General features: G+C 49.6%; 2 protein-coding genes across 2 annotated transcripts; one reads left to right on the plus strand and one right to left on the minus strand.

The window, feature by feature from the left end:
• Nucleotides 1–25,977: 25,977 nt before the first annotated feature.
• FOXL2NB (FOXL2 neighbor) lies at nucleotides 25,978–31,372 on the minus strand. Its single transcript, XM_078059161.1, is given in 3 exon segments — nucleotides 25,978–25,983; nucleotides 28,529–28,716; nucleotides 31,273–31,372. Coding segments are annotated over 3 exon segments (294 nt in total).
• Nucleotides 31,373–31,756: 384 nt separating this feature from the next.
• Nucleotides 31,757–34,501, plus strand: FOXL2 (forkhead box L2). Its single transcript, XM_036092132.2, has one exon. It carries the CDS (start codon nucleotides 32,021–32,023, stop codon nucleotides 33,155–33,157), a length of 1,137 nt encoding a protein of 378 aa, XP_035948025.1. The 5' UTR covers nucleotides 31,757–32,020; the 3' UTR covers nucleotides 33,158–34,501.
• The last annotated feature ends 37,000 nt before the right edge of the window (nucleotides 34,502–71,501 follow it).

A 71,501-nucleotide genomic window follows, 5' to 3' on the forward strand; every position in this document is an offset into this window, starting at 1 on the left:
ACTTACTGTAATCTCCATACACAGTATCCACCCCTGGAAAGTTCTCAATAAATCATTACAGGTATAATTTTATCAGTAGCAAAATTCTTCCTACCTTCCATGGGCTCTCTCTCTCTTCCTCCTCCCCTCCTTTATTCTCAGGATAGCCCCTAGTCTCCTCAGAATGTTGAACAGAGCAAGGGCCATCGGACATGCCCAAGAAATAAAAACAACAATAGCTACCGCTTATTAAGTACCAACTACATATCTGACTCTCCGCTAATGGTTTAGACTTCAGCACAGATGCTGGCATCAACAGCACGAGGCAAATACTCTGATCTCCTCTTCCTGGGTTCTGGACATTTAGGCAATGAACTTGCCCAAGTGACACAAGTAGGTGGTGGCAATGCAGGCCTATGTGACTCTAGAGACAGAGTTCTCCCCTGTCCCTCGTCCTAGTACTACAAGACACGGTGGTTCACAATTTGCTTACTGGCCCGTGAATACATTCAGATTATTGTAAAATCACAGACTCTTAGCTTCCATACCAGGAGGGGGAGCTGTTAAACTGTGCCCCACAGGGCCCAGGTTTCCGTGGGGCTACCCTGACATGCTTTGGGAAACATGGGGACTGGCTCTGAGACCTCCAGCACCTCCTTTAATGAGAGCAACCCCGCTCCCGTCTATTGGGAATATCAACAATTTTACAGATGAGGAAACTTCCAGTTACTTGGAAACAGAAGTTTCCTCTCCTCCCAGAACACAAAAGACACGTGACTTTCCTAGTCCAGAGTTCACGCCACTATACCAAGCCACCATTTTTGCAACCACAGGAGCCCTTCCTCTGCCTGGTGGGCTGCCATTAGGACATGTTGGGAAGCGCCCACCCCACAGGCCAAGAGGCCTCACTGCCCTGTTTGTACTCCATTCCCAGGTCATTCCTATCAACCTTGCCGGCTGTGGTGTCAAAAAGTGCAGGCCAGCACTGAGAGCCGGGTCACCGTGAGCTGCGGGGCCGCCCACTGGAGCCCCCTGTTTATTTTCCTTCCTGGACACATTGGTGACTTGGTGTTTGAAAAGCTCCAATGAGGCTGGAATGAGAGTCTGCAGGAGAATGGACGGTCACCTCACAGAGGCCTGCTGGTGATTTGGAATGTCCTTTAGAAGGCTTTTTAATAAACTTTGTTTGTATCTGCCTTGATGAGGAACACATTTGCCTGGGACCGTGCAGGGATGTTTGGTTTCGAGGCTTCCCTTTCTTGGCCTTAGAAGTTCTTGGTGGCAGTGGCTGCCCGCAGGCCCTTGGGACTCCCCCGTGGAGGGCTGACCTGCCTCCAGCTTGGCCCTAGTAACTTTAGTCATGCTACACTCCTGGCCCCCGGTGTCCCTGATAAACTCCAGAGCCCGAAGTGCAGGGTCAGTGAGGTTTGAAAGTTCAACAGGAAAAAAGGTCCCATTACCTTTTTTTAAGAAGCTTCCAGGCCCAGTACTGGAATTTGTTTTTTTTTTAATCCAACAAATAATATCTCTCTGACTCCTGCCTCTCCCTGGCCTCTGCTTTTCCAGCCTACATCAATTGTGAGAATTCCTTTCGGTATCTTACACACAGAGCAGTTCCTGGCCACGAACCCCCATTAAGAGCGGCCAACATTTAGGAGCCCAGTCCTCCCACTGGGTTTACCCCCAGGCAGGAGCAGGCAAGGAGCAGCTGATCTCCCAGACTCCCCACGCGTGCTAAGTGCGCCGAACTCCACTGAACTACTGCTGTTCACAACAATGTTCTGTTTGTCCAAAGAGGGATTAACCGTCAGTGGCAAGCGCTCTGTGGTCTGGGGGTGTGTGTGCGCTGACCAACCCTACTCTGGGGAAAGGGCGACAATGCTTCTTGCTTCCATTAGGCTCTGGCAGGCACAAGGCAGAAAGCGGTCCAGCTACAACAGTGAGGTTGGCGGTAATTCAGGGGACAAGAAGGAGGCAGCAAGACAGAGCTCCTGTCCCATTTATTCAGGGTGACTTCCATGAGACCCCATGGAGCGAATGCCCACCACGACTGACCCATTTGCCACACATAACAACAGCATGGAGAAGGGGCGGCAAGAAGAGGAACAGGTAAGACGCACAACAATTTGCTGAGACGCAAGTCTGTGACCTGCTGGGGGTGGGTGCTGTGCCAGAGGAAAGGGTTTTCCTGTCAGTCTCTGGAGTCGGACAGGCCTGGATTTAAAGCGCAGCTCTGCATCTGCCTGCCTGTGTGACCCTGAGCGAGTTGCTTAGCCTCTCTTCACCTCCGCTTTCTGGTCCGTGAAACGAACATAACGGTACTTTCCTCAAAGAGTGTCTTTACAGTTAGAAACGACATATGAGACCTACGTATGTAAACGCATAGAGAAGAATCTGAAAGGATAAACAGCAAAGTTGGAGGAGGGGAGAGAGAGGTGGGGAGGGGCTGGAATGCAGGAGAGGAGGAGGGCTGGCACTGTCCCCAGGCAGATAAGGCTAACAGTGTGAGGGGACAGAGAGGAGAAAAAAAAGTGTGTATGTATGTGATTTATTGTACAATATGCTTAGCGCATTGCACATAATAAATGCTGAATAACTAGTAACTATTTGTACTCATTTTTTTCTCCAAAAGTCCTGGGTACTTATGGATGTGGTAAAGGACCTGTCATCATCAAAAGCCCCTTGTAGGGGACGCCTGGGTGGCTCAGTTGGTTAAGCGTCTGCCTTCGGCTCAGGTCATGATCTCAGGGTCCTGGGATAGAGCCCCACATCAGGCTCCCTGCTCGGCGGGAAGCCTGCTTCTCCCTCTCCCACTCCCCCTGCTTGTGTTCCCTCTCTCGCTGTGTCTCTCTCTCTCTGTCAAATAAATAAATAAAATCTTAAAAAAAAAAAAAAAAAGCCCCTTGTAGAAGTCCCTTTTGATTCTGACCAGGGACAGAGGAAGGAGTTCCAGTCAAAGGGCCCCTAATCCCTTTTTTATTTTGGTTCAGAAATACCAACAGGAGAGGAAGCTGGGTATGTGGACACTCCATGGGTCACTTTCTTGTTATGAAATCTGAGAGTGAGCAGTTCCCGCCTGGCAGGCAAAGCTGCGGTCTCCCTTCCGGCCTCCGCTGGAGCCCCTCTCAGGCTGGACTCACCCTGGCCCGGTGGCCCACGGCCCCTCCCTCCCGATGCCATCCTGGAGGGGCAGCCCAGATATGCGGTGCAAAAACACACCAGCAGCAGCCCATTTCATAACATCACGTGTCCAAATAAATGGAGCTGTTGACTCAGGCTAATTAGATGAGGGGCCTTTCCTAAAGAGCAATGCGTGTGAAGCTAAGAAAAACAGGATTCCCGGAGGAATTAGGCCCCTAATCCCTGGCTTCCCCAGCAAAGCAGCAGCATGGAAGAGCTGGGGGGCCTCCCAGAGATGCCCTGTCAAGGAGCCAGCCAGAAGGCTGCATTCCTGTTCTGCTGCCTGCCTCCAGGCTGCTTCATCCCTCCTGAGCAGGAGGATGGGGGGCCTCAGGGCCTCAGTGGGCTGAGCTGTGGGAAGCTGGGCTTGGTGAAGGGTCCCCACAATCCCCTCATCATCACCCCATGGGTTTATCTTGACCCCAAGAGGAGAGTACCATCTCAAACCACGGCCACCCAGACTCACTTTCCAAAAGGCAGAGATGGGTTTATGGGAACACCGCCCCCACCGCCCACAACATACACACACACACACACACACACACAATCAGCATGCAAAAGGAAAAGTGGAAAAATAACAAGGGTGTGCTCTAAGGCACCTGCAAGGGGCCAGCCACCTCGCCAGGCCCCCACTATCTTGCACTCACATCTCTCACTGCGGGTGCCTGTGAGCGGGGACCTTGTTCAAGCCACCTCTACACTCGGGGTTAGTCAGGATCCAGGGCTTGCTGCAAGGACTAAATCAGGAAGTTTGTGTGAAGGGCCTGCCCCTGTGCCCGGCCCACAACAAATGCTTTATCAACGGTCTGCCACTGTCCGTGAGGCTTGTGGGACTTGCAGACAGGGGGCTGAGGTTTTGGCCCCTGCCAGAACATGGGGAGCTTACACACTGGGGAGATACAACAGACTTTAGAAAGGCACCTGGGCACCCTCAGCTAAGAAGCAGGACAACTGGGGATCAGAGGAGAGAAAGAGATTGCAGCCAAGGTCAGAGAGGGCTTCCTGGAGGAGCTGAAACTTCCAGGGGACCCCTAAGGGGTACACGGGATTTGGGTGGGTGGAGAGGGCAGGGGTGACATTCAGGTGGGGGCAAACAAAACAACTGGTAGTAGGAGAAAGTCTGTGGAGGTGCCAGCTGGTGAAGTCGCTTGTTGGAGGAGGCAGGTGGATCAGGCTGCTGGACCCCTGCGTAGGCCAAAAAGGCCCCTGATGCAGGGATCAGGGCCTGAACGGGAAATTCTGCATGAATCCAACCCTTTACCTCACTGACTACCATGCACAGCCAACGCGGTCCTGCCTCCTTGTCTTTACTCACACTGTTCCTACCACCTGCCTTCACATATATCCAAACTCACCTTCCCCCAGAAGCCTTCCGTGTGGGAAAAGCATGGGTTTTAGAGTCAGATGGGGCTTGAGCAAATTATTTAACTTCCTGATCCCTCATCTCTATACTCATACCTACCTATCTGTGAAATGAGAAAAATATCTATCTCCAAGGCTGTACGGAGGATGAAATTAGATAAGGTATGCAGAGTACCTCGCAGGTGTCTAACACGCGGTAATTTCTCACGAAATATTTGTGCTATGAATGCATTCAAAGCCATCTAACTTCCAAACTTCCCTCCACTCTACACAGAAAAGCTGTCTCTCCATCCTGTGAAACCCCAATCGCTCCTTGCCTCCCATACTTGCTAATATAGGCTTCCCACTGGAATGCCTTTCCTTCTTCCAGCCTAACCAAATCGCCCATGGAAGCCCAGCTCAAGACCCAACTCAGCATCCTCAGGCCCGACATCACGTAGCCTCCCGAGAGTATACCCAACATTATACACAGCTCTCCCAGAGGGCATGGCTGGCCATCCACTCCTTAGGGGCAGAGGACATTCCACCTTCCTTTGTATCTTCCAGCACCCATCCAGCACCCAAGACAAAGCTGAGCACACACTGCATGCTGGGCAGGGGCTGCTGCTCAAATGTCTTCCAGGACCAGTCAGGTAACACTGCTAAGGGATGCATGCCTGCTGGCACGCAATGGGGCATGGTGGAGCCTGTGGCAAGCTGGAGATCCTTGCTGTATGTTGACTGGTTATCCAGTGGCACAGGGAAGAGGCTCTGTAGAGACAGAAGTCCTGGGTCACTTGCTTGCCAGGTGACTGTAGCCTACTAGCTTCCCTCTCTCTGGACCACAGGGACACTGTCCAAAGAAGCTAACAAGCCCTTCCAGGCAGCTCCCAAGCTGTGAAGAAGATCAAATGAGTCGGTACTTATGAGAACACTTTGAAAGCCTGAGGCTCTGTGGAGATCTGAGGGACCATGTTCAGAAGTCCTCACATTTTCCCCAAACCAGGCCCCAAATCCTAGATGATCAGGAACAGGTGTATGGTTAGGGGAGCTTAAAAGGTCCTTGCTGCCCTGCTGAGAGCCGCCTCCTATCTCTGCAGGATCTCTGGCAGCCCTGGCTCCACAAGGGGGTTGTAATTGGGTCCCTCTGGAAAACAGCAGAGGCAGCTTAGGGCAGCTGGAGGCGGCAGAAACCCTATCCCCTCCAGAGCCCTGACATTCTCATCAGCTCCTTTCCCGCCTGCCAGCCAAGCCTGCAGCTTCCTGGGACCACCTGGCTTCCCCGCTCTCCTCTGTTCCCATGGCTCCCTGCTGCTCCCTTCCACTGCCCTGGCAGAAGCCAGTGACTGGAGGTGCCCCAGGGCTGTCTTCCCTCCAAGGTCTTGGTGGCAGCTGCCAAATGGCACAGTGACCTCCTCAACCCCCAGCTCCAACGTTACTCTTACCTCCTGGGGCAGGGAGGCACTGAACCCCCACCTGTGGCCCAGCTTGACCCTGGACATTGAGGCCAGCTGTCGCTGGTCACCAGAAGCACAAGCTGCCCGTGAACAAGAGTGCTCACTGGCTTTGCATCAAGAGTGCTACTGTGATAGTTACCAGGGCTCAGGCACCTGCTATTTGTCCAGTACTTTCCAAGTACTCCCAACTGCTCCGAGACTCAGTTTCATTATACCCATTTTTCAGATGGGGAAACTGCAGCTCCGAGAGTTTAGGTAACTTGCCAAGATGCAGGAATAGAATTCACCGTCAGTTCTGACTACAAGCTACGTGCGTGTGCTATCAAAATGCCTCACAAACTTGGGCGCCTGGGTGGCTCAGTTAGTTAAGCATCTGCCTTCGGCTAGGGTGGTGATCCCGGAGTCCTGGGATCAAGTCCCGCATTGGGCTCCCTGCGGAGGGGAGAGCCTGCTTCTCCCTCTGCCTCTGCCTCTATCTCTCTCTCTCTCTCTCTCTCTGTCTCTCATGAATAAATAAATAAAAATCTTTTTTTAAAAATGCCTCACAAACTTTACCAAGCACTTACTATGTGCTAATCTCTTTTAGAGCACAGAGAATATAATGGTGCACAAAACATATATGACCCCTGCCTGCATGACATTTATGAAGTAAGAGGAGAAATAGACACTAAGGGGGTCACACTGGAGAAATATATAAGCACAAATCATGATAAACACTCTAGAATGGTACCAGGAGGCTCTGCCCTATGTGCGGGTCAGTCCTGAATGATAAATCTATGGCACCTAGGAGAAGTCAGAGTGCTGAGGGGCATGTGGGCATAAGGGAGTGCTTCCAGATGCAGAGAACCGCACGAGCTGGGAAGGAGAAAGACAGGAACTGAAACACCAGGGTGGCTGGAGTGCAGGCAACCCAGAGAGAGCTCCTCAGAGGAGGCTGGGGGACCGCAGGGCCACACCACTCTGGGCTTTATAGGCCAAGGTAAGAATTTCCCATTGTCCCCAAGAGTTCCCCCAACAAGCCACTGGAGCAAAAGCATGAGATTGGCATAGTCCAAGATCTGCCCTGGCAGCAGCACGGATAAGGATTGTTTACACGCACGCACGCATGCACAGCTGCCCATCTGATCCATTCATTTCCCCTTCTAGAATCAGGAATCAGGGCTCCTGTGGGCCAAGCTCCCCCTTAGACCCAATCCAGGCTAGGGCCCTTGTCTTGTCCATCTCCGGTCAGGAACCCAGCAAGCTACTCTGAACAGAAACATCCTAAAGCCCGAGCCCCCCTCCACCCCACCCCAGGTGTTGAGAACTTATCACCTCGCAACAAGTGAGAGCCACAGGTTCCAAAGACTGTATGACTGAACGCAGGTTCACTTGAGGTTCACAAAGCGTGAAGCTGAAAACCCAAATGTATGCAAAGTAAAAGCCTGTGCTAACCGAGTGTTCATTATCCCATTCTTTCTGTTTTTCTCTGTTTAAGTCTTTCAAAAACTAAATAAAAAAAGAAAAATGTTGGGGGGATCTGTAATGCCTCTGCGGAAGGTAATTTGGTAATATCTGTCAAAATCACAAGTGTATGATTTTTTTTTTTTTTTTTGGTGAACTTTTTACTCTGGTAATTCCACCTCTAAGATTATACTTACACACAAGCAGAATTAGATATATTTCTTGAAGGACTGAAGGAAGATCCCACATATATAACTGCTTCTAAATGCATAAAATAACTCAAATGATACACAAGAAGCTGGTCATATTGCATGCCTGTAAAAAGGAACTGTCTGGTTAGGCATTAGGGTGGGAAAAACTCATGTACTTATAAACTTTGCACCATGTGTCTGTATTACCTATTCAGTAAATTAGGATCTATATGCACAATGGAATACTACTCAAATAAATAGGAATGAACTACGGATGAACTCAACAACATGGATAAATCTAGAAAATATTATAGTGTGCAACAGAAGTCAGATACAAAAGACAGTGTACAGTATAATTGCACTTACATGAAACTCCAGAAAGATAAATCTAATCTGTAGTAAGAGAGAGCAGATTGGTGGTTTGGGGGAGTTGGCGGGGGTGGAATGGGGGATTGACTGGGAAGGAGCACAAAGGAACTTTTGGGAGTGATGGAAGTATTCTATACCTTGACTATTCATTACATTGATGTTTAAATATGTCAAAACTCCCCAAAATACACACTTAAAATAGGTGCATTTTATTGCATGAACATTATACCTCAGTAGAGTTGAGTTTTTAAAGAGGAAAGTATATGTGTGTGATATACATCAATAAACAAAGAGTTTTTAAAGCAACAAAAGTCCAGTGTTGAGAGCCTAATGAGAAAAGCACTTCATAACAAGCCTGACCTCACCCAGAAATCGATGGTTAGAAGAGTCACAAGAACTCCCTGGTCCAACCTACCTACCCGCACCCAATTAAGCCTGAGTTATTTTTAAAAGCAGATTTTCTTGTATCAATCCAACAAATCATCTTGAGAACCAAACCTGGACAGAAGCGAGTCTGTGGGTCGGCTCCTGCCCCAGACTGCTGCATGTCAGTCAGCAGGTGATCTCACCCAGCAGCTCCAACCAGCAACGGCTCACCAGGGAGGGATCAGCCCTTCCCCGAGCCACAGTCTCTAAGACCTGGAAGGAATCTTCACACTTCTCCCATGGCAAGGTCCATGCGATCATCACCACAAGAGACAGCCTGATTATTCTGAGTAGGTTCTTCACCCCTGCCCAGCGAAGCTACTCTCCCATTTCTCAGTAACCTCTGCAGTCCCTCCCTCCCAATGCATCAACAGCCTGAACAGATGGCCAAGACCAGGTTCTGCTGTCCCTTCAGCTGTCAATCTGGACGTCAGACTGGCAGAGGAAAAGATTCAGGACCTGAGACTCTGCCAATAGAAGCCAGAGAGCAACCACAGGGACCATGGGCTCTGCCCAGAACCTGACACCCCAGGCCAAGAGGAGGGCAGCCTCCTTTCCCTTCCCTCTCCCACTGTAAAAACATGCTTCTGTTATTCCCATTAAATAGGAATATATTTATGTTTACACATATATACATATATGGGTTTAATTTATATATGTATAAATATATGTGTGCGTGTTATATATATTTCTTTTATAATATATTGTTTATATTATTACATACATATTATTAAATATATTTATATTATATATTATTTATGTTATAAATGGTATATATACTGTTCCTGACCCTGAACACCCCTCTAGCTACTACTCTTTGTCTCCCCACTTTTCATCTACTCATCTTAAGAAAACCATGAGTTCATTCTCTGCACTTTCTCATCTCCCTCAACTAACTATAATCTGGCTCCTACACTACTCTCCCCACCATGTCACGGAAACTGTTCCAATGGGGCGCCTGGGTGGCTCAGTCCGGTAAACGTCCAGCTCTTGATTTCGACTGAGGTCATGATCTCAGCATCATGAGATCGAGCTCCATGTAGGGCTCTGTGCTGAGCTTGGAGTCTGCTTAGGATTCTCTCTCCCTCTCCTTCTGCCCCTCCCCCCACCCACTTGCACACACACTCTCTATCTCTCTCTCTAAAAAACAAAAAAAAGAAAAAGAAACTGTTACAATAACAGTATTTATTAAAATGTTTAAGCAACTTTATCACGATCTCCAAAAACTGAATACAGCTCAAGTGTCTAACAACAGGGAAATGGACAAACTGTGTTGTGGCCAAACAACGAGCTACTACTCAGCAATAAAAGTTAACACGCTACTGGTAACACACACAACACAAATCGATCTCAACATCATTATGCTGAATGAAAGAATACTTACCAAAAAAAGTATACCTGGTAAGAATCCATTTACATGAATTTCTAGAACAGGCAAAACTAGTCAGGGGGCGGGGGGTGGACATCAAAAGAGTGGTTGCCTCTGGGTGAGTGCTGAGACTGAGAAGTGTTAGGAGAGAACTTCTTACAGAGGTGATGATGTTCTGTATCTTGATATGGGTTTGCATTACACAGGTGTATGCATTAATCAAAACTCATGGATGGTAAAGCTAATATTGGCTCATTTGTAACTAGGGGGAAAAAGAACCATAAACAAATATTTAACTCTAGTTAATGATATGCATGTTGAACTGTTTAGGATGGAGTATACTAATGCCTGAAACTTATTTTGAAATGTCTCAAAATGTAAGAACGATAGATGGATGAATAGAAGGATGGGTAAATGGGGAAGTGCCTGGGTGGCTCAGTCAGTTAAGCGTCTGACTCTTGATTTGGGCTCAGGTCATGATCTCAGAGTAGTGAGATCAAGCCCCATGTCAGGCTCCACACTCAGTGGAAAGTCTGTTTGAGATTCTCTCTCCCTCTCCCTCTGCCCCTCCCCACTGGTCTCTCTCTCTCAAGTCTCAAGTAAATAAATAAATCTTTTAAAAAAGAGAGGACGGGTAAATAGATATGATAATAAAGCAAATAAAGAAAAATTATAATTATAGAATCTGGATGGGTTGTATATGTATTATGTTATGATTTTCATAACAAAATGACTGGGGGGAAGGGAGTTACCATAACTTCCTACATGCTACGTTAAGGGGAAATCAGAGAAACCTAGGTTCAAATCTTGCCAAGGCCATTTCCTACCTGCCTGATCTAGGATAACACTTAGATGAACCAAGTCTCAGTCTCATAACACATGAAAGAAAGCTGATGAATAACATCTGTGTCACAGAGTTCTTGTGAGGATGATCTGAGAGAACATATACAAAGGGCTTGGAAAGGTTCATTGTGACCAAAAGCTATAAAGAAAAAAAAAAAGGTCTTCCATTACAAGCTCACAGAAATTCTAGACTTAAAAATAACTAAAAAAAATATCCATTTTTCAAGTTCTAGCGCTCAAGAAAGAGAAATCCCTAGATACCAGAAATAGAGGGAACGGAAAGCCAAAAGAGGAACACATGAGCTGATACTGGAGAAACCCTTGATAAGGGGCAGAGGGCTTATAGACTGGAAAGTATCTCTAAAGATGAGAAGCTTCAGTTCTCACCATCTTACAGGGACAAAAGACAGGGCTTTGGGATCATTCGAGTTAAATTAGGAATATCCTACCTAAAGTCAGGACTTTTGAAGAGCTGTACCCTTAGTGAAAGAGGGCTAGAAAAACTCTCAGCAGCCCAGAGACAAAGAGTCCCTTCCTGGTCTCTCATGAGAAACCAAAACACTTGGGGCACCTGGATGGCTCAGATGGTTGGGCATCTGCCTTTGGCTCGGGTCATGATCCCAGGGTCCTGGGATCGAGCCCCACATCGGGTTCCTGGCTCAGCAAGGAGCCTGCTTCTCCCTCTCCCTCTGCCTCTCTCCCTGCTCATGCTTTCTCTCTCTCTCTCTCTGTATCTCTGTGTCTCAAATGAATAAATAAAATCTTAAACAAAAAAAAAAGAAAAGAAACCAAAACACCAAGCTTACATCAGATGATGGTTTAGAGTTGGACATATACCACATACATTGTGCAGATATTCCAAGTCAAATAGTTAACAAACAAAATACAAGCAAAATAAAACCTCTCTGTAGGGTCATTCCTACAACTCAGGCAGTACAGAAGTCCCGTAGGGAAAGAAATCACCTATGAAAATAGCAAACCATACAAAAAGAAGTTTACCATCAACAAGAGCTTTCAGACACAATAGTTGAAATGATATATCAAGAGCTTTTGATAACTGAACATTCTGAGAGACAATGAAATAAGTATATTTAAAATAATAAAAAAGGAAAAGAGAAGAAACAGAAACCATAATGAAATACCAGGCAGGTTTTTGAAGAACCAAATAAAACTTCTAGAAATGCAAAATTAAAATTTTAACACATGAGTCTAGTTGTAGATTAGATGGAGATGAAAAGAGAATTACTGAATTAGAAAGAGCTATGAGGAAATCACTCATAAGATTGCACAGAGAGAGGGGCACCCGGGTGGCTCAGTTAAGCGTCTGCCTTCAGCTCAGGTCGTGATCCCAGGGTCCTGGGATTGAGTCCTGCATCGGGCTCCCTGCTCAGTGGGGAGCCTGCTTCTCCCTCTCCCTCTGCCCCCTGGCTCGTGCTCTCTCTCTCTATGTCAAATAAATAAAATCTTTTTTTTAAAAAGATTGGAAAGAATGAAAGATAATTAAAAGAAAAGAAAAAGGGAATGAGAAGGTCTGACAAATATGTAACAGGAAAGAACAAAAGGAATGGGAGAGGGGTAATATTAAAACATATAACAACCAAAAATTCTCAATAATGATAAAAATATGAATCTTAGTAAGGAAAAATCACTCCAATCCCCAAGCAGATTATATAAAAATAATTTCATGCCTAAATATATCATATTGGGGCACCTGGGTGGCTCAGTCGTTAAGCGTCTGCCTTCGGCTCAGGTCATGGTTCCAGGGTCCTGGGATCGAGCCCCGCATCGGGCTCCCTGCTCGGCGGGAAGCCTGCTCCTCCCTCTCCCACTCCCCCTGCTTGTGTTCCCTCTCTCGCTATGTCTCTCTCTGTCAAATAAATAAATAAAATCTTTAAAAAAAAAAAAAAAAATAAATAAATAAATAAATAAATATATCATATTAAAATTGCAGGCCACAGGGCGCCTGGGTGGCTCAGTCGTTAAGTGTCTGCCTTTGGCTCAGGTCATGATCCCAGGGTCCTGGGATCGAGCCCCGCATCAGGGTCACTGCTCAGCGGGAAGCCTGATTCTCCCTCTCCCACTCCCCCTGCTTGTGTTCCCTCTCTCGCTGTGTCTCTCTCTGTCAAATAAATAAATAAAATAAAATCTTTTAAAAAAATAAAATAAAATTGCAGACCACCAAAATAAAACCTTAAAAGCAACTAGAGAGAATAGACACATTAACTACAAAGAAACAATTAGGCTTACTGCAGACTTCTCAACTTCTCTACAGATGCCAGAAAGTAATAGAATATTCCAAGTATCTTCCAGTGCTAAAGGAAAATAACTGTCAACTTCAGTGTTCTATATCCAGCTATATTAACATTTAAGAGGAAGAATGAAATTTTTAAATTTCAGCAAAAGACTTACTACTCATCTTTGGTGAAAACACTATGAAACCATCTACTTCAGGAAGAAGGAACTTGAACTCGGAAGGAATGGGTGAGCAAAGAAAATGTAAACATGTAGGTAACTCTAAACAAGCACTGACTGTAAAAACACACAGATAATAGTGACAAAGTCTCAATACACAGTAAGTGCTTGACAACTGTTTATTGGTTGGTGATTCTTGATTGTGTGCATCTCTTCTGAGACATAATTCCACATATGTTTTGGCCATGAACTCAGAAGCTCTTCAGCTTATGGCTGTCACATGCTATTTACTTCTTTATTCTAGGAACTTTATTACTGGTCTACCAAGAGTATCCCTTCATAATTTAAGCATAACCCTGTTTTGTTATTTTATCTTTTTAATTTTTACCATCTTCTGTGGGTAAGGGAGGAAATTCCAGTTTGAGGGCAGTCTACCATTTTGAAACTCAGTAAGTTTTTATTGAAATGGAAAAAACTATTCCCACCTGCTGACAGTACACCCAAGAAGAATTCCCCTATTGCCTAACAAACTCCAGAGTAGTTAGTTTGTTTGTTTTTTGGTTTTTTCTTTTTTTGGTAGGCTCCATGCCCAATGTGGGGTTTGAACTCCATGACCCTGAGATCAAGAGTCATATGCTCTACCGACTGAGCAAGCCAGGCACACCCAGGGTAGTTAAATGTTCCAACAACCAAAACAAAGCCTGAGAAATCACTCAGTGTCACTTCTACTATACCATATTGGTCAAGGTAGTCACAAGCCCACAGAGATCCAAAGGGAGGGCACATAGACCCTACCTCTCAATGGGAGAAGTGTCACAGAATTTGGAGGCCTTATTTTTTTTAAGATTTTATTTAATTTTTTGAGAGAGAGAGACAGAGATAGCGAGAGAGAGCACGAGCGGGAAGGAGAGGAAGAAGCAGGCTCCCCACTGAGGAGGGAGTCGGGCTCAATCCCAGGACCCCAGGATCGTGACCTGAGCTGCAGGCAGAGGTTCAACCGACTGAGCCACCCAGGTGCCCCTGGAGGCCATATTTTAAAACTATCACCTGCAATTGAAACACAGCTGAAATTTGGTGCAATTAAAAGTGAGAAGAACAGGGCGCCTGGGTGGCTCAGTTGGTTAAGCGACTGCCTTCGGCTCAGGTCATGATCCTGGAGTCCCGGGATCGAGTCCCACATCAGGCTCCCTGCTCAGCAGGGAGTCTGCTTCTCCCTCTGACCCTCCTCCCTCTCGTGCTCTCTCTCATTCTCTCTCTCGCAAATAAAAAAAATTTAAAAAAAAATTTTAAAAAAAAGTGAGAAGAACAAGTAACAACAACAATGAAATCTATAATTTATCAAGCACATATACTGTGTTCCAGATACTTTACTTCCATATTTCATTTATCCTTACATCAAACCTGTGAGATAGGCAGCAATAACACTCCCCATGTTACAGAGGAGGGACCTGCACTCATAGACTTGGAGTGAATGCCCCAGGTCATGCAACTAATGAGTGGTCAGATTCAAACCCACGACAACCACAGGAAGGCCAGGCTTTTACCTACTCTGCGATCCTAATTCTTAAAGTCCCTGAGCAGTGATAACTCACTCTAGTCGTCGCTCACCGGGGTTGCCTGGGAGGAATTCAAGCCTGCATCCAGCCATCAGGATTGGGAGGTGGCATCCCCGAGCAGGGGCTTCCTGTATAAACAGGAGGCGCATGGGAAGCGGCGCTGTGGTGCCGGGACAATGGGCAGTGAGCAGGCAGGGCCTCCTGTCTCCGGTGGGCGCTCAGGGCTGCGGGCGGCTGGGCAGGAACAGCTGGGGCCCTGACTCCCTGATGCCTGGCCCAGGAGAGGAACTGCCCCTCTCATGGCTTTTCCAGGAGGAAGTTCCCCACTGATACTCGGGAAGCCCTTCCCATCACAGGCCTTGGCTGTGCCTAGACCTCCTCTTTCTTCTTCAGGAGCATGTTGTCTTTAGGGCTAATCTGGGATACAGGCCTCCTCTGAAGTCCCCGTGGCCTGGAGGTTTGAAGGGTGTGGGCAAGCCAGGCCAGCCTCAGATGCCAATCCAGGAGGCAGCCACCACTGAACGTGCACTAAGGAAAAAAGCATAAGGCAGTAAAATACAGAAACAACAAACAAAATGCGGGTCCTATAAAGCAAAGAGACCTGACTCCACATCCCAGCTCCAGTTCTAACTAGCTGTAGGACCCTGGCAATACATTTAACCTCTCTGAGCTGCAGTTTACTCATTGGTAAAGTAGAGAAAATAGTATCTATCTGAAAAGAGTTGTTTAAAGATCAAACAAAATAGTGTGTGTAACCGGCACCTCATAAGAGTTGCATAAACAGGAACTATGAGTATTTAAAGCACATAAGAAGCCCCCACTTCATCCCACAACTAATCTACTGCAGTATCTGAATTTTCTCCATCAGAGAGACTCTGTCACCACTGAAATACCAGTCACTCCATAAGGCGCAAGGTGCCCCAGGCCCAAGGAGCTAGAGAGTGTGGGTGGAGGGAGGGTCCTGAGCAGGCCTGACCAACATCTTCCCAAGGTCTCTGCAACATGGCACACCCTAGGTCACCTCCAGCTTCTTTGGCTGCTCCTGCCCAGACAAGTTACAGGCTCCCCACTCTACCCATCTCTCTCCTTCAATGTTCTCTTCTCTTTCCCGACACCTTCCCTGGGTGACTTCATCTTGCCCAACCTCTCTCCTGAGGCCAGGTCTGTGTGTCCCACTGCCTTCCAGACATCTCTACCTGAATGCCCCTCAGGAACCTCAAATGCAATGTGTTCCACACAATCATCTGGCCTAAGAAACCTGTGCCTCCAGCCTGCCCTGTTTCAGGGAATGGCCAAGTGCTGTGTCCAGCGGCCGAGCCCAGAAACCTGGGAGTGGTTCTGACTCCTCCCTCCTTCCCCCTCCAATCAGTCCAGTCTCATAGATTCCACTTCTTTATTTTTTTTTACGATTTTTATTTATTTATCTGACACACAGAGAGAGAGACAGAGCACAAACAGGGGGAGTGGCAGGCAGAGGAGAGAGAGAAGCAGGCTCTCCACTGAGCAGGGAGCCCAATGCGGGGCTCGATCCCAGGACCCTGGGATCATGCCCTGAGCCGAAGGCAGACGCTTAACGACTGAGCCACCCAGGCACCCATCATAGACTCCACTTCTTAAATGCCTCTCAAGGTGTGCCCGTGTCTCCAACCACCCTCTCCTTCCTTAGTGCAGGCCCTGATCTCTCCCCCTGGACTCTCCACACTGCAGCCAAAATCATCTTCCCAGCACACAAGCCCTCCCTTCCACTCCCATAGAACACCTCCAGCGGCCTCAGAAAGAAGTCCAAGTCCCTCAGGGAGGCACCCTCAGCCCTCCGTGATTTAGACCTTATCAACATGGCCAGCCTCACAGCCCACTGCCCATTGCCCCTGCCCCACAATGGACACAGCTAAATCCAGCCACTGGTGGTTCTCAGAGAGCACCACTCCCTCCCTCAGCTCTGGGCCTTTACATACATACTTCTTACCTTCCCTGACTCTTACTCATCCCTCAAGACTTAGCCCTAGCATCACCTCCTCCAGAAAGACTTCCCCCAGGGGCACCTGGGTGGCTCAGTTGGTTGAGCGACTGCCTTCAGCTCAGGTCATGATCTCAGGGTCCTGGGATCGAGCCCTGCATCAGGCTCTCTGCTCAACAGGGAGTCTGCTTCTCCCTCTCCCTCTGCTCATGCTCTCTCTCTCACAGCTGCTCACTCTTTCTCTCAAATAAATAAATAAAATCTTTAAAAAAAAAAAAAAAACGCTTCTAGCTTTAAAAAAAAAAAAGACTTCCCCCACACTCCCGCAGCCTTGACCTTCCCCCATCACAGTTCTTATCATCCATATTTACATTTGTCTGTTTACCCATCCAACTCCCCACTAAACTGCTCTCCCCCAAGGGAAAGAAGAAAGCTTTCTTCTCTAGATCCCAGGCCTATCACAGGGCCAGTTCAGAGGAGATGCCTAGATAAGTTCATCTGAATGCATGAATAAATGAATGACAAATTCTACCAACCATGGAGTGGCACCTCAAGGCAGTCTTTGGGGGGCAGCAGTCTCAAGCAAACCCATATATGTGGCAGAAGTTTCCTTCTCCCAGATGGCTCCTATAGTGTAAAGTTTGAAGAGGAAAAAAAAAAACTTTGCCCCAAAGCCCCAGGTGCCAAAGAAAATCTGGTGGGATCTTAACAGAAATCTCCTTCCCAGACCTGAAAAATGAAGAAATATCAGGAAGCATTCGGTAAACACAGGCTGCCATATATAACAGACATTCTATATGGACAGATTTCCTAAGACTCAACCTGGACACAAAAGGGGTGTGTGTGTGTATGTGTGTGTGTGTGTGCGTGTGTGTGTGTGCACACACGCACGAGCGCGCATCCTACACACAAAGGAAGACACATATGTATCTGTGGGGACAACTGTGTGTACATATGTGAGCACACAAGTATGCAGTATGAATGTGCAACTGTGTGCTGTGGGCACACCCAAGCCTACATGATTGTGTTTTCTATTCAAATACTATTCAGATTAAGGAAAGACCATCCCTTGACATATAAATAATGTCCTAGAAGCCTTTGCCCAGTCCCACAACACATGGGCACCCATTTCTCATTGAAAACTAGGGCCAGGGCGCCTGGGGGGCTCAGTCGGTGAAGCCCCGGACTCTGCTGGGGTTATGATCTCAGGGTCCTGGGATCCAGCCAGCATAGAGCTCCGTGCTCAGCGGGGAGTCTGCTTGAGGATTCTCTCCCTCTCCCTCTGCCCCTGGCACGCGCGGGTTCTCTCTCTCTCAATAAATAAATCTAGAAGGAAAGAAGGAAAGGAAAGGAGAAAGAAACAAACAAACAAACGCGGGCCAAGGCAGTCCCGCCTGTCCTTAATGAAGTGCTAGCCATTCCCACACAAGGTGTACCCTCCATGTAGACTTCACCTTGTCTCCAGTGGTGCCCCTACCTAAAGAATGCCTTAGCTGCACCTTCTTTGGGCCTCAAAAGCCCCTGGTAAACGTCTCCGGAAGCGGCCACAGCGAAGCTGCCGTCAGACCCCCCATCTCAGGACCGATGCTTTAGTCCCTTCCTGGGACAGGCATCTGAAGCAGGGCTTCGCAGTGGGAGGCAGTGAGAGCTGGCCGGTCTTGACGGTAGGAAAGTCAGAGGCCGCCCGGTCTCGCTGAAGGCACCAAGGAGGCAGGGAGATGACCAGGTGACCGCTGTGCAGAACCCCTCAGTCCGCCCGGGGCTCCCCGTATGCGCGCTCCGCGCGCTGTGAGCTCGCGCGCCCCGCGGCCAGAGCTCCAGGCCCGGACGGTAAGGTTACGCGTGCTGGGCTCCGGCTCCTGCGGTTTCCTGCGCGCCGCGGGGAGAGATAACGCCCGCCTGGCCCCGACCGCCAGCCGCCGCTTCCGGCGGGCCTCCGTGGGGGAAGTGGCGCGGTACAAAGCGAGGAAGCCCCCCACGCTCGGGCGAGCCCCCTTTCCGGCCCGCTGGGACGCGCTGCACTTGGTCAGCGTTCTGCACCCTAGCGCCGCCAGGCCTGGCACACCCGGAAGCTGTGCCTGACTTCCCACACTCAAGAGCCTCTGGAGGCTGCTGTCTGCCCTTGCCCTAGAGCCTTCCAGGACCCTCTCCCATCCTGAGTTCCCCTCCTCTTTATGCTGACTCCTCACTATCACTGAACACGCACATTTGGACCCCTAACAATTGTCTTAGATTCCTTCCCACTCCCAGCTTCTACCTCTCACAGGACTACAATTAAATCCTGGAGCAATTCATACTAAAGTGTCAGTGACTTATAACATTTGAATATCTAATCTTTTCTCAGACTAATCTTCACCTGAAAGAAAGAAGCATTACGTATGGAATTACAGGTATTCATTTAACATTTTCTCCCAGACACGCAGATACATCAGGCACTAAGTATACAAAGATATTAAGAACACAACCACTGCCCTCAGAGAATTCATAGTCTAGTAGAAGATGGGAAAAAATCAATTAAAACATATATACATATAGGGCACCTGTGTGGCTCAGTTGGTTAAGCCTCCAACTCTTGATCTCGGCTCAGGTCTTGATCTCAAGAGTTGTGAGTTCAAGCCCTGTGTTGGGCTCCACACCGGGCCTGGAGCCTATTTTAAAAAGGGGGGGGGGAATATATATATATATTACAAAAGAGGGTAATAATTGCTGAGATACAAGGAAGCACAAAGTGCCATGAGAGCTCTAACCCCCAACCCAGCCTGCTGATGTAGAGGATTGGGCCAGGCAAGACCTCCAAGAGGTGATGAGCCAACTTGAAGGATGAACAGCAAGCAGCTGAGAAGATGCAGATAGGCAAGTCACCGTTACCATGTCCTAGTAGGGCAGACAGAAGGCCCACATGACTAAGGATGCACCTCTAGTTCGTGATGAGAGGAGGGGTACGGAGCACCTAGACCATGAACCTACTGAGATGATCAAATGGCCTGTTGGAGGTAGAGGGCATGCCCAACTCACCTTGAGAGCCTACTTCTGGAGTATACAATAAACATTCAAAAATTTGTTGAGTACAAATGACTAAAAGACACATGAAAAAATGTTCATTATCGTTAGCCAACAGGGAAATTCAAATCAAAATCACATTGAGATACCACCTTACACCAGTTAGAATGGCAAGTATTGACAAGGCAAGAAACAACAAATGTTGGAGAGGTTATGGAGAAAGGGAAACCCTCTTACACTGTCGGTGGGAATGCAAGCTGGTGCAGCCACTTTGGAAAACAGTGTGGAGGTTCCTCAGAAAGTTAAAAATAGAGCTACCCTATGACCCAGCAATTGCACTGCTGGGTATTTAGCCCAAAGATACAAATGTAGTGAAAAGAAGGGCCACATGCACACCAATGTTCATAACATTGGTCCACAAAAGCCAAACTGTGGAAAGAGCCAAGATGCCCTTCAACAGATGAATGGATAAAGAAGATGTGGTCCATATATACAAAGGAATATTACTCAGCCATCAGAAAGGATGAATACCCAACTTTTACATCAACGTGGATGGAACCGGAGATTATGCTAAGTGAAATGAGTCAAGCAGAGAAAGTCAATTATCATATGGTTTCACTTACTTGTGGAACATAAGGAATAGCATGAAAGACATTAGGAGAAGGAAGGGAAAAATGAAGGAGGGTGGGAATCAGAGGGGGAGACGAACCATGAGAGACTATGGACTCTGAGAAACAAACTGAGGGTTTCAGAAGGGAGGGGGTGGGGGGATGGGTTAGCCTGGTGATGGGTATTAAAGAGGGCACATTCTGCATGGAGCACTGGGTGTTATATGCAAATAATGAATCATGGAACACTACATCAAAAACTAATGATGTACTGTATGGTGACTAACATAACATAATAAAAAAAAAGACACTTATGGGATAACTATATTTTGATGTAAAAAAATTTTTATTGAGGGGCGCCTGGGTGGTTCAGTCATTAAGCGTCTGCCTTCGGCTCAGGTCATGGTCCCAGGGTCCTGGGATCGAGCCCCGCATTGGGCTCCCTGCTCCGCGGGGGGGCCTGCTTCTCCCTCTCCCACTCCCCCTGCTTGTGTTCCCTCTCTCACTGTGTCTCTCTGTCAAATAAATAAATAAAATCTTAAAAAAAAAAAAATTTGTTGAATTACACCCAGTGCTTGCTGATCTATTGTGGGTCAAATGTGTGTTTTTTCTTCCCAGCCTGAAGAAAACTCTTCAAGGGTGGAAACGAGGTCATTTCTTATGTCCACCAGAGCACTTGGCATTTCCCTGGGCACTGACAAGTATGCAGCTGAAAGCGCCCCTTGGTTAGAGTAATCACATGCTGTCCCTGACCCCCAGCACCTGCAGTAGCACTGATAAGCAGCTCAGCCCTACTATGGCCTCTCCTGGGGGACCTGACCTTTACCCATCAGGACTTCCCAGATTACCCAGCCAGAAATCCTTCCTTTCTTTATCTTCCATCCTATGGCGCCTGTGTCTTGGTTTGGGGTAGCTGTGTTAAGGCTGTGCACTTGTCACCTGGAGCTCCCCATGGGCAGAAATCATGCATTGCTCCTCTCAGCATCCCCATGCCCAAAACAGCCACTGCATAGGAAAGGGTCCAACAAATGTGTGTGAAGAAATAAATGGTGTGATTAGGGTGCATTTGTTCACTTCTTTTTTCCTTTCTGCTTTTGAATGGAAGACACTGCCTAATATCTTTCAGGACCCACAAAATCAGCCGTTTCCTAAACGATCACATAGAGTCCCACTGTCACTGTCATCAAATATAAGAAGAATCTATCATTCATCCTCCCTGTCCTTGAAGGACTCTACCTCAGGGAAGGCAGATGGTTGATAAGGAGAAGTTTCTCTTTATGGAATAGTCCAGTTAATTAATGAAGAAGGAATGACAGAATTAGAATACCACCATTCTGCTAATGAATTCTAATGAATAATGGCTCTAAATAGTGGTCATCAATGGCTGTTAAGATCCAAAAGAGAAAAAAACAGACATTAGTGTCCCCTAATAGAACTAGGGAACACTGTTGGTGAAGTGTTCTTGCCAAAATATCAAACATGACCTAACCAAGCCTCTAGATCTACAATGCACTGGAAATAGAGGACAGGGGAGCATGCTAGAAGATGCCACAGGGATGCAATCAGCAAAATCCAGGCTGGGAGAAACTCCATAGGACAAACGCCCCACCATTGTTAACAGATATACTGCAAGGAGGAAAAAGAGAGAGGAGAGATATTTATAGGTTAAAAGACACTTAAGAGACATATTAACCAAATGTAATGTACGGATCTTGTTTGGATCCTGACTCAAACAAACCAGCAGTAAAATCCTTTTGAGATTATTGAGAAGATTTGAGTATTAACTGTGAATTTGACATACTAAAAAATCCCTCTCAATTTTTAGGTATGGTGATAGTGTAGTAGCTATGCTTCTTTTAAGTGCTTATATTTTAGGGATATAAATTTACATATTTATGAGTGGAGTAATAGATGGGATCTCTGGGATTCGCTTCAAAAGAATCTCATCAGGGATGGGTGAAGAAAAGGGTGGGGATATAGAGGAAACCACATGAGGGTTCATTGTACTATCCTCTCTCCTATATTTCAGGTTTGAAATCTACCATAATAAGAGGTTAAAAAACAAAGAGATCAAAGATATCATCATCATCATCATCACTGGGGCACCTGTCTGGCTCAGTCAATAGAGCATGCAACTCTTTTTTAAGATTTTATTTATTTATTTATTTGGCAGAGAGAGAGAGAGAGCGCACAAGCAGGAGGTAGTGGAGAGGGAGAGGAAGAAGCAGGCTCCCCACTGAGCAGGACTCCATCCCAGGACCCTGGGATCATGACCTGAGCCAAAGGCAGAAGCTTAACCGACTGCGCCACCCAGGCGCCAGCCCCAAGCATGCAACTCTTGATCTCGGGGTTGTGAGTTTGATGCCCACATTGGGGGAAGAGTTTACTTAATAAAAAATAAATAATACTAATAATAATTGCTGAGATTTTTTAGTGCCTCCTCTGTGCCAGACCCTGTGTTACTTTTCACACTGAATCCTATTTCGTCTTCTCAGGAACCCTGTGACCTAGATACTATCATTACTGTTTTGCAGATGAGGAAACTGAAGCACAGAGAGGCTAAACAACAGGCCCAAAGTCGCACAGCAAATAAATCACAGAGCCAGGATTTAAGTCTAGATCTGCTAAAATCCAAACCCAGATTCTCTCCCACTCTACCGTCTCACTCATTGACACCAACTTCCCGGGGTACAGGCATCACTCTCTCTGATTTACAGATGAAGAAGCTGTTCAACAATAACTAGTAAAGTTTGAAGATGTCTGTGCCCTTTGATCCAGCAGTCCCACCTCTGGGTAAACTATAGCACATGAGTACTAGCAGACATATATAAGAATGTCCCTAGAAAGACTACTGGTAACAGAGCAAAGAATAGTAAATAACCCAACGGTCCCTCAACAGGAACGTGGATAAATAAACGGTGGTGTGTGCATACAATGGAATGGTGCTACACAGTGAAAATGAACGGAGCTTGTCTTTGTGTATCAACTAGGAACTTTTCACAAACATAAGGTTGAATGAAAAAGCAAGCACGTGTCTTTCTGCAACAGCAGGATACCATTCATATAAAGTTATAAAAACACAGAACAATACTAAGTACTGCCTAGAAATGGATACACATGTAGTACAAGTATAAAAACAGTTATGGGATTATTAAGCACCAAGTTTACCATGGTGATCACCTCAGGACAGGGAGGGGCAGAGAGGGATCAAGGAAAGGTACAGGAGGGTCCTCAACTATATCTGTAAGATTTATTTCTTCAAAACAAAGATGTGTGTTAGTGAGGCTGTGGAAAAACAGGAATCCCATACACTTCTTATGGGAGTATATAGTGGTTCCATTAATAAGAAGGGTAATTGGTAATATCCCAAAGTTACAAATGCACACACCCTTTGATACCCTTTGGCCTAACTCTTGTAGAATTTTTTTACAGATATATGCACATACCTACAAAAATAGATATATACCAGATTATACATTACAGTATTGTTTATAAAAGCAAAAGATTGGGGGCACCTGGGTGGCTCAGTCAGTTAAGCCTCTGACTCTTGCTTTTCGCTCAGGTCATGATCTCAGAGTTCTGGGATTGAGTCCGCATCCGCATGCTTCTCTGCCTCTCTCTCCCTCTCCCTCTGCCCCTCAGCCTCCCCCTGCTTGCACAAGCTCGCTCTCTAAAATAAATAAATAAATATTTTTTAAAAAGGCAAAAGAGATGGGGCGCCTGGGTGGCTCAGTCGTTAAGCGGCTGCCTTCGGCTCAGGTCATGATCCTAGGGTCCTGGGATCGAGCCCCGCATGGGGCTCCCTGCTCAGCAGGAGGCCTGCTTCTCCCTCTCCCACTCCCCCTGCTTGTGTTCCCTCTCTCACTGTCTCTCTCTCTGTCAAATAAATAAATAAAATCTTTAAAAAAAAATAAGGCAAAAGAGGGGCACCTGGGTGGCTCAGTTGGTTAAGCATCTGCCTTCGGCTCAGCTCATGGTCTCAGGGTCCTGGCATCGAGCCCCCTGTAGGGCTCCCTGCTCAGTGGGGAGCCTGCTTCTCCCTCTGCCTCTGCCCCTCCCCCCGCCCGTGCACCCTCTCTCTCTTATATAGATAAAATCTTTTTAAAAAATAAAAAAAAAATGATAAAATTCTAAAACTCAGCAAGGTTCCATAATTTCCCAGGCTGATATCCATAAGAATTGGGACAGAGGTCTGTGCTAACCACTCCACCATGGTGCCTCCCAGCCTGTGGAGGGCGTGCATCAATTATAGTACCAGGACCTCCCTTCCATCTGCACTGCCTCTATGGCCTAAAGCAGACCTTGTATATTTCTGGACAGGAGTTCCCATCACCTAAGTGAGTGGGTCCCTTCCTGTTCACACAGGCTACCAGTCCCCATTCCTCAGAAATGTTGCCTCCTAGCAAAAGGCTCAGTTGGAACAGAGCACACCAGAATGCTGGACTGTTCCCACTCAAAGCACCAAAATCCTGACCACTGTTTCCCCAACAAAAGCCTGCTTGTACCACCACAGCAGCCTGTCAGCAATTACCCCCAATTACAAACCCAGAGCCCAGCAAGCCCTCAATTAGTCTAAAAAGGGGCCTGAGGAGGAGCCAGCTACACAGAGTGTAATGCCCATATATCGCCTCCACCCACAGGGCCAGCACACCCCTCTCACTCAAACCCAGGGGCTTGGATACTTGGTAACAACATCCTTAGGACCACAAGAAGGCTGTTGGCTCTCCTCCAAGTGACCACTGCCTGCAGGGCCCGGTCAAGTCCTCCTGCCGGAAGTGCAGTTCTCCAGACTTCATGCTTTCTCCCAACTCAGACCACACAAATCTGCCTCCCTACTTAACACTTTCCCAGGCAAGGTGCAACATCCCCAGGTTCTCATCTCCTTCTAGGAGAAGATGAACATCCCTGGACAAACCCTGCAGGTGAAGAGATACCCAGGCTAATGCCCCTAAAGCATCATGGTCATGGGCTTGGCTCAGCATTTGGGAGGAGGACCAAATGCCCATCTCTTCTCAGAGAAGGATGGCCTCTAAATTCTGCTCTGTAGCATCCAGAAGCAGGACTGTCCCTTGTCCAATCTTCTGCAAATTCCCTAACCTGAGAGGCATACCTTCAGGTTGCTAAGCCCAGGGCTTGGCAAACTGTGTGTTTTTCACTGAATTGGCCCGCATGCCCATTTTCACAGTGAGTGTGTGTGGCTATGAGAAAGACTGTGTGCATATGTGTGTGTACAAAGATCTCAGGCCTGGGTGTGACAGTGTATATGGGGAAGACCAGAGGTTATAGGAAATGGGTCTCATAAATAACAGCTAGATTTGGTCAGATGGAAGAAAGGACTTCCTGACCTTGCACCAGCAAATGGAGGCTCAGGGCTCAGAGGCTCAGAACCCAGGGCTCCAGAGTCAAGCTGCCATTTATTGACTGGGGGCCTTTGGCAAGTTACTTAACTTCCCTGTACCTCAGTTTCTTCATCTATAAAATGGGAATAGTACCAACACCTTGGATTTGTCATAAAAATGAAATGAGAGCATGCATGTAAACTTCCTGGCTCAAAATAAGTGCTTAATAAAAGGTATCTATTTTATTCCTTTATAATGATGCTGATGATAATTGCTGGAGTACACAGTGGTCTTTAGAGAGTGCTATCTATAAGGAAAAGGCCCTGTTACAGCATGTCTGTCTGTCTGTACAGTGCTGTAGTTTGTTCTACTTTGGAAAACCATTGGGCAATATCTTCTAAAACTACACATATGTCTATTCTCCTAGGTATTCACTCAAGAATACTAAAATTCCCTTTACAAAAAGAAATGTACAAAGATGTTGACAGCAGTTTTATTTATGATATCTCAAACCTGGAAAGAACACAAATGTCCATTAATAGGCAAACAGATAAGCAAATTGTGGAATATTATACAGCAATAAGGAGAAATTAATGTCTGACATATGCAACAAGATGAATGGATATCAAAAATATGTTATGCAGAAGAAACCAGACACAAAAGAGTACATGTTGTATGCCCCATTTATATGCAGGCAAAGTTAATCTATGGTGATGGAAATCAGAATACAGTTATACTTAGGAGTAGGTATTAAAGAGGAAAAAATATAAGGGGACCTTCTGAGGTGTCAAAAATGTTAACATTCCATATCCTTTTTTTTAAGATTTATTTATTTGAAAGAGAGAGAAAGAGCACAGTGGGGAGGGCAGAGGGAGAGACAGAATCTCAAGCAGACTCCCCACTGAGTGTGGAGCCCAACTCAGGGGCTTGATCTCACCACCCTGAGATCATGACCTGAGCGGAAACCAAGAGTCAGATGCTCAACTGACTGAGCCACCCAGGCGCCCTAACATTCCATATCTTGATCAGGGCGGTGGTTACATGGTGCATTGTATATAAAAATACATCAAGCTGTATACTTGAGATGCATATTGTTTACATATGCAAGTTACACAGCATACACACACACACACACACACACACACACACACACACACCATTTTGGCATGAGGGAAATCCTCAGAAGGCCAGTAATGCAAAACACAAAACTCGGCCCTTCTCTTCCCCTTCCTCTGGACTTCATCAAAGATCGGCATCTAAAACTGCCCTCCTGCACAGAGGCTCTTTACATGGTGCCCATTTGTGGAGAGAAACTTGAGCAGGGAATGAGGACCAAGAGGAAGGGCTCTTTCAGCCACCCCTCCATGGGCCTTCTTGTGGTTCCAGACAGCAGGCCTTACCTTATAAGCTGGCTGCTGCAGATACAAAGGCCACTCTATTTCTAGTAAGGTTTATTACGTGTCTCACACAGGTCCTCAGCATGAGGAAGGTGACCTGTGTCCTTGCCTAAGGTTCAGCATCGTGGCTGTCCCGCCATAATGAGCAGAGAGTCCCAAATGCCAGGGGACTCTCAGATCCTGAGCTGGCCCTCCATGGTCCGGCCACTCTTCCCCACCTGCAGTCCCTTTCTTGGAAATTCTAGCTTTATGACAAGGAAAGGGGCATCTCTCAATTCTCTCTGTGGAGTGGAGGCACTTTCCAATGCCATTAGAATGCATTAAGTCAATCCTGGTGGGAAGCACTGAGTGACAAGTGGAGGACAGAGTCTCTACCCATCAAGACTTACTGTCTGGGTGTGGAGAAAGGCAACAAGGCAACTTTGAACAACATATCACGCTCTCAAGCATGGGGTGGGGGCGCCTAGTGGCAGGGTGAGGGCTGAAGAAAATGGCTTTGGGACATGGGAGTTATGGCCACGGGATACCAAAGGAAGCTGGTCAGCAGTTCCTGCCACCCTAGAATTGTCTCTCTGGGAGCATCCCAAAAGTCTTTGGAGAGGGAAGATCCCACATTGCCCAGGAACCAGCCCCATCTGCCTTTTCTTCCTGAGTTAGGCTCAACCAGGAGAAATGCCTACAACTGCCCTGCAGTCTGCCTGGTAAGGGTAAGGCACACACTCCTTGGGGCAAAGAGGTGATCGTGAACTTGAGGCCCAACATCAGTGAGGTATGGAGGAGCCCAGAACTCTAACCTACTACCTCCCCGGCCAGCCACCCACAGGGTGTGGGCGGTAGGATTCACTAAGATACCAACTGGAAACAGCTCTCATCTGTGAGTTCTTCCCCAGAATGGGTAGTGGCTTCTCCTCTCTCTCTCTCTCTCTCTCCCCCTCTCCACTTCCCTATTCTCTCTCACTCTTTCTCCCAAGCACATATTTGGGTAAGTGTCTCTGCTAATCCCAACCAGGCAGAATAATACAGGCTGGCCTGGGGCCTGGTGCTGTGTGGGTATGTGCAGAAGAACCAAGCACCCACTCGAGGCTGCAGTCTGTTGGAGTGGCAGGGAGTTCAGCTACAAAACAGAGAGGAAGCCTGTGAGTGGTCTGTGTGTGTTAAAGTGCCTCAGGGATATGTTCTGCACCTGAGCTTCCCAAAGAACTCTGAGTAGCAACCTCACCAAGGGAACATCCGGGTGGCAGCCCAGTCACCCTAACCCTGGGCCAAAGACATCAAAGAATCAACAGGCTTCTGGGAGTCAGACTTGCAGACAAGAGGTCACTCTGTGTCTTGAGATACCTGAGTGCCCGAGTGTGTAAAGAGGCTTAAAGTCCAGGCATCAGAGTGACACGTTTTCCACCAAAATGTGCAGGATCTGAACTAGTATGTGTAACAGGTGAGTGTGTGAGGGTAGTGGGGAAAAGGAGAACTGGAGGGGATACAGGGTTGACTGGAGAGAAGTGGATGGAGGAATGTGAGGGGGTAGAGAGACCTGGCGTCCATGGGGGTGCAGGAGGAGCTGGGAGTAGTGCTGACCGTTGAGGTGTGCAGTCGGGTAGGGATGTGCTAACGAACGCATCCAGGCTTCGCTTTTCCCGCCGCGCGCGCCGCAGAGGCCGTACCCCCAAGGAGAGGGCTGCAGCAGGCTCAGGTCCTCTGTCCTCGCGCAGGGCGGGAAGCCCGTGGGTATTTCGGGGCCCCGCCAGGAAAGGGCACCACGGGACCTGGTTCGAGCAGCCGGCGGCGACGCGGGGCCAGGCGACTCGTACCCGGAAAGCGCTGCCCGCGTCGGGGCCGCTGGGCCGCTCACCTGGCAGGACCCGGCCGCCGGGATCCCGAGAGGCGCGGCCGCTTCGGCGCCTATTGCAGGATTCCCGGCGGTGCAGAGAGAAGCGTCTCCCTCCATCCCTCCCTCAGGGTCGAGTGAATTGCTCACGGCGGCTGTCGGGGCCTCGGGGGCGCGGGGCTGGCGTGGAAGCCGGGCCGCGCCCCGTCGGCGGGTCTCCCGCACCGTGTCAGCCCGCGGCGCCCGCGCGGGAGGACGGGCAGAAGGCACGGGCGGCTCCTGAGCTGCAGCTGCAGGCCCCGGGAAAACCGGGCGGAGAGGCTAGGAGCTCCGCCCGGCCCTCGGAGGTGGGCACCGCCCCGAGGTCACTGAGCTGGGGCTCGGCGTCGCCGCAATGCGGCGGGGAGAGAGGATGCCCCACCCCCCAACAAGCCTCGACGCGGTCTGCCTGCCAGACGGGATCCCGACCTCCCCAGGAAGCGGGACCCTACCCAGCCGGCCCTAGAGGGTTGAGAAGTAAACCAAGGCGCGCCCCACTGCTTCCTGGAGAGATCAATACCTGAAAGGAGCAGGACCTGTCCACTCAGAAAATCCTTTAGTGGAACTCCTTCCTTTACCCCCACCTCCTACACACTCTCTCTCTCTCTCTCTCTCTCTCTCTCTCTCTCTCTCTCTCTTTAAAGGCTGAAAAGGGAGCCGAGTTTGGAATTCGGGGAAGTGATGACACACAAAACAATGCTGTTACACCTGGCTGCTGCAGGCCAGCAGCGGAAATGCCTGTGAGGGTGAGAGAGAGACAAGGAGCCAGCCTGGGTGGTCAGAAAAAAAGAGGAGAGGAGAGGAGAGAGCACACACACACCCCCAGGTTGGGGCCAGACCCAGCTGTTTTTTCCCCTGCCCAGGCCAGGGGGAGGATGGGTGCTAGGGTGGATCTGCAGCAGCCCCAAACCTCACACCACTCCCACCCCTAGCCTGGGCATGGACGGGGGTGAGAAAGAAGAAAAGCACCTGCACTCCTGCTCAGGAGACAGCCACAGAGGTTTTTGAAGAGGTGCTGCTTACACCGGTGTATACTGGGAGCAGCGGGAGAAAACAATCAAGCTACTTTGAGCTATTTTCAATGGTGGGTAGAGGAGGGTATTTACTGAGGTGAGTTTAGGGGAGCCCTGTTCCCTCTTACTGTAATGGTCAGACCAGACTGCCCTGCTGCCCTCTCTGGAGTCATTTTCAAGATGCTGAATTCCAAAGAGCCCCATCACCCTGTCCTCCTTTGCTTTAATCTCAGAATCTAGATCAGAGAGCTGAGTGGGAAGCAGGCAACCCATGCAGGTGGCCGTGGGTGCTGGGGCCATAGGCCACTAAGGGCTCCTCAGGCTTCCTCAGAGATGGGGCAGCCTAGGAGGAAGTGGTAGTAATGAGGATTGGGGCGGCGACTCCGGCCATGCCAGTCCAGACATAAAACACACCCCTGCATGACACCCCTTCAGTCCACCTTCCTCCCCAAAGTACCCTGGCCCCCTCAGTACCAAGCAGTTTGGGGCATGAGGATTCAAAACACCGGATGGGCATCTCTCTCACACTTTAAGATTGCAGACCTTTTGTTAAGGCTAAGTTAGCTGTTAAAAAGCACAGTTGCCTTTCCTGCCAGCATTAATATCCCCTGAGACGATCTCCAGGCATGCAGGTGTGACTGGGAACCATTCAGACTTCTGCTGAAGGTAGGTGAGCATTCACCCCTCAGCCCTGGAGAAAGATCAGAACAAATGTCTTGTCAGGAGAGAGATTTGAATAAATGCCTCCCTCACGGCCTCTTGTTTTTCTTCCCTGTCCGTGACAGAATACTGACAAAGAAAGGGGTAAAGGGAAGAAAGGAGAGAGGGTAGGAGAGTGAAAAGAGAGAGAGGAAAAAGAAAGAAGATGCAACATCCCAGAACCACACTTACTGATAGGTGACACATATGTACCATTACATATCGTAAGTATAAATGTTTACCCCATAAATATAAATCTCACCTTGTACGTGTGCATACCTGTGTTTTTGCACCAGCACATGTGCACCTGGGCCGCTGGTATCTCACGTGTCTCAAGAACAGACCCTCCCCGTGACTTCTATATGTAATACCGGTGCACACACAAATGAAGTCCCCCAAAGCCCCGCAGCAACGCCCGTGTTGGAGCAGGACTAGAGTGGGGTCTACTTGGTGTTGTTAAAGCACACATCCAACTCGTAGGATTACAACGCGGATTCTGAGGAGGGGTCTGGTCCCTAGGTCCAGGGGCAGCGCAAGGAAGGGCAGAGGGGCTTCAGGCGGAGCTCCTGGGCGCCTCCTCCCCGATCGTCTCCCCAGCCCCATCCGGCCCAGTCACTCTGGAAGCGCGACGGACAGGCTAGGCCAGGCCGAGGTTTCTTGGTTCAGTGACACGCGTTTCTGGGCTGATTTTCCCAAAGCCACCGCGCAGCTCTCTCCACCCCACCGCCGTCCGGCCCCCTCGCCGTCCCGCCCCTCCCCCAGCCCCAAGCCAGAAGTTTAGCCCCGAGACCGCAGCAAAGGGCAGAGCCGGGGAGTCGTTTTCTTTCACCTGAAAGCCGCGAGGAGGCTTGGCGCGCCTCTCCTCGCTAGGGCCCGAGCTCCCTGGGCACTGGCCGAGTGCGGACGGACCCCGCCGGGGCCCTCGGCATCTCCCGGCCCAGTCCGCTGAGCGAGCACCCGCGGATTGCAAGGGCTTGCGAGAGCGTGAGCCGGGTCGTCCGCCGGGCCCCCTCAGCTCGCTGGGAGGGGGCAGGCTGGTCCGGGCTGCGCGGGGCGTTTACAAAAAGTGACTTGGAGATGAACTCGCCCGTGCGCGACTGGCCGCCCCGCTATAGGGGCGAAGGCGCCTGACGCAAGCGGAACTCGGCGGAGCCCATACGAATCAGAACTAAGCGAGGCTCCTGGCGCACTAGGGACTCCAGGAGGCAGCTCCGCCAGAGACGCGGGTCGTGCCTCGGGAAACCGGAGGGTGGGGGGAGGGGAAGAGCGCCGAAAAGAAAACCCACCGAGGCGGGGACTGGCCTGGGCGGGGAGGGGCGGCGGGGCCGGAGCCCCTCTCTGTTGGGCGGACTCCCCATGGCCAGAGGCTGAGCTCCACTCCCGCCGGCCGCTCCCTAGGGGAAGGGAAAGAGGAGAGGAGCGGAGCGAGAGGCCGCCAGCGAGCGAGCACGGGCGGCATCCGCAGTCTCCAGAAGTTTGAGACTCGGCCGTGAGCGGACTTGTGCGCCCGGACTCTGCCGCGCCAGCACCAAGGGAAAAGAGCAGGGGCTGCCTGGCCGCGGCGCGCCGGCTTTGTCATGATGGCCAGCTACCCCGAGCCCGAGGACGCCGCGGGGGCCCTGCTGGCCCCGGAGACCGGCCGCGCAGCCAAGGAGCCGGAGGCGCCGCCGCCGCCGAGCCCCGGCAAGGGAGGAGGAGGCGGCGGCGCCGGGACAGCCCCGGAGAAGCCCGACCCCGCTCAGAAACCCCCGTACTCGTACGTGGCGCTCATCGCCATGGCGATCCGCGAGAGCGCCGAGAAGAGGCTCACTCTGTCCGGCATCTACCAGTACATTATCGCCAAGTTCCCGTTCTACGAGAAGAACAAGAAGGGCTGGCAGAATAGCATCCGCCACAATCTCAGCCTCAACGAGTGCTTCATCAAGGTGCCGCGCGAGGGCGGCGGCGAGCGCAAGGGCAACTATTGGACGCTGGACCCGGCCTGCGAGGACATGTTCGAGAAGGGCAACTACCGGCGCCGCCGCCGCATGAAGCGGCCCTTCCGGCCGCCGCCCGCGCACTTCCAGCCCGGCAAGGGGCTCTTCGGGGCCGGAGGCGCCGCGGGCGGCTGCGGCGTAGCGGGCGCGGGGGCCGACGGCTATGGCTACCTGGCGCCCCCCAAGTACCTGCAGTCCGGCTTCCTCAACAACTCCTGGCCGCTACCGCAGCCGCCCTCACCCATGCCCTACGCCTCCTGCCAGATGGCGGCGGCCGCTGCGGCGGCGGCGGCGGCCGCTGCCGCCGCGGGCCCGGGCAGCCCGGGCGCGGCCGCGGTAGTCAAGGGGCTGGCTGGCCCGGCCGCCTCGTATGGGCCGTACTCACGCGTGCAGAGCATGGCGCTGCCTCCCGGTGTGGTGAACTCGTACAACGGCCTGGGAGGCCCGCCGGCCGCGCCCCCGCCGCCGCCGCACCCCCACTCACACCCGCACGCACACCATCTGCACGCGGCCGCCGCACCCCCGCCGGCCCCGCCGCACCACGGGGCCGCGGCACCGCCCCCGGGCCAGCTCAGCCCCGCCAGCCCGGCTACCGCCGCGCCCCCGGCGCCCGCGCCCACCAATGCGCCGGGCCTGCAGTTCGCCTGCGCCCGGCAGCCCGAGCTCGCCATGATGCATTGCTCTTACTGGGACCACGACAGCAAGACCGGCGCGCTGCACTCGCGCCTCGATCTCTGAGAGCCCAGCGCACGCCGGCTTTGAGGATGCAGGGACGTGCGACGCCGGCCTTAGCCGCAGCCGCCGCCGCCGCCGGCCGGACCACGCGCCCTCTGGGGCCATCTTCTGAGCCAGCGTCCAAGGCCCTCTGCGCCTCCTCGCTCCCCTCAGCTCGTCTCGCCCCTCTTTTGTCTCCTCCGCTTCTCCTCCTGTTGCTCGCCTCCCTGCCCTCTCTGCCCTCTCGCTCCCCCCCCGCCGGCAGGCCGCCTCTCCGCGCGCCTTCTGCAGGCCTCGTCTCCTCCCGGTGCCCCGGCGTCCGGGCTGGACACCCCATGCCAAAATTCAGAGCGGAGAGGAAGTGCCGGGGCCGAGGTGCAGCCGGGCGTCGGCGGTGCAGACCTCTTGGCCTTCTTACACAGGTCGGTGCGCTCGCGCTCGGCTTTCCCCGCCGGGCTGCCGCGCAATCCTTGGCTGGAAGCGCCGGTCCGGGCGGGCAACGAGACCCGCGCCGCCCGAGAAAGGGACGAACGTGTGTTTGCTCCACGTAGGCTCTTGGAGCGGTTCAGAAGCCGCTTGCCGGGGCCCACTGGATGGGGCGGGGGTTGGGCCCGAGCGGGGAGCCCGGCTGCCTCGCTCGGCGGCCTGCGCTAGGGTTTACAGCACATCCCCGCTCCGAGACAGGCTGCGTGTCCTCCGCTCTCCGTCTCGGCGCTTCGGGCACCTCCAGGCCCGCGGCGGCTGGCTAATGTTTCGCCCAAAAGATCGGGAGGGCTGTTTTAGATAACGTTTTAAAATATTTTTTTAAGGAAAAAAAAAAAACTAACCGGGAAAACCGGCGAAGTATTGTGGCCTTGGAGTTTGCTAAAGCAAAACATGAAAATCTCTTCCAGGAGATTTGAAGTAGAATTCCTGTCGGGCCTTCAAAAAGCTATGTTCAGAGAGGTAGGAGAATATGCTCAGTAAAAGTTGGTTTCCTTTACGAATTTGGGGGGAGGTTCCCCCCCATCTGTCTAAAAACAAATCAAAAACAAATTTCCCCGGATCTTCCGATGCAAGTTCAGAGTGCCGGGAGATCATTGCCTGCCTGGCGGACGCTGCAGGGACGGCTCGTCCTCTCTCTGATTTTTGTTTTGCAAACGTCTTACTTCTCCCACCTTGGGCAGGAGAAATGCGAAACCTGGCAGCAGTCGGACCAGGCGGCAGCAGTCGGACCAGGCGGGCTTGTGGCCCGGAGCCGGCTGGCCCGAAAACCCTAGACCTGGTTGTTCTGTAGTGTGTCGTTTGGAGGACCAAATTTTCTAGAAAGAACTAGAGCACTTTTGTTGTTTTGTTTGTTTGTTGTTATCGTCTTGTCAATTCCCAAATAAATTTTTTGTTCTTTCTTTTAACACGGACTTACATCATTTCTGCCTCGCCTAAGTTTGTTCAGCAGCTGGTTACAAGAGGGAGATTTCCAGCCAAGTTTTATCCTTTTTCAGATAAATAAGGGCTGACGGCAGCCCGAGTGGAGGGCGTTTGTGGTTGTTGTTGCTGCTCTGTTTTCCGGGGGACTGTTTGTTTTCTGTGTCATCGCTGGTCTGTAGTGGCTATTTAACGTCATCAAAGAGACTTTATCAGTCGTGGTTCGTTCACAAGCGCTGGGCGTAGGTAGGATTTGTTGGATTTTTGCACCTATTCAAGTCTGTATTTTACCTCTTATGCAGTCGTACTAGGTGTATGGACTGTGTGTTCATTATATTGAACTCATACGTTTCTATTTTTCCAGACAAATATACTAACCAGGAGAGTTTATTCCAAATAGATAAAAATCCTGTTTGGGGAAATGTTCTATAGGCTGCAAACCTCTACACAAATGTAAGGAGCGACTTACATTGATTGCCTTATTATTTTTTAATAATCAGAATTCATTTACCTTGACTTATGTGTAAGAGATTTAGGAGTATCAGAGAGGAATGAACATACTGCGTGGCTGTAGAAATCTGTTTTCTTTCCCTTCTTTTCTTCTACTGAGACTCTCCCAATAACGAATTCAGACCGGTGCTTCCTCGCAGGCACACGGGCATTTGACCATGTTGCGGCCCTGGGAGCTCAAGGGGTATTAGGGGTGGTCGGCCTTCAGTCTGCTGATGAGATGACAGGTATCAGCCAGCTCTTCCCTCCACTGCGGTGCAGCTTGGGCTGGACCCCACTCCAGCCATGTGTCCCTCTCTGCCCCCACTTGGCCTGGACAGCAGGAGCCACAGGTCCAGGCTGACCAGCAGGTCAGGGCCAGCTGGTGACAGGGACCAAGGCTGCAGGCCTCCCACTTCATCCTACACTAGTGGTCATGCTGTGGGATCATGAGGGTGGGATCCCTGTTATGTGTAGTTGTGCCCAAGGGAAGTGGCTCTGACTCGGGACACTTTTCCTCCCTTGGGTATCCCTGGGGAGGCTAGAAGGTGGAGGATGAAGCCCAGGCTGTTCTGAGGAGCATCACCCTGCGACCTCCACTGGAGCCGGCCAATGCCACGGGAGCGGGAAGGAGCAGGCTGGAGAGGGAGGGTCAGCTGGGGTGGGAAGCCCAAGAGACTGGTCAGGCCTAGTGTCTGGGTGCTTCTAGTGAGCCACTGCACCATTGTCTGACTATGAGGAGTTGTGGAAAAGAAAGTGGACTGCTGTGCATGTGTCTGTCTGTGCTTTCTGTGGTGTGAACATGTCTCCCATGGGCAGCTGTGTAGTCTACGCCTGCTGCAAATATGTGTGGACAGTGCAAGTCGTGTCCCGGCGACAGGATGGGAGGTGTGTATGTCTGTCATTCGCCTTCGGAGAGGGCACATATCTTGGGCATTGTAATAACCATATGCCTGATACTCAAGGAAGGCTTACTGGGACCACAGTGTGTGTTGCATTCATAAGTCATTGGTAATGTGTGCGCTTACGTCCTTGGTATATAATCCTGGCTTGCTGAATGATAACAAAGAATACATATAGAGCCTTTGCTTGAGCTGGTTGAGGCTGTCTGTTGCAAGGTCGGTCCTTGGCACCCCCTTACTTCTATCCCAAGAGAAAGCAAAAGAGGAAAGTCTCCAGGGCAGAGGCTTCAGGGAGGTAGGGGCAGTTGGCCCAGGCCAGCACTGAAGGACAGCCTCTCTCTGTCCCCAAGAGCTGAAAGGCAAGAAGCACCCAAAGCTGAGTGGCAGTCTCACCAAGTACGGAGGATGAAATGAAAGAATCGGTAAGGGATTCCTGCTCTACACAGGGATGGGAGGAGAGATCCCACACAGAGAAGGGAGACAGATTATACCCCCACTTCCCAATGGATGCCCACAGGAAGACATCTGTCTCCAATTCCAGCCCTAGGGGTTTCTCCATAACTCTATAGTTTGGTCATTTCCCCCCAGTGCTAAAAGTTTGAGGCAATCGCTGACTTTCTTCATCTCTCATTTCCTTTCTCTCCTCTCCTTTGCACGTTCTAGTTTCTACTAGAGAAGACGATTTAAGGAATTCCCTAAGTGAGAGCAAAAGTATTTGAGAGAGTTCCTGATACATAGCAATTATGCCTTAGCATATATAGTCTCGTCTAGATGGCTGGACCATGTGGATGTATGTATTTATGTTTGTCAGGGTATACTATAAATACAACTTAGAGTTTGATGCAAATACCCTGCCAGTTTCTGCATGTCCTGGGTAATGAGTTGCTACACATGGTATTGAATGAGGAGTGTGTATGTGCTTGTATGCATGTGAACACCCTCACACTCATCACTGACAATATGAACCCCTCTCCTCACATTTACACACAAATTCTTGGTCAGCCCTGTCCCCTAAGACTGCCCGGCCAAAATACTTGGGTTGAAGGGGGTAAGGTGTCCTGTTCCCAGGGGGGTGTGGGAAAAATCTTTGCCAGTGCAATATATGCACCAAGGAACTGTGGAAGGGGCAGGGGGGGAACTAGGGTATTTTCTGGGATGGCCTCACTCTCTACTCCAGAGGGTGTCTTGGGCCTGCTTCCCCTTTACATAATTAAAGAGTTCACTGCCCCCACATCCCCAGTTTGGGTGGGCATGAAGCTCAGGATATTTCACCTGAGGTTAGGTGCCCTCCTGCCCTTGCCTGGCTCTCCCACTAAGGGAGGCTGGAGCTCCAGGTTTCTAAAAGCCCCCTAGCGGTGGGTGGAAATCAGGGGCAGACCAGGGCTTCTTGCAGTCAGTGGGGCAGTAGAGAATGGGTCAGGAAACTGGGTCAGACCCAAGAAAGTCCGCCCATGAATAAGCTCTTCCCTTAATGGAGGCTTGGAGCACCAGAACCACTGGGCCAGGGAGGGTGTCGGGGCCAGGAAGCTGCTTGGTCAGGCTCAGGAGCCCTGCAGTACTCCCACTCTGTGGAGCTAAGCTGGTAGTGACCATGCCTTGTTGGTCCAGCTGCCTCCATAGGGCTGGCCCTGCTTCTTGGAGTAGATCTGTGAGACCTATAGGAAAGGATGGGACCAGAAGGCACACCTTTCCTGTGTGGTGGGGACCAGAGGCATATAGAGGTTGGGAGTAACCTTCATGCCCCCAGTTCTGCCTTAGGGACAACAAGAAATTAAGGATTCTTAAAACCAGGCAGTCTTATCTGCTTTCTACTTTCTGAAAACAGGGATCCATTCTGTCATAAAAGAATGGACCCCAACTCTCTCAGCTTACATTTAAGAAACCAGAGGTCCTGAAAAGAGAAGGGGCCATCCAGGGGTCACCTAGCTATCTGTGGGGCAAACAGCCTTGGAAATTTTATGGAGAGACCTGAGAGCACTGAGCCCAGCTGCCCATTGGGCTCTCTGAGTGGCACAGACCCTGCAGGCCAATGTTTGATGTTTGGGGAGCTGGGTTAAGGCACAGCCAGCCAGAGGAGCAGGAAGCACAGGACTGAGCTGCATGCAGATTGTCCCCCAAAACATTCTGCTGTGCCAGCTGTTTGCTACACAGGCTTCAGCTTGGTGATAAGCTCTGACAAGCTTGTTCTGAGACCGTGTCAGCCCAGGGAGGTGGCCTGTGCAGGAAGGGGCAAGGCCTGTTCAGCCCAAAAAAACTAGTATAGAACCCAGCAACCTGCTTTAATAACTCTGTGACCTTGAGCAAAACACACATTCTGAATTTCAGTTTTCTCATCTATAAAATAGAAATAATTATATCTATCTTGCAGGGTTTTAAAGTAATTAAATGTTCTAACAACAACATGCCCATTTTGTAGTAGATGGTCATATGGTTTTCCGTCCCATATTGAAAGAAGGAGGAAAGAAGAGAAGGAGGGTAGGAGAGGGAGGGACGGAGTGGGGGAGGGAGGGAGGGAGTGGGGGAGGGAGGGAGGGAGGAAGGAAGGAAGGAAGGAAGGAAGGAAGGAAGGAAGGAAGGAAAGAAGGAAGGAAAGGCAGGCCTTGGGTTGTAATCCCGAAGGGTCTGACATTCTAGCCCAGGGGCCACAGCCACCCCTGAGCCCCCAAGAGCCCAGACCATGGAGCACTTTTCCAATTCAGAGCGCCGGCGATTGCGTCTACCCTGCCCCAGGCCCCTGACTCTTAGCAAGAGGCGCACCGTGTTTGTCGTGGCAGTGAATACCTGAGCCCTGGGGACACAGACAGTGGGCCTAGCCCAGGGCTACTCCAGCAGCCCTGTCTCTTCTCCTAAGGCAATCCTCCCGGATAGTCGAGGTTTCCTCTGACAAAGGCCCAGTTGACCTGCGGAGTGACACCCAGCCTGGCGCTTGAGTCCAGGCGCAGCCGCCACTCTCAGGCTCCCGGGCTGGCGCCTCCCGTCTTGGGGCGCCTCCCTCTGGAACGCGGAGCTGTTTGAGGACTTTTTTTTCCCCCCTTTTTTGTCAGAAAAGCAGTAGGTAGCGACCGGGCGGGAGGTGGCGGAGGTCAGCTAGTGGGAGAGGCCCCCCTCGGTCTTTGTGCAGAAACGGGAAACCTGAGGGGCAAACGCAGGAAGCGGGTTGGGCCGAGCTGCGGCGAGCAGCGGCGCCGCGGGCGGGTGGGGAGCGGGGGCCGTGTGGGGCCAGTGGCTCCGCAGACCTGGGCCTGCGCCGCCAGAGCCTCGCGTTTGCGGGCCTGGGGGCGGCGCTGCAAGCGCAGAGCAGAGGGAGCGGAGCGGTCGCTCCCCTGCAGCTCTAAACAAAATTCGGGGGGAAATGACTGGGCCCGTGTGAGCACCGGGTGCTCCCGCCGGCGGGGCGGGCAGAGGAAGCGCAGGAGACCCTGAACGTCCCCGGCGATGCCGAGCGCAGAGGGCAGAGGCCACCCGAGCTCCCGCCACGCCGGGAGGCCAACTCCGGGTCTCCGAATTGGGAGCTCAGCCTGACTCTGTTGGTGATAATACTAACAAGCCGAATCAAACAAAACCTTTCCCGGGATTTTCCTCTATGTCCAAAGGAAAATTACTTCTCTAGGCAGGCAAAGAAAAGGAAAGGGCAGGATCCCAGGAAACTTTCATCTCTATGGACGAGGAGGGAAGGCGAATATGCTTTTTGCTTTTTCTTTGTTTCGGGGAGGGGGGGAAGGAAATTGGGCACATATTTTTTAAAAATCTCCCCCCGGCCAACGCTAAAGGCTGTGAGCGTGAGCAGAGAGTCAGGAAACCGAGCCCCCGCCTGCAGTGACACCGGGCCTTTGTCTTCTTTCCTGAAGCCCCCACGACAGCTGACCGCGCCGAGATAAAGGCCGGGTCAGAGCCCTGTGGAATCCCGAGGGAGGGGGCCGCGGGGCCGTCCCACTGGCCGCTTCCAACAGGCCGGCCTTGCCGGAACCCGGGCTACCCGGCCAGGGGCTGCTCCCCCAACCCCAGGCCCGGCCCCGGCCCCGGCCCCGGCCCCGGGCCGCGTTGTCTGACTTTCCCCGAAAGCCTTCCGCCACTAAACTCCTTCTGCCACTAAGTTCCCACCAGCAGTACGTTCCCCTACTTCAAGGCTCTCCGAGGGCGAGCGGCCGTGGTTCCCCGCCCGACCTCGCCTGACGCGGTCCTCAGGACTGGAACCGTGCGCCACTTTTGCGGAGACTCGCGTTCGCGGCGGCTGGGCTCGGTTGGCCCGCAGGATCCGAACCCGTGCGGTGTCTGTCGCCGCTGCGCCTCTGTGCCTTCTCGCGGCCCCGGAGACCCCTCCAGCGTTTGGCCTCAACTTTTCTGCGTGACGCTGTCCTGGCCGCCGGAAAGGTCTGCGGAGACGACGGGAGAGCGTTTGTGACCCTATCCTATCGCTTTCTGCGATTTAGAAACTCGGGTCGCCGCGGCACTCAAGCCTCGGCCTGACGGCGGCCTTGCTTTCCCAGAGTACGCGTGTCTCTTTTTCTCCGCAGACACACCCAGGCGACGCGAGGGTTGCGCGGCTTAGAATCCTACCCAAGAGACGGAAGACGAGCCCGGCGACCTGCTGGTGAGGAGGTGGAGCGACCTCCCGCCGCCACGCTGCGCGCCTCCCACGCACACCACTGGCGGACCCTGGGGCCCAGGTCCGCGCTGCCGCCGCTTATCTTCCTTAACCGAGGGCGAACCCTCGGTTCGCCTCTCTCCCTAATGGCTTGTGAGGGGAGGGGGCCCAGGCCGTCTCTCCTGAACTGAATGGAGGATCGGGGTACCTCTTTTTGTCTTCCTTGGGGACGCGACCTAGGGAGGTAAAGAAAAAGCGACAGACCTGAGGAGTGAGGCCCTGCAGCCTCGCGTGTTTGGAGCGCCCTCCACCTCTTCCTTTTCTTGCCCCTTGCCCCCACCAGCCGGTTCGGGGATCTTGGTCCCTACTGAAACTGGAGCTGCCCACCCGCCGGCAGATGAGAGATAAAGGAGCCTGGCGGCGCCGAGTCGCTGACGGGATCCGGGCTTTCCCGCACCTTGGAGCGGCACCTTACCCCCGATGGCAGTGACCCAGTTCGAGAGAAACGGGTCAGCTGAGCAGCGTGCACACTCTGACTCTAGGCACAAACAGCAGTGTTCGCATGAGGAATGCGCATGCACACGTCTGCACGAGGGTGTCCCGTATGTGTGCATGTACAGTAAATGCATACATGTGTGCATTTGCCATGCATCTAGGGAGACAGGCATACACATTTTCACACGAGTGATGTGCGTGTGCACACGTTTGGATACTGTTCTTGCATGTGTCCTGTTCACACGCTGCGCAAGCACTGATGAAGTTGGCTGCTCTTGAGTGGTAATTACTCCTCACCTTTACACAACCCTATCCAGTTTTCAATCACGATTTTCACAGCTGCCCTGGGAAATGCTCTCCTTTCAAATTTTAGACGGAGAAACAAACTAAGAGAACTTAATGGATGCCCGTGAGCACACTGTCTGTAAGAGACCAAGGCCAGCCAAAGACTGCCCACTGTGGAGCGTAGATGTGTTTGCCCAGGGTGCTCTGAGGTTGGCCTGGTTAGTGCCAAGCAACCCCAGGCCCAAAGGGCTTTGGCCCTTCGCCAGGCTTGCCGAGAGACTCAACGCGCCGGTCCTGGGCTTCATTTCGTTGACGGATAATTGAGCCCTGCAGGAGCTCGGTGACCCCGATGCCGAAGACTGGGGAATTCAGGGCTCCCTGGAGCACAGAGATAGAGCACCCAAGATTCCAGGCCCGCCACAAGCAGCTTGGTCCCAAAGCCTGGGGGCCTGCGTCTCCAATACAACCATGTCAGGCAAATGGCGTGGTGACAGGATCTTTTCACCCGAGCAGCCAACCCAGGAGCCCTGTGTTGTGCCGGAGCTGGGGCAGGGATGAAACTTGAATTCATTGAGTTTCTGCTGTCTCAAATCTCTCTAGACCCTAAAAGACCCAGAGCCCACCATTTTACAGAAGGGTATAGTCGGGGTTGGAATCCCCAGTTACCTCTGTCGGGATCCCTAGACCACAGTTCCTCTGTCCCCAGCACGGATCTCCAGGTCCCTGCTTGAGCCACATCTCCTGCTGAACCACCCAGCTCCTAGCCTCTGACTTCACTCCCCAAGGACGTGAATATCCTAGCTCTCACTAGCATCATTTAAAAGGTTCCTACACCCTTGGAATCTGTTCTGTGTATGTATGTATGTATGTATGCATGTATGTATTCCCTCTGTGTGTAGGTTTTGCTTCTTGCTGCTTCTGGCACATTTGGTTACCACCGGCCCCAAGCCCTCAGTCTCCGAGACTGAGATTGCCGGAGGGGTGTAATTGACCACAACTTGCCAGGTGCCCTTGGGCCTTGGCGCCCGACTCCTGCAGACTGAGGTCGCTGGTCTCCGGGCTCCAAGGCCGCCCTCACCCAGCAAAGCCTGGGCGCTGGAAGGGAGCCCGCTGCTTGGCGAGGTCGCCAGTCAGCCGCATAGCCTCGAGGTTGCCCTCTGCTGGCACCAAGCGACATCATCGCCACCTACCTCAGCGGCCCAGAATCTGAGCCCACGAGGGATTCGCGCAGGGCAAAGCGATCCATTCTCGCTGGAGCCTGGGAGTGGCCGCCCCACTTTCAACCACTGTCGAGATCCTCCCGAATTTTTCAATCTCTGGCCCCTGCCCGCGCCGGCCCCAAAGACCCTGAGTGCTGGGACTAGGGGGCTGCTTGGAGAGCCAAAGCTCTACGCCGGCAATCCAGCCGCTCTGCGGCTTCCGCCGGGATCCCCAGCCGACTGGCCCTCGGGGAGGAACGGGACCGGGCGTGGGAAGCCGCAACCCACAGGCGTCCGTCAGGCCTTTCCCTGCAGGCCACTGGCCCACTCGGGAGACCCCAGGGAGAGCCCCGGGCTGTGCTCAAGCCTCTTTACTCCAGCACCATGCATGGATTGGTATCCCGAGGGTTACTGCCTACGCCAAGAAAACCCTGCCCTCCCGCTCCGATTAACTTCCAACCCCGTTTAACAGTAGTAGCCTTGGCGCTTGAATGCCTCTGTTGCAGTGCACTTGTCTCGCCCACCAAATTAAGAGCGCTCAAGGACAGGCAGGGGCCAGTTTCTGACCTGCCCCACACAGAGCCTCTCTCAGGTTCTGCTAGTGGTAACGAAACTGGTTCAAAATGCCTCCATCCTCGCTCTTGAAATGAGCCCTAAGCAGTGAGTGGAGAAGACACTTCTGTGGGCTGAAATCCAAGCTGAGAGCCAAATCAATCAATAATCATACCTGTGTACTTCCATTGCTATATATTAGGACTTTTCACGTTTTCACATTTTTCCTCCTTTACAAAGATAATTCAGATTGAAGAAAATTGGGGAAATAAAACATTAAAATTCATAAAGAAAACAAAACATAGGAAATCCCATCCCTCCCCCATGAGGTTACCACAGCTAACATTTTGGTGACTTTCCTCTGTTCTTTTATTTATATACTTTACATAATTTTACATGATTAAAGACATATTTTATACAGAATTTGCAACTTTGTATCCTATATCTTTTACCTTTTACCTTTCACCATGAGGGTTCTCCATATCTTATTCTTTGAAATATGATTTTCTTTTTTAAGAGCTTATTTATTTAGGGGCTCCTGGGTGGCTCAGTCGTTAAGCGTCTGCCTTCGGCTCAGGTCATGATCCCAGGGTCCTGGGATCGAGCCCCGCATCGGGCTCCCTGCTCGGCGGGAAGCCTGCTTCTCCCTCTCCCACTCCCCCTGCTTGTGTTCCCTCTCTCGCTGTGTCTCTCTCTGTCAAATAAATAAAATCTTTAAAAAAAAAAAAAAAGAGCTTATTTATTTAAATAATCTCTACACCCAACGTGGAGCTCAAACTTACAACCCCGAGATCAAGAGTCTCATGCTCTTCCAACTGAGCCAGCCAGGTGCCCCTGAAACATGATTTTCTTTTCTTTTTTTTTTTAAGATTTTATTTATTTATCTGACACAGAGAGAGACAGGGAGAGAGGGAACACAAGCGGGGGGAGTGGGAGAGGGAGAAGCGATATGGGGCTCCATTCCAGGACCCTGGGATCATGACCTGAGCCGAAGGCAGACGCTTAACGACTGAGCCACCCAGGAGCCCCTGAAACATGATTTTCAACGAATGCTTAATAATACATCATATGGATGAACCATAATTTTTTATATAACAGCACAAATCTCTTTGTTTCAGGTCCAGGAAAGTCTCCTTAGTCTCCCTCCCTGGGTCACTAAATAATCAGTCATTGATCAATAAATCTTGAGTCCTTTGTTAGCCCAAAAAGGAGAGTCATCCCACCCGCAGGGCACAAAGGATCCACCCAAAAACTTGGGATTGCCTGGAGCTGGGAAAGAGCCTTCCAGTCCCTGCTGACTGTTACCTCCCTTTGCCAGAGACCAGTGGAGCTGGAGTGCTGGGAGAAATGTCTGTTAAAAAAAAAAGAAAGAAAGAAAGCAGGGACCAGCAATGTATCTGAAGAGCTGCCCTGGACTGCTTCTAGGAACAAAGCCCTATACCCACAGCTGGCACACAAGATGGTGTCTGTGACCTGGGCATCTGTGTGCAGTATCCTGGGTTTGTTTGTTTGTTAGTTTGTTTTTAAAGATTTTATTTGAGAGAGAGAGAGAACATGAGCAGGGGGAGGGGCAGAGGGAGAGGGAGAAGCAGACTCCCGGCTGAGCACAGAGCTTGATTCAGGGCTCCATCCCAGGACCCTGAGATCACGACGGAGCTAAAGTCAGACGCTGACTGAGCAGAGCCACCCAGGTGCCCCTGTGTGTGGTATCTTGTAATAGTTAGGAGACAAATGTGCCTTCATTTGTATCCTGAATCTTCCCCCCTTAGAGCTGTGTGATCTCAGAAAAGCTTCTCAGCCTCTCTGAATCTCATTTTTAAGATTTTATTTATTTATTTGACAGAGAGAGACACAGCGAGAGAGGGAACACAAGCAGGGGGAGTGGGAGAGGGAGAAGCAGGCTTCCCGCTGAGCAGGGAGCCCGATGCGGGGCTCGATCCCAGGATCCTGGGATCATGACCTGAGCCCAAGGCAGACACTTAACGACTGAGCCACCCAGGCGCCGCCTGAATCTCATTCTTAAAATTGGAAAAATAACACTACCACATTGAACTTTTAAAGTATTCAAATAATTACATCACTTAGCCTGGTGCCTGTACAAAGAAGTCCTCAATACATGGTAGTTACTGCTCCTACCGCTTCTGCTGTTGCTTCTGGCATGAGTTTTGGTCTTGGGGATCACTGCAATTGCCCTCTCCCTCAACTCCTGACCCTATTGCTACTGTTAAACACAAACCCGAATCCTGGCACCAAGCCGGGCCCAGGTTCTCAGGGCTGAAGAAGTCATTTCCAGCACCCTGGTTGGGCTGCTCAGGACTTTCTGACAATCAGGCCTGGGCTTGGACTGTTTATACTAGAACCGTTAAAACAGGAAAATATGCAAACCCTTCATTCACAGGGATCCGGCTATTGTTGGGTCAGAAATGATATTTTTGTTTCTAAAATAAAAGGTACATTTGTTGCTTTACACACACACACACACACACACACACACACTTTTTTTGGGGGGGGGTTGTATCTACAAAGCTAAGAGGGCAAAGCAAATGAGCTGGCTCATTTGACCAGCTCAAGCAGTCAATCTAGAAGGGTCCCTTTGGCCTGATTGCTTGTGTATATGGGCTCCAAGAAGCCTGAACATCACTGGGTCCTATTTTGCATGGCCTCAGACTAGGCTTTTATCCAACTCCCAAACAACATACCTTCTCCCAAACTTGATAGGGATACCAGCTCCATCTAGAAATGAGACTAAAGAGAAATTTCATAGATTACATTAATTTAGCTATCTGATCCCAGTAGACTCAATGGCCTATCAAAATCTCATGGAGAGGGGCACCTGGGTGGCTCAGTCGTTAAGTGTCTGCTTTCGGCTCAAGTCATGATCCCAGGGTCCTGGGATCGAGCCCTGAGTCAGGCTCTGTGCTCAGCAGGAAGCCTGCTTCTCCCTCTCCCACTCCCCCTGCTTGTGTTCCCTCTCTGGCTGTCTTTCTCTGTCAAATAAATAAATAAAATCTTTTTAAAAAACCTCATGGAGAAAGACTTTAAGGTGTGGATTTCAGGATCCTATTCAAATTGGCCAGTGTCTGCCTTTTCTGGGGCTAGTGCCTGGCAAGCTATGTATGTGTGTATTTGTAGGTCAGTTCTTCCAGGTGATTCTGATGAAGCCTATGGAGCCACAGTAGGGAACCACTGCTGTTCCCAATTGAATTGAAAGCTGAGGTTTCTCCAAGTGGACTCCAGAAAATATAGATTCCAAAGAATCTTCCATTGGGACCACATGGAGTTACAAAAAGCCTGTTCAAACACCGGATGTTTGTGTGAGTGTGAGTGTGTGTGTGTGTGAGTGTGTGTGTGTGCGTATGGGGGAGGGAGGGAATACGCGTTTGGTTTCATGTGCTTTTGTTGCGCTGGTGTCTGTATACATGTCAGGCCTCTTCCGTCACAGGTAACAGAAATCCACTAGAGCCGGCTTAAACCAAACAGTGGGAGTGTGGGGTTGTTATAAGGACTTGTAGGTGAGGAGCCCTGGAGCCCTGGAGCCCTGGGCGGGGTGGGAGCCAGACTTCCTGAAGGGCTAGAACAGGGGTTGAGGTGATGACAGGAACCCAGGTAGCTTCTGTCTGCAGACCAACTTTTCCTGCGGCCCTGACCAGCCTCCCCTCTGCTCTGTTCAGGGAGGACTGCAGTCCATTTCCCTGTGAGAGAGAAACTGGTTCTTTCCAGCCTGGCCTAGGGGCTGGGACTCAAGCAAATGGGAGAGGATAAGGGATGACAAGAAGGAGAAGGGAACTCTCATGCCTGGCTGAGTGCAGATCTTGTCCTGGAGGTCCACCTCTGGTCTTGTTGAATGAAGCTATTGGCAAGGTGGAGGGTCCTGTAATTATTTCTGATGGTCTCTTCCTGCAGGGAGAAAGCAGTCACAGCCTCATTGGCAGCTAAGCACACACACCCCCAAACTCCGATTTGCCTCAGTTTGGCCCCTCCAGTAAGTAGCTCGCTGCACTCCAAAAATCACCTGGGGAGTCAAAAAAATATCGAACCCAGGCTCTACATCTAGGATGTAGCCGGGGAATCAGGAATGTTCAAAGCAACCCAGGTGAATCCAATATACAGCTAGTGTTGCTAATCACAGCAATAACCAAATAAGAAATCTACAGCCAATTTAGCCATTTCCTAAATAAACAGCCTCAAAGTACAAGTAATTAAGAGGAAAATTATTAAAACCTAATGGGCTGCATATGGCTGATTTTCATCTAAATTGGAGATTGACATCCTAATCCAAATTTCAAATGCCATGATTATTCACATTTAACATTTTCTTTTTTTTAAGATTTTATTTATTTATTTGAGAGAGAGAGAGAACAAGCAGGGGAGAGGCAGGGGGAGAGGGAGAAGCAGACTCCCCACTGAGCAGGGAGCCTGACTTGGCGCTCGATCCCAGGACCCTGAAATCATGACCTGAGCCGAAGGCAGACACTTAACCCACTGAGCCACCCAGGTGCCCCTCACATTTAACATTTTCTAAACCTCTTGGTATAAATGTTCAGTTACATTCCTAAAGAAATTCGCTTTTTCTTTCTTTCTTTCTTTCTTTTTTTATTTGACAGAGAGAGACACAGTGAGAGGGGGAACACAAGCAGGGGGAGTGGGAGAGGGAGAAGCAGGCTTCCCGCTGAGCAGGGAGCCCGATGCGGGGCTCGATCCCAGGACCCTGGGATCATGACCTGAGCCGAAGGCAGACGCTTAATGACTGAGCCACCCAGGAGCCCCGAAACTTGCCTTTTCTCAAGATCCTGAGCCACTAGAACAACAGATGCCTCCCCATGGCCTTGATTGATCCCAGCCCCCCACAGACCATCTGCCCCTTCTTTTCCAAGGTCTCCAGCTTGCTGGGGCAGTCTCAAAGCTCTCAATCCTGAATCCCACTGACCTTGTTTGCTCATGCCCACAGGCCTGTGCTTCAGGGTTCCCACCCGGGAGTTTCTGACACAGGAGACCAAAAACTGTGCCTCCTTCGCCAAGCTGGCTAACAATGATCAAAACCTTGTCCTAGTCTGTGGCAGTCTTGAGGAGTGTCTTCATTTTGTTTTGCTTTATTTCCCCTCCTTAGTAAATTCCCAAACAATTTATCAGCCAAACAGCAAATATTTCCCAAATAGCTATGATGTGCAAGATACAGAGTAAAAAGAGGAGTATCATCCCAGAGAGATCCTGTTACTGGCAGAAGTGCAACAGCGACCCCTGTAGGCCTGGCCTTGCATGGGATCCTAAGAGTGTATGAAAGGGATTCCTTTCTCAACTTCCTGTTCTTTCCAGCCTGGCCTAGGGGCTGGGACTCAAGCAAATGGGAGAGGATAAGGGATGACAAGAAGGAAAAGGGAACTCTCATGCCTGGCTGAGTGCAGGAATGGGGATGGGAGTTTGGGGATGCTGAACGACCAACCTTGAACGACCCTGAGAGCTGTTCCCTGGCCCCAGTGCCAGGTGGACAGACAGCAAGACCAAATCACCTTCAGAAAACTGGGAAAGGCGGTCACACAAAGGCCAGGGGCTGGTGCAGGACGTACAGGCTGGGTACACATACCATGACCACTTTAAGGCTACAGAAAGGGCTTGGAGATGCCAAATACAGCCTAAGCTTGCAGTTTTCGAAGTGTGGAACCCAGACCACCAGTATCACCTGGGGTCTTGTTGGAAATGCAAACTCTCAGCCCCACCTCAGACGCACTGAATCAGCAACTCTGGGGATGGGGACAACAATCCAAGGCTTCCAGGTGATTCTGATGCACATTTAAGTTTGAGAACCACTGGTCTACTCTAGGGCATGCAGGGAGGGGAGGAACTTGCTTATCCCAGATAGCTCCCTCCTGAAACACACAGTAAGTCTAATCTCTTTCAGGTTCTTAGATCTCTAAGCAGTTTCCACGACCTCAGATGTCACCCCAGCAAGAATTACTGACCCTGTCCTCCCCACACCCACACCCTGTAACAACCCCCCCCCCCCCACCTCAACACACAGAGACTCTCCCTGCCAGAGATGACTTCTGGCCCAGGCATGGTGACACAGAGTCAGGGGCCTCTCTAAAGGCCAGGGATCTGAACAGAAGCGTCACACTGCCTGGAGTGCTAGGGCAATTACCAGTGTTCTTCAAAGGCCTTTGGCTCTTGGCCCCTTACCTACTCAGGCTGCTGGGAAATTCCAGTCCCTGAGCTCTGGAGTGGGACTTCTTGGTTCACTGTTGGGCAATGGTGGTCAATCAAAAACAGGCTCCAAAGGAAAGTGAAGGGAGGCATATTCATCAGTCGGTGGGTCCTGGGAGCAGTTACTGGCTAGTTTACCCCCTGCCGACCTCTCTGGGACTCAGCCAGCTGAATGTCTGGGCAGTGCAGCCAGGTTTGCTCCCGCCTACATATTTGTCAAGTGATTCTCAGAGTAGTGTCCCTGGACCAGCAGCACCAGCATTACCTGGAAATGGAAATTATGAGATCCTACCGCACTTATAGAATCAGACATTCTGGGGGCGGGGCTGAGCAATTTGTGCTTTAACAAGTCCTCCAGGAGATTCTGAGGTTCCCTCACCCAAGTTTGAGGACCACAGGCAGGGAGGTGATTTCGGCTCAACCAGGAGCCAGCCCGGCAGCTGGGTGCCTAACTGACTTACAGGATTAGGACCCCCGCGCGCGCGCCATTGGCCCAGTCACCGGGGGCTCCAACCTCCCCAGCCCGCGTAGCCGAGGAGCCCCCCCCCTCCCCTCCCCCCAGTGTACCGTCCCCGCCGAGTGTCGCGGGGTCTGCAGGCCGGGGGCCGCCAGCAGTGGCCTGGCGGGGAGGAATGACGGCCATGAGACTCCACTCTGACTTATTTTGTTCCATTCCGGGAGGAATAATTTGTTTCGTATTGGAATCAAAGCGCCTCTCGCGGCGCTTCCGTTTTATCTCGGCCTCTCTGGGGCCGGGTGGGAGGAAGAGGCTCGGCCGGGCGCAGCGGCTGCTTCCCATTAGCGCGGGCATGGTCCCCATTACGCGGCGGAGCCTGTCCCCGCTAACGGGACGCAGCTGACCCGCCCCTGCGCCGCGACACCCAGAGGCCCCCCCCCTCCCCGCCCTGGTTACAAATAGCCCCAGAGAAAAGCAGAACTTGGTGGCCAGAGCCCGCCCAGGCCGTCCAAAGAGCTCACGTCCGCTGCTGGGCAGGCTCGGTACCTGCCATTAGACCGGTGGTGGTGCTCCTTGGGGTCAGGCACTGCCCTTCTTCAAAGGGCACTTCCAGACCCCATCACTTCAGTGGAAGTTAGTTCAGGGGCTCTCGGCTGTAGGACCCGGGCCTACCAAATGCAGCACCTAAGGAGCAAAGCATCATAGGAATTCCCCAGAACCCCAGAACCCCAGATAATGTTTCTGTTTTACCTGTTTACCTGAGCCCAGGTCCCTCACAGGTGCTCAGGGGAACATGCTACACCTGTCTTCCTCCAATTTCTTATCCATTTCACGAACAGTACCGAACATCAATGAAGAGAATACTAAAAAAGAAGAGGGGTTCCTGGGTGGCTCAGTCATGATCCCAGTGTTCTGGGATCAGGTCATGATCCCAGTGTCCTGGGATGGAGGTCCATGTCGGGCTCTCTGCTCAGCGAGGAGCCTGCTTCTCCCTCTCCCTCTGGTGCTCTCCCTGCTCATTCTCTCTCTCTCAAATAAATAAATAAAATATTAAAAGAAGAAGAAGAAGAGTCACACCCAGTCTCCCTGCCTTACTATCCCCTGCAGACAAGGGGGATGCGGAAAGCAGACCACCACCCACTGAAGAAGAGGGTGGTCTCCATGCCCTGGCCAAATCAAGGAGCTGTGCCTTCCACATCCTGGCTTCCCTGGAGTGGTAAAAGTTCTGTGCGGGGGCGGGGGGCGGGGGGCAGGGGGGTGGTCGGACACGACCTGCCATGGCTTGGAGAACCAGCAGACATCCCTACAACCACCAGAGCAAAGAATGTAACACAATAGGCCCTAATGTTCCTATGAAACTTCACACTCACTTTCTTTGACTTCATTTTTTTTCTTATTGCACAAACAATACTCTAATAATTATGGCAACTTAAAAATACAATGGAAAGGGGCACCTGGATGGCTCAGTCCGTTGAGCATCAGACTCTTGATTTCAGCTCAGGTCATGATCTCTGGGTCATGGGATCGAGCCACACATCGGGCTCCAGACTGGACATGAAGCCTGCTTAAGATCTCTCTCTCTCTCTCTCTCTCTCTCTCTCTGCTCCTACACCCCTCCCCCGCTCTCTCTCACTTTCTTTCTCCCTCTCTCTCAAAAAAAAAAAAAAAAAATTGGGGCGCCTGGGTGGCTCAGTCGGTTAAGCGACTGCCTTCGGCTCAGGTCATGATCCTGAAGTCCCGGGATCGAGTCCCGCATCTGGCTCCCTGCTCAGCGGGGAGTCTGCTTCTCCCTCTGACCCTTCCCCCTCTCATACTCTATCTCATTCTCTCTCTCAAATAGATAAATAAAATCTTTAAAAAAAAAAAAATTTACAATGGAAAGCCAAGAATCATTCAAAGTCTGACCACTGACAAAGCAAGTATTTTCATTTGTCCATGTTGCTACACAGTTTACAACTATTTAACAACTGCATCATATCCAGCCATGTGGATGTGGCCTAATTTATTTAATTCGATTTAGAATGTTCCCAAGTTTTTCACTTTTAAAAAAGAACACATTGAAGTGGGGATCTTTGATATTTGACTGTTTCTTTCCTTTAAATTGTTTTTTGAGGTAAAATAAATATAAATAAATTGTTGAGGAGTGTATATTTTAATAATTTTATGTGACTATATAGGAAATAGATATTTTTTGCAGGTAATCTGAAAGATTCAGGACATTAATAAAAATAAATAAAAATCAACTATCATCCCAACTCCCCTTCTGCTCATCAAGCTTTCTTGCCTCTGATCTCTTAATGTCACATCCCTAGATTCCTACGACTTCGCTCACTTTCATCTTGCTCTGTATTTAGTAGCTGTTTGTCTTTTCCATAAGCCTTTATTATGATATTATTGAAACAAAGACCATAACTTTTTCATCTGGATAATAACCATAACAGCTACTTTTTATTGGGTAGCTAGTCTGTGATGGACTAACATTATCTCGCTGAATTCCCATGAACTACATTATATTTCCTGTTATTATATGAGGAAAGTGAGACTGAGCGAGATTAAATAACTTGTGCAGGGCCACGCATCTTGTAAACAGCAGCCTGGGAGCAGAGGTGACTTCAGATTCATGCCCTTTCCCTGTAGGAACTTAGACTAGAACTGCATCGATAGATGACCTCTAAAATCTCTTCGGAAGGGCGCCTGGGTGGCTCAGTTGGTTAAGCGTCTGCCTTCGGCTCAGGTCATGATCCCAGGGTCCTGGGATGGTACCCCGCATCGGGCTCCCTGCTCAGCGGGAAGCCTGCTTCTCCCTTTCACACTCCCCCTGCCTTTGTTCCCTCTCTCGCTGACTCTCTATGTCAAATAAATAAAATCTTTAAATAAATAAATAAATAAAATCTCTTCTGATTCAGGATTATATTAATCTATTGTAATGAATAACCTGCTATATCTCTGCATCAATTATAATACTTCTGCGGGGGTTTTTTTAAGAATTTTTTTTTTAAGATTTATTTATTTGGGGTGCCTGGGTGGCTCAGTTGTTAAGCGTCTGCCTTCGGCTCAGGTCGTGATCCCAGGGTCCTGGGATCAAGCCCCACATCTGGCTCCTTGCTCTGCGAGAAGCCTGCTTCTCCCTCTCCCGCTCCCCCTGCTTGTGTTCTCTCTCTCACTGTGTCTCTCTCTGTCAAATGAATAAATAAAATCTTAAAAAAAAAAAAGATTTATTTATTTGTCAGAGAGAGCACAAACAGGGGGTATGGCAGGCAGAGGGAAAAGGAGGCTCCCCGCTGAGCAGGGAGCCCGATGCAGGGCTCGATCCCAGGACCCAAGAATCATGACCTGAGCCGAAGGCAGAGGCTTAACCCACTGAGCCACCCAGGCATCCCAATACTTCTGGATTATTTTAAACTGAATTTAAACAGTGAGGGCTTTATTATCTCACAAAAGAGAAGACAGAGATTAGTGGCTCTAAGCTACGGATATAGTCACTCAAAGATTTGAGCATGAGCCGTTCTACTTGTTGGCTTTTACCACTGTGGACCATAGCAGGTCCAAGCAACACATTCAGATTTTAAAATGTCCAATGGGAAAAGGACCCATTTCTTCCAGGCTTTTTCTTAGGAGTCTGGACCACTTTCCCAGAAGCCCTCAGCAGACCTCCCCACTCATCTCGTGCCAGGGCTGCGCCACACACTTGTTCCTGTTTGCTGGCAAAAAGATTAGACCACCATGGGCACCTGGGTGGCTCAGTTGGTTGAACATCCAACTCTTAATTTCAGCTCATGTCATGATCTCAGGGTCATGAGATTGAGCCCTGCATCAGGCTCTGCGTCCAGTGTGGAGTCTGCTTATCCTTTTCCCTCTGCTCCCCCCCCCACACCCCCACCCCGACTTGTGCTCTCTCTCTCTGTAAAATAAATATACCATTTGCAGTGGCATGGATGGAACTAGAGTGCATTATGATTTGCTAAGCAAAATAAGTCAATCAGAGAAAGATAATTATCATATGATTTCACTCATACGTGGTATTTAAGAAACAAAACAGAGGGTCATAGGGGAAGAGAGGGAAAAACAAAATAAGACAAAATCAGAGGGGGAGACAAACCATAAGAGACTGTTAACCAAAGGAAACAAACTGAGGATTGCTGGAGGGGGAGGTAGATGGAGGTATGGGGTAACTGGGTTATCAGCATTAAGGAGGGCGTGTGATGTAATGAGCACTGGGTGTTATATGCAGCTGATGAATCACTGAACTCTACCTCTGAAACTAATAATACACTATATGTTAATTAATTGAATGTAAATAAAATTTTAAAAATAATAAAATAAAATAAAATAGATAAATAAAATATTAAAAAAATAAAAAAAGATGAGACCACCGTGGCTGGCTCAGACAAACTAGAATCTGGTCCAGAGTGGAGCCAGGTTCTCTGCAGTATTTAAGTGGCATCCCTGAACAAAATTAGCATTCTCTGAAGAAGGAAGAAGGGGGAATTGACTGAGGGGCAGCTAGCACCATAATCTTAAAGGGAAATGTACCAAAACAGTAATGTATGTGAGCTAAAGTGAAAGCAATTTGAAAATTTCCTCCCTGCCACCCACACACACTTGGAATATTATTACTCCTCTTTAAATCTATCTATAGTCTTAAGTAAATTAGTTAAGTGTAAATTGTCAAATGACACCATCTTAGTCAGACTCTGCAGTTTCTTTGAGGAAAGAAAAAGGGACTCAAAGCCTCAGCAACCAGACAACAAAAAGAAATAAAAGACATTCAAATTGGCAAAGAAGAAGTCAAACTCTCTTTCTTTGCAGATGACATGATACTTTATGTGGAAAACCCAAAAGACTCCACCCCAAAATTGCTAGAACTCATATAGCAATTCAGCAATGTGGCAGGATACAAAATCAATGCACAGAAATCAGTTGCATTTCTATACATTACCAACGTGTCTGAAGAAAGAGAAATTAATGAATCGATCCCATTTACAATAGCACCAAAAATCATAAGATACCTAGGAATACTGCCTTCGGCTAAGGTCATGATCCTGGAGTCCGGGATCGAGTCCCACATCGGGCTCCCTGCTCAGCAGGGAGTCTCCTTCTCCCTCTGACCCTCCTCCCTCTCATGCTCTCTGTCTCTCATTCTCTCTCTCTCTCAAATAAATAAAATCTTAAAAAAAAAAAAAAATACCTAGGAATAAACCTAACCAAAGAGGTAAAGGATCTGTACTCTAGAAACTACAAACACTTATGAAAGAAACTGAGGAAGACACAAAGAGATGGAAAAGCATTCCATGCTCATGGATTGGAAGAATAAACATTGTTAAAATGTCTATGCTGCCCAGAGCAATCTACACATTCAATGCAATCCCTATCAAAATAACATTGACATTTTTCACAGAGCTGGAACAAATAATCCTAAAATTTGTATAGAACCAGAAAAGACTCCAAATTGCCAGGGGAATGTTGAAGAAGAAAACCAAAGCTGGGGGCATCACAATGCCTGACTTCAAGCTATATTACAAAGCTGTGATCATTGAGACAGCATGGTACTGGCAGAAAAACAGACACATAGATCAATGGAACAGAATAGGGAGCCCAGAAATGGACCCTCAACTCTATGGCCAACTAATCTTCAACAAAGCAGGAAAGAATATCCAATGGAAAAAAGACAGTCTCTTCAATAAATGGTGTTGGGAAAATTGGACAGCCACATGCAGAAGAATGAAACTGGACCATTTCCTTATACCACACACAAAGATAGACTCAAAAGGGATGAAAGACCTAAATGTGAGACAGGAATCCATCAAAATCCTAGAGGAGAACACAGGAAGTAAGCTCTTCAACCTTGGCCACAGCAACTTCTTTCAAGACATGTTTCTAAAGGCAAGGGAAACAAAAGCAAAAATGAACTACTGGGACTTCATCAAGATAAAAAGCTTCTGCACAGCAAAGGAAACAATCAACAAAACCAAAAGCAACCTACGGAATGGGAGAAGATATATGCAAATGACATAACAGATAAAGGGCTGATATCCAAGATCTATAAAGAATTTCTCAAACTCAACACCCAAAAAACAAATAATCCAATCAAGAAATGGGCAGAAGACATGAACAGACACTTCTCCAAAGAAAACATACAAATGGCTAACAGACACATGAAAAAATGCTCCACATCACTTGCCATTAGGGAAATGCAAATCAAAACCACAATGAGATACCACCTCACACCAGTTAGAATGGCAAAAATTAACAAGACAGGAAACAACAAATGTTGGCAAGGATGTGGAGAAAAAGGAACCCTCCTACACTGTTGGTGGGAATGCAAGCTGGTGCAGCCACTCTGGAAAACAGTATGGAGGTCCCTTAAGAAGTTAAAAATAGAGCTACCCTTTGACCCAGCAATTGCACTACTAGGTATTTACCCCAAAGAAACAGATGTAGTGAAAAGAAGGGGCACCTGCACCCCAGTGTTCATAGCAGCAATGTCCACAATAGCCAAACTGTGGAAGGAGCCCAAATGTCCTTCAACAGATGAATGGATAAAGAAGATGTGGTTCAGGGGCACCTGGAGGCCTCAGTTGGTTAAGCATCTGCTTTCAGCTGGGGTCATGATCCCGGGGTCCTGGGATCAAGCCCCGAGTCAGGCTCCCTGCTTGGCGGGGAGTCTGCTTCTCCCTCTCCCTTAGCTTCTCCCCCTGCTTGTGCGCGCTCTCTCTCTCCCTCTGTCGAATAAATGGATAGAATATTAAAAAAAAAAAAAAAGATGTGGTTCATATATACAGTGGAATATTATCCAGCCATCAGAAAGGATGAATACCTACCATTTGCATTGACATGGATGGAACTGGAGGGAATTATGCTAAGTGAAATAGGTCTAGCAGAGGAAGACAATTATATGGTTTCACTAATATGTGGAATATAAGGAATAGTGTAGATGACCATAGGGGAAGGGAGGGAAAACTGAATGGGAAAAAAATCAAAGAGGGAGACAAACCATGAGAGAGTCTGGACTCTGGAAAACAAATTGAGGGTTACAGAAGGGAGGGGGTGGGGGAATGGGGCAACTGGGTGACGGGCATTAAGGAGGGTATATGATCTGATGAGCACTGGGTGTTATATGCAACTAATGAATCACTGAACACCACATTAAAAACTAATGATGTGTTTATATGTTGGCTAATTGAACTTAATAAAAAAAAAGAAAGAAAAGAAAGAAAAAAAAAGAAAAAGGGACTCAAGTCCATGGCCTTGAGACCAGACTGCTATCAAGATCAGAGATTTCTCTGTGGTCTGGCCTTGTCTCTCCTAGACTGCCTGGTCTGACCCAGTGTCTACCTGCTTCCCCACATGTCCCCCTGGTCTCTACTTTCTCAAATGCTCCCTCAAATCACTGGGTCCCTCCTGGATTTGGTGGCCACCAAGGCCCCTCCAACCCCCCACTTCCTCTGCAAAATAACAACCTCTCTTGGAAATCCCTTTTTTTTTTTTTTAAGATTTTATTTATTTATACATGAGAGACAGAGGCAGAGGGAGAAGCAGGCTCCCTGTGGAGCAGAGAGCCCGATGCGTGACTCAATCCCTGGGCCTGGGATCATGACCTGAGCCAAAGGCAGATGCTCAACCAGGCAGAGCCACCCAGGCGTCCCTCTCTTGGAAATTCTTAATTCCACTTGTCAAGAGCGGTGACTCCGTTTGGGGCTGTTCATCCTGACAAGCCACCTTGAGGGGTTGCTGGCCTGGCCAGCATCTGGAGTGGCTGCCTTGAGGAAATGAGCTACCCCAGCTCCAATCAGCTCTGACCAAGGAAGGGAGCAGGGTCACTTGTCATGAAACCTGACTGCTGAAATCTGCCCCTTTGGGAAGTCCCAGTGGGGATGCATCAGGGCACTTCCCATTAGGAGGTCTGACATCTGGAATTCATTTTGCTTTTCTATAACCAAATGTGCACTCAGGGTAAGTCAACTCTTTAATTCAAATCTGAGCACACAGTAGGTGCTCAATAAATAAAAGCTGGTTGGTCAACTCATCCTAAGGAGTTGTTTAAGGTCAGTTTTTATTCAACTTTAACGTGCATACAAATCAGCTGGATCTTTTTAAAATGGAGATTTTTTTTTTAATATTTTATTTAAAATTCAATTTAAGGGGCGCCTGGGTGGCTCAGTTGATTAAGCGTCTGCCTTTGGCTCAGGTCATGATCCCAGGGTCCTGGGATGGAGCCTTGTGTTGGGCTCCTTGCTGCTCCCTCTCCCTCTGCCTGCCACTCTCCTTGCTTGTGCAATCTCTCTCAAGTGAATAAAATCTTTTTAAAAAAATAAAAATTCAGGGGCACCTGGGTGGCTCAGTCGTTAAGCGTCTGCCTTCGGCTCAGGTCATGATCCCAGGGTCTTGGGATCGAGCCCCGCATCGGGCTCCCTGCTCAGTGGGAAGCCTGCTTCTCCCTCTTCCATTCCCCCTGCTTGTGTTCCCTCTCTCACTGTGTCTCTCTCTGTCAAATAAATAAATAAAATCTTTTGAAAAATTAAAAAAAATAAATAAATACAAATTCAATTTAATTAACATACAGTGTATTATTAGTTTCAGAGGTAGAGTTTAGTGATTCATTAGTTGCATATAACACCCAGTGCTCATTACATCACATGCTTTCCTTAATGCCCATCACCCGGTTTGGAGCATACTTTCAACAGCAAATTTGTAGGTGACCCTTAGACTTTCTACAAACCCAGGATATATGAGGTTTTAAGATTCCATCAGCATGCACTGCCGCACCGCACCCACCCACTCCCCCCCCCCCCCCCGCCAGGCTGCCTACGACAACTTGCCCCCATCAACCGGACACTTTCCTCCTTCAGTTCCTTTGCTTGGACATTTCCTCTGCTTCAAATGTCCTCCCCTAGTTCCATGCCCTCCAGATTACCGCAGCACTACTGGCATTTTGGACCAGATCATTCTTTGTTGCAAAGGGCTCTCCTGTATGCTGGAAGATGTTTAGCAACATTCCTGGTGTTAAAAAGAAAACCAGGGGCGCCTGGGTGGCTCAGACAGTTAAGCGTCTGCCTTCCGCTCGGGTCATGATCTCAGGGTCCTGGGATCGAGTCCTGTGTTGGGCTCTCTGCTCAGCGGGGAGTCTGCTTCTCCCTCTCTCTCTGCTGCTCCCCCTGCGTGTGCTCTCTCTCTGTCAAAAATAAATAAAATCTTTAAAAAAAAAAAAAAGAAAGAAAACCATAGGCCCAAAATGGCATCACCTGGAGCAGGTCAAGTCACCTGGACCAGGTAGTAACCCGGGTTTACTACCCAACCTAACTGTAGTTTCAGTCTCCCCCAGAAATCTAAGTTCCAACTAGTCAGTCAGGAATTTTCTGATAAGCACCAATGAGGTAATCTGTCACATAGGTCCTCTCCATCTCCCAAAGGACTCTGAGGTAATCCACCTAATAGGACCCCCTTTTGGGACACCTATGTGGCTCAGTCGTTAAGCGTCTGCCCTCTGCTCAGGTCATGATCCCAGGGTCCTGGGATGGAGCCCCACGTCGGGCTCCCTGCTCGGCGGGGAGCCTGTTTCTCCCTCTGCCTACAGCTCTCCTTGCTTGTGCTCTCTCTCTCTCTGACAAAAAAAATAAAATCTTTTAAAAAACAAAACAAAACACCCCCTGTCTTTCCCTGTAAGGGAGGCTAACTTTGCTGCGAACAATCCTTTCTTTTCATTCGCTGATAATTTCTTATGCCACCGTCCTTCCTATAAAAACTCTCCATTTTGCACATCCCCCAGAACGCCCCTCTACTTGCTAGATGAAATGCTGCCCAGTGCATGAATTACTTAATAAAGCCAATTAGATCTTCATACTTACTCGGTTGAATTTTTGTTTTTTTAACAGTGGTCCCTACCCATTAGACGCCAGTAGCGCCCTTCCTCATTTGTGACAACCAAAAATGTCCCCAGACACTGCCCAGTGTCTCCTGGGGGACAAAATCACCCCTTTTTGAGAACCACTGCTCTAAGACTTTGAATCAGAATCTACGTTTTAACAAGATCCTAGGTGATTTGCATGCATATTAAAATTTGAGAAGCCCTGCTCTATGATAGAGCAGCAATCCAAACTCTCACCCTCGCCTCTGAACTCTCACAGCCTTTGCTACCTGTGTCTCTTACCTGACAGGTCCTCACACCTCTCCCGTACTAGCATTTAGCTGTAGCTGGGAGCCCAGCTCGAGCCTGACGTGTTCTCAGTGCCGGGATACAGGTGTCCCTGCTGAGGCACACACCTGAAACTTTGTCTCTACCTGCAGCTCTTCTCCTTCCTTCTTCTAAGGGAACCTTGATGTTCTTGGGAGAATGACCTTCCCTCACTCTTATCCCAGTAGCTGAGAGGGGGCCACCTACAGTCACACGGATTGCTTCAGTGGCAGGCAATGAATTAAGCCAGGGAGACCCAATTTCAGAACTTTTGTAGGGACTAAAGACAAAGAAAAGATCTTTTTCCACCAAGACTGATAGCTATAAGGAAGATAGAAGCCTGGAATTTTGGGGTCAGCCAAGTGGAAACAGTCAGCCTGAGTGAAGACAACACAAAAGAAAACAGGACAGGAGAGAGACTGAGTTCTGACCACATTGTTCAAAGTCCTGGTTCCAGCCATACTTGAAGACTTGCCATGAGTTTTCAGTAATATAAAGTAATAAATTTCCTTAAAAAAAAAAAAAAAAACAACTATGAGCAGCTTCAGTTGAGTTTCCATCACTGCAAACAGCAGTGTCCTGACTAACATGCGGGGACTGTCTGAGGAGTTAGGTCATCGGGGATATGTGCCGGGGTCCTCTGCAGCCACGGGCTGAGACAGAAGTCCTCAGGAGGGTTCTAAGAGCCCCTGGCCACGAGCAGGGCCGCATCCGTGCCCAGGTCACCACCCTGATGCAAGGGAGGTCACAGCCTGGCGGCAGGGAGACCACAATGGTGTGGTCCCTCTGGATCCTCGAGGATTGCAGCTTTGGCAGCCAGGCAGATGCCCCCTGGACAGGAGAATAGCCTCACAGCCAGGACAGTGAAGAGCCACCACCCTCCAGTGACTTCAGAGGCAGCAAAATTCCACAAGGGGGCGGGGCAGTCCAGAGTAGACCCAGGTGAGAGAAATGGGAGCTCTCTGAACACTTCCCTGGCAAGTCTGGCAGCACCGAGGGGACAGGGTAGTTTTGCAGCAAGCTGAGGTCTTGCATTCTGCAGATGGAGACTGAAGCCAAGGTTAGAGCTGGGTGCCCTTACCCGTAGATAGGAAAGGCTCGGTGGACCTAAGTGTCAGTAAGTTTTCCGGAGGATGCCCTGGGGAGGAGGCAGATGATCAGAGGGAATGGCCACAGGCTACCCTGGGGTTCCCAGCTTCACCAGCTCGGGCAGCGATGCCAGGCCAAGGGGACACGCAGCCCAGGACAGCAAACAACTTGGCAGTCAGGTCTGGCCCCTGACATCAAGCAGGATGGGGATTAGTCAGAATCAGGATCACTTGAAGAGGACCACAGCTGTGCTATTTCTTTCACATGTGTGTTTGTAGAACAGCATTAGGTCCTCTGTGTGTGGTCTCCAACCTCTCCAGAGCATGCTGGCAGGGGAGGGAAGGTCCGGTGTGCCTGAGCAGACGTGGAAGGGAATCCCAGCAGCAGAAACCTATAGGGGCCCGGCTTTTCCACGTCCTGGAACCTCCTTGCCGCTAAGAGCACAGGGACAGCTGGGGGTGAGGTCTGAGGCATCCTCTAAAGCCAGGATAGGACAGCCACGATTCAGCCCTGTGGCCTCTCTCCTGAGCATAAATACAAGTGCCCCAACCTGCAACCACTTAGGAAGCAGAAACCAAACTCTAGCAGGTAAACAAACTGGCGGGAAATCTGCTTTGCAAGTCGAAGCACCAGAGGAAACTCTAGACTCAGGCTCTGAGACAGAAAGCTCCTCCTATATCACCCAGCCCAAGTCCCTCAGGAAGCCAAAAACTGGAGAAGGCAGGGTGCTTGCCCAAGGTCACACAGTAAGTTGATGACACAGCCAGGAGCCAAAGCCAGGCCTCCGGACCCAGGGTCTGGGGTTCTGTGCCATGTGCCACAGGACTTCCCTCCTGAGGGAAATCTCCATATTTCAGATGAAGAAAGAGACAAGGATTTCTGCGCCTTGCATTTGTCGCTGCATCTGGACTTCTCACTCTGGAATGTTACAGTGGGAGCTCATTGCTATCACTTCCTTACAATAATGCCGGTTGCCCTGACCTATAAAGCCACAGCCTTAGTAACCCAACCCAGCTCGAGCCACTGCCCAGTTAGAGGAGAAGAGCAGGGGCCATCATTTATTGAGCACTGCTCACAGTTCTCCAGAGCAGGAGAGAGAGAGGCTTTAAGGAATTGGCTCATATGGGACGCCTGGGTGGCTCAGTTGGTTAAGCATCTGCCTTTGGCTCAGGTCATGATCCCAGGGTCCTGGGATCGAGTCCCACATCAGGCTCCCTGCTCCACGGGGAGCCTGCTTCTCCCTCTGCCTCTGCATCTCTCTCTCTGTCTCTCATGAATGGATAAATAAAATCTTTAAAAAAAAAAAAAAAGGAATTGGCTCATGTGATTATGGGGGCTGGCCAGTCTGAAATCCTGAATTTTGCAAGGCATGCCAGCAGGCTGGAAACTGCAGCAGGAGTCCATGTTCCAGGCTCAAGTCCAAAGGCAGTCTAGAAGCAGAATTCCTTCCTCGTCAAGGGACCTCGGTCTTTTCCTCCCAGGCCTTCAATTCTTTAAAGGTTCTCTCACCTTATTGGAAGGTAATCTGCTTTACTCCAAGTCTACTGATTTTGATGTCAATCACATCTGAAAAATAACCACACAGCAACATCTAGATTGGTGATTGACCAAACAACTGGGTATCATAGCCTAGACCAGTGACACATAAAAATAACCACAAGAGCACCTGTCTGGCTCAGTTGGTAGAGCATGTGACTGTTTTTTGTAAACAAATTTATTTATCATTAATTCATTCATTTATCTATCTATCTATTTTTAAGGTTTTTTTTACTTTTTTTTTTTAAGTAATCTCTATGCCCAATGTGGGGCTCGAACTCATGACCCTGAGAGGGGTCATGAGCCAGCCGGGCACCCCGAGCATGTGACTCTTGATCTCAGGGTCATGAGTTGAAGCCCCACATTGGACGTGGAGCCTACTCAAAAAAATTAAATAAATAAAATAGGGGCGCCTGGGTGGCTCAGTCGTTAAGCATCTGCCTTCAGCTCAAGTCATGATCCCAGGGTCCTGGGATGGAGCCCTGCATCGGGCTCCCTGCTCCGCGGGAAGCCTGCTTCTCCCTCTCCCCCTGCTTGTGTTCCCTCTCTCGCTGTCTCTCTCTCTGTCAAATAAATAAAAATTTAAAATAAATAAATAAATAAATAAAATAACCATCACAAGCACTAACTCAGTGCCAGGCACTCAGATAACCCCAACAACAATCCTATGGACAGCCATCATCATCTTTACAAAAGATAAAACCAAGGGCTTAAACCACAGCAAGGGGGGAACCAAGCCTGCAACCCCAGTCTCCCTTCCTTGTGCACAGCGTCCTCCTACTTCATCCCTTCCTCTCTCTCAGCTGCTAGAGCACCAAAAGATGCTTCTAGGCTACAGGTTCTCAGTCCCTGATGCACATTAGGATCACTGGTAAAACTGATTTAAAAAACCAACCTTCAGACCTCATCTCCCCCCAGATCCTGATTCTGTTGGTCAGAGGTCCCCTGAGCATCAGTATTATAACCTCTCCCTCTCCTAACGTGCAGTGAGGCTGAGAATCCCTATTCTAGAAGGTGGGACAGTGAAAGGCAGGACCTCTCTTTTGCGGAGTGTAGATTGCCCAACAAAAAATACACAACCTGAAGGAAATCAAGTGGCTATAAAATAGCCTGTGGGAAAACTCGCAAATATTTTTCCTTTCTCAGCATGAAATTAGCCATTTCCCCTCTCATTTTAAAGTAGCTTACAATGAGTACTTCCTTAATTATTTAATTGGAAATACAAAAGGGTGAAAGTGAGTGTAATTCATTCCAGCAATAAGCATTTTGTAAGCACCTGCTGAGTATTGAGCACTGTGCTGGGCAGCCAAGCAGTCAGATCTATGGAGGTTCCCATCTTTAGCCAGCTAGCCATTGGGTGGGCAGTCAGAACCACAGAATAATGTGGGAAGTGCAATGACAGAGACCTGTCCCAAAAGTCCCAGAGTCCAGAGATGGTGACCAGCCACAGACCAGAGAGGTGAAACGCTGAGCTTGATACTGTGAAGTCTGTGTTTTCAGAGACTTAGACTCTGAATGGATGTCCCTCCTTGGTCACCGAGGCCTCAAGGTGCTTGTGGCAGCCAGTCCCTTGTGAAGGGAATCAGCCAGGGCTCCCAGATGCCCAGCAGAATCCATGCTGCCCTTTCCTGTCCCACCAGTCCTTAATGAAATGAGAAAAAAACTTCTACTTAGAGATTCTTGCTGTTAAAATGTCCCCCTTCTTTTCTGAACTGATCATAGAATTGGCTTTTGCTAATGTCCTGATGGCTAAAGCAATGATTGACAAGTCTACGCAGTTTCCCCAATAATTATAGGGGATACTTCCCAGGTACATGAACTCCAAAAACCTGGCAACCACCACACAAGACAATGACCTGGGGCCTCATGTGAGCAAGAATCTCTGGGAGCCTCAGCTTCCGTACCCAGACTTGTCCCCACCCTGCCCACCCACAGGCTGCCTGAATAAACTACATATAACATACCCAGACTGTCAGCTCTTTGAAAGAGAATACCTATGTTTTGGAGCAGGATATTGGTAGAATTGTTGAACTGGATATTTCCATGTGTTTATTAGGAAACAAACAGGGCGTCTGGGTGGCTTAGGCGGTTGGGCAGCTGCCTTCGGCTTGGGTCATGATCCCGGGGTCCTGGGATCGAGTTCCATGTCGGGCTCCCTGCTCGATGGGGAGCCTGCTTCTCCCTTGCCCCTATCCCTGCTCGGTATCTCTCTCTCTCTCAAATAAATAAATAAAAACTTAAAAAAAAAAAGGAAACAATTACAATCATATACCATGTAAGGTAGAAAATGAGGACAGGATAACTTTGCTACTATTAGGACTCGGACTTCTTGGACTGGACACCCCTAGCTAAACCAGGGGAGTAGACCACAAACTTTGGTTTCTCCCACTCCAGACATGGGATACTGGCCCATCCCTGATGTGGCCCTTCGTAAATAAATCAACTGAAAATGGGCTCACGCTTGGCAGGAGTGACTACTAATGTATCAAGGTAAACCTACTACAATAAAATAAAATTGTCTTTGAGGGGACAAGAACTTTATAAGGACAAAAAGGGCAAAAAAAAATTAATCAAATTGTGCAAAAAGAGAACTGAGAAACCTCAGGGGAAGCCCCTGGCCTCCCCTCTGGCTGACCCCAGACCCCAGCACTCCAAGTGCTGCCTCCAGCATGGTTCCAGCCCTGGTGGTGGATGGGCCAATCCTGCCAACATCAGGAAGGGTGTGGATTTGATCCTTAACCAACAGTCCTGCCAGGATCAAGGAAAGAGAACTAGCAAACCTGTACTCCCAGGGAGCACAAGCCTCTGTTCAAGTGAAGGGAGGACTTTCAATAGAAACCATATTTTCTCCTTTTTTTTTTACAATGACTATGCATTCTTTTTTTTTTTTTTTTTTTTTAGATTTTATTTATTTGGGAGAGAGAGAGCGCGCGCAGAGAGAGTGAGAGTGAGAGCACACAAGCGGGGGGAAGGGCAGAGGGAGAGGGAGAAGCAGACTCCTCGATGAGCAGGGAACCCGAGGCGGGGATGGATCCTAGGAACCTGGGATCATGACCAGAGATGAGCAGGGAACCCGAGGCAGGGATGGATCCCAGGACCCTGGGATCATGACCAGAGGGGAAGGCAGCCACTTAACCGACTGAGCCACACAGGCGCCTTCTCTTTTTTGTTTTTAATGCGTTCTTTTTATAATCACACATGCCCTTTCAAGACCAGAATAAAAGGAACAATATAGATGGGGTGGCGGGGGAGACTTCAGAGGAGGGAGGGCCACTACACCATCCACAAGGGCAAAAAAAACTTGAGTTCCAACACCAAGAACTATCCCGTTTTTGTCATTCCTCAGCTCTTCAAATCCTGATCCCACCCTATCGTGCACATTTCCAATGATCCAGGCCCCCAACCACTAAGTGAAATGGACCGGCGATCCTGTGTTAGGGGCAGGCCTGGAAAGAGACGCCCAACACCAGGATCCCCTGGCCAAGTGACCCCAAAGGCACGTCTGGGCCGCGGGCTGCGACCGCCAGGTGGCGCCCTAACCTCTGCTCCGGCTACCGCCGGCTCTTCTCTCTCCAAAAGCCGCGGGGCAGGACGTGCATCCACTGGGCGCTCGACGGGGCGCGCCTGGTGCCCGCAGACCGTGGAGCTCGACCCCAAACACAGAGGCACCAACTGCTTTGACCCCCAAACCCTAGTACAGGGCCGAGGGACGCCGGGTCCGGCGGACACTGGCACGGCCCTCGCCACCGCCTTCTGACCTCGCTGCCCCTCGCCTCCCGCGCGGAGAAGGGGCGGAAGATGAGACCTGAGCAGGGCCCGGGGAAAGCAAGGCCGCCCAAAACTGAGGGGACCTCGCACCTTAAAAGACACGTCTTGCGGATGACGCGGTGGGAGAAGACGCCAGAATCCCGACCTCCCTCCCCCTTCCCCGCCGGTCTCGCCCTGCGCTCCGCCCTTGCCCTCCTTCCTCTTCCCGCTCGGGGCAAAAGCAGAAGTGTCTGAAGGTCTGGAGGAAACGGGCCGGGAGCTCCCGGGGTTGCCAGCGCGGCAGCCTGGCGGTGAGATCCTGCGCGCCGCCGAGGGAGGGGCCCACTCACGCCGCAGGGACGCCCGGCCAACGGGGCCCGCCAGGGGGCGCTGCGGGGCCGGCTGGCCGCCGGGGGCGTGGTCTAGGGCCCGGTCACACTTAGAACGGAGCCCAGAGACCTTGAGCGCAGGGTGGCGAGAGCCTCCCCCGGCCGCTACCGCCAGCAGGACTCATGTCGGGCACCGAGGGCAGGTCCTCTGTCTTGCTGGCTGCTGCACCTTCACTTCCTGGAACAGTGAATAAGAAGATTATTCCCCAGATTCTGACTGAGCGCCTGCTAATGCCAGGAAATGTCCTTGGCACTGGGGATAAATGAGTGAACAAAACAGACAAAACCATTACCCTGGTGAGGTTTATATTCTGTTGTGGGGGCAGCGAGGGGAGGCAGGGAAGCCAGGCAATAAACAAGATAGAAGGAGTAAAAAGCAGTACGTAGATGTCAGAAGGGGATAAATGCTACGGGGAAAACTAAAGCAGAATAAGGAGTTGTTGAGTGAGGTAAGGATTCTTACTTTCTACAGTGTGGTCAGGGAAGGCTTCTCAGAGGGAGACACTTCAGCAGATACCTAAAAGAAGGGGCGAGGGCGGCCAAGCAGCTAGCTGCGGTAAGAGCAGGAAAATAAACGCTTCACACTGTGTTAAATGAATGAGTTTTCAAGGCAGGACCCTGCACTGGGCCATGGTTCCTCTGATGCACCCAGGCACCCTCGCTCCACACCTGTCTGCCCCCTCCCTTCATCCGACCGGCCAGCCAGCCATCCTTCAGCTCGGCAGTCCAGGGCACCCACCTGCTTTATGCTGGACCTTCTGCCGGGTGTATTTCATTTTCATATCCCCTACACCCAGGATATGGGAATGAAAAAGATATACCGCTTGGAGGAAAAATGGCCTTCATCTTCACTCTAGTGGGACTGGAGAATGCCACAACCTTCCTGGAGAGTAATTTGACAGCATCTCACTTTTAAATGTTCTTACACTTTGAGCCAAATGCCTCAATCTGAGACCACTGACTGGAGCTAGATTGACTGGGTTTGTTTTGGTTTGGTTTTCTTTAAGTAAACTCTACACGCCCAACGTGGAACTTGAACTCACAACCCCAAGAACAAGAGTATGCTCTATCGACTGAGCCAGTCAGGTGCCCCTAGATTGACTGGGTTTTAACTCCAGCCCCATCCCTTATCAGGTCTAGGGCCCTGGAAATACTTTTTACCTGTATGCCTGAGCTTTCACATCTATAAAATTAAGCTAATAATAATGATAACCAATTCATAGGATTTTTGAGAAAATACATCACAAAGGGTTTAGAGCAGGGCCTGGCTCATAGCAAGTGCTCAATAAATGTTATCCATTATTATTTGCTTGGGCAACTACTTGACAAAAACATGAGCTGACCTGTTCACCAAAAGGCTCTTTGCAAGATTATCTACATAACTCTGTTTTGGAGCAACCTCAATATAGATCCAACAATAGGGAGATGACTAAGAAGATTGTGGTGCATCCACTGTACAAAATAAAATGTAATTTTAGAAAGATTGTGTCAATGAGAGATATTTTGAGACCCATATTGGCAAGTCAGACCAAGTGTCCAAAAGAGGAGAGTCCTTCAGAATGCTGGGATGAGTGGCATGACAGGACTGGGGAGGACTTGGATCTAGGGGCCTCAGTTCCTCTGAATTAGGAGAGCTAATTCAACCTATTATCTGAATAGTCAGTCAATATCAATCAAAATCTTAGAATGCCCTATTTTTTGACCCAGCAATTCTACTTCTAGGAGCTTATCCTAAAGATATACTTGCACATTTGCACAAAGACTCATGAACAAGAAGGTATGTGGCAGTCTTGTCAAAGATGGAAACAACCTAAATGTCCATCAACAGAGGAATAGTTAAATAAATTATGATGCATTTATCCAGTGAAAGACTGTGTAACCATTGAAGTTAGTGAAGCAAATCTATATGTGCCAATGTGGAAAAATCTACAAGATTCAATACTTCAATAAAAAATAGGGGCACCTGGGTGGCTCAGATGGTTAAGCGTCTGCCTTCAGCTCAGGGCATGATCTCAGGGTCCTGGGATGGAGCCCCATATCAGGCTCCTGGCTCAGCGAAGAGTCTGCTTCTCCCTCTCCCTCTGCCTCTCTCCCCTGCTCATATTCCCTCTCTCTCTGTCTCTCTGTGTCACATGAATAAAAAAAAAATTAAATAAAAATAAAATAAAATAAGATAGGGGCACCTGGGTGGCTTAGTCATTTAAGCGTCCGCCCTTCGGCTCAGGTCATGATCCCAGGATTGTGGTATCGAGCCCCACATCGGGCTCCCTGCTCAGCGGGGAGTCTGCTTCTCCCTCTCCCTCTGCCATTCCCTCAGCTTGTGCTCTCTGGCTCTATCTCTCTGTCAAGTAAATAAATAAAATCTTAAAAAAAAAAAAGATTCTCTTTCTCCTTCTCCCTCTGCCTCTCCTCACCCTGTGTGTGTGTGTGTGTGTGCCCGCGTGCACAAGCTCTCTCGCTCTCTCGAAAGAAATTCTCCGTCTCACAGTGAAAGAAATAAACCACATAAAATTGCTGATATTCAACAATTATTTTTACCTAAACCAGCAATTTCATATGACTAATATTAACACAAAACAATATTGAGATATTACTTTTATCCTTTCATATTGACAAAGATTAAAAAGGTTTGCTAACACCTTGTGTTGGCAAAACTCTAGAGAAACAGACATTGAGAGCAATCTCTGTGGAAGGTGATTTGGGAGTTGTCTCTCAAATGACAGGAAGGTATTGTGCTAAGTGAAATAATTCACACAGAAAAGGACAAATACCACATGATTTCACTTATATGTGGAATCCAAAAAACAAACAAACCAGAAAACAGACTCTTAAATACAGAGAACAGATTGGTGGTTGCCAGAAGGGAGGTGGGTGGGGGGATGGATGAAACAGATAAAGGAGATTAAGAGATAGAAACTTCTAGTTATAAAATAAATAAGTCATGGCGATGAAAAGTACAGCATAGGTAATATAGTAAAAAAAAAAAAAAAAATCACAGCAGATGTAAATACTCTTTGACCCAGCTATTATCCTATAAATATACTCCTACACCTAGAATGTACACAATTACTCATGCAACATTGTTTGTAATCTCAGACGATTAGAAAAAAAAACCTGAATGCCCATCAATTAGTTGATTAGTTAGATAAATTATTACATTCACAAACACACACACACACAACAAAGCATGAATAAAAATAGAATGAGGAAATAAGCAATAAGATACACTGTTAGATTTTCAAAAACCATGCACACCAGGTTCTGAACAATTGTATAGTATGTTACCATGTGGCTAAACAAATATAAATGTGTGTGTTATGGCATCTGGAAAAACTGAAAATATTTGTTGTGCTTAGAAAGGGGAACTTGGGTGGCTGGAAAATAGAGGTAGGAGGGAAACGTTTCACTGAATACTGTTTTGTGCCTTTTGAACTTTGAACACTGTGAATAATTACCCATTCAAAAGAAACAACAATGACAACAAAAAAAACCAACCAGCCCTGGCAGGGCTCACAGTATATCCTATAAAATACCCCATTCTAACCAAAGCATTGATATAACAAGAAGTAGACAGATAAACTCAGCAGTAAGCGGTCCTTCTCCAAAATGCCCTAGTCTTCGGAAATGTACCGCCTCAGGACATTTTATCTGGGTAAAGATCTGTGGAGCCCTTCCGTAGCACTAGAACTAAAGTCTTAAACAGGTGCTGGTCGGAACTTCCTGAGCACCTGAGGAATCGATGAAGCCTCCCAGAGGGGGAAGCCAGGGACCTGGTGGCAGGAGCTTAAAAGGCTATCTGAGGAGACAAAACTAATCCAAGTGGGACACAGAGTTAGGAGACAGGGCAGGAGAGCTGCAAAGGGAGACTGGAGTGTAGGCAGCCAAGAAACCATCCAGCAGCTAAGCCAGAGAAGGTAGGTTGCAGCGGAACAGAACATCCTCCTGGGTCTGGGAACCAAAACATGGAAGCTTGCCCTCTCTCCCATGACCCAGTTTGTGCTTCCTGTGCCTGCAAGTCTGAACTCTGCAAGGTAGGAGGTTCTGGTCCCCAAGGGGGACACAAGTTCCCTTTGAACTACAAGCTGCAGCTCCTCACCAGCATCCTGCCAATGAAAGAAGGAGTCACCACACTGGAAAAGGCAATTGATGTAACTAATAATGTAACTAATGTAACTAATGTAACTAATAACAGAAATGTAACTAATAACAGAAAAACTTTTCTTCAAAAAGAGATCAAGTTGGTGCTACTGGGTTGTGCAGTCAGTTAAGCATCCGACTCTTGCTTTTGGCTCAGGTCATGATCTCAGGGTCATGAGATCTAGCCTCGTGTCAGGCTCTGAACTCAGTGTGGAGTCTGCTTGAGATTTTCTCTCTCCCTTTCCGTCTGCCCCTCCCCCTGCTCTCTCTCTCTCTAAAATAAATAAATGAATCTTTAAGAAAAAGAGAGAGAGAAAAAAAAAACGAAAAAGAGAGAGGGGCGCCTGGGTGGCTCAGTCAGTTAAGCGTCTGCCTTCAGCTCAGGTCATGATCCCAGGGTCCTGGGATCGAGTCCCGCATCGGGCTCCCTGCTCAGCGGGGAGTCTGCTTCCCCCTCTCCCTCTGCCTGCCCATCCCCCTGCTTGTGCTCTCTCTCTCTCTCTCTCTGTCAAATAAATAAATAAAATCTTAAAAAAAAAAAGATCAGGGTGAGAACATATGAGAAGAATTCAGCCCACCAATGCTGGCTTTGAAGCTAGAAGGGGACCATGAGCCATGAGCCAAGGGATGCAGGTAGCCTCTAAAACCTGCAAGGAACAGATTTTTCCTAAAGCCCTCTGAAGGAAAGCAGCCTTGCCTACACCTTAATTTCAGTCCAGTGAGACTGAAATTA

This window comes from Halichoerus grypus, chromosome 1 (genome assembly GCF_964656455.1).
Source record: "Halichoerus grypus chromosome 1, mHalGry1.hap1.1, whole genome shotgun sequence".
Lineage (NCBI taxonomy): Eukaryota > Metazoa > Chordata > Mammalia > Carnivora > Phocidae > Halichoerus > Halichoerus grypus.

Bases quoted from the DNA above. Each gene is read 5' to 3' on its own strand.
- FOXL2 (XM_036092132.2), top strand. From the start codon at position 32,021: ATGATGGCCAGCTACCCCGAGCCCGAGGACGCCGCGGGGGCCCTGCTG.